Genomic DNA, 72,089 nt, shown 5'->3' with positions numbered 1-72,089 from the left:
TAAAGAAAAAAAATACTTTGAAGTAACTTTACACTTCTAAGAAGTTTCTCTCGTATACCCTTAATTCAGTTTCCCTTGCTGGATTCACCTACTTGCTTAATTGGATTTACTTGGACATTTCAAGACTTCCTTATTGTCTGTGAAAGTGTGGTTGTGTCTGTAATTTACAATACTTAAGCTTGAAACACTGATGACAAAAGTCATAAAATAGTGTTAAAGGCTATGTGAGGCTTTCATTACTAGAATGAAATTTGAATTTGACATTAAGTCTGCTGACTTGATCAGGAAATCTTCTATAACTTCAATTTTTTCCTTAGAATCAGCCTATTACAGATACCATACAAGTACATGGACAATGCTCATGACCAGTGTGGTCATTGTTGGAACAATCAACTATCAAGCACTTGCTTCTTCTAGATGTGGGCATTATAGGTAAGAACCTGGGCTTTACTACTGGGACTCAAAAAATGCTAATACAATCTTAAATCCTTTGTAAGATGATCTATAGTATAAACATATAAATCAAGTTTGAATGAGCAGAAAGTTAAATAACAAAATCTAAAATTATGGAAAGATCAAAATAAACTGTCAACTCTGGAAAAATAACTTTCTCAGTTTTAATAGAAGAAATCATAAAGGAAAAGGAGAGATTTAAATGTAATTATGTTTCTACACAATGGAAAATTAAAGTAAGCAAAGCAATAGTGAGAGAAATACGACAGATATGACAGATATAAAAAAATTTCATGAGAACTCCACTTTTTTATTTTACTTTATTTCATTTTATTAAAAGTTTTTTTTAATGTTCACTTATTTTTGAGAGAGAGACAGAGCATGAGTGGGGAAGGGGCAGAAAGGGAGAGATACAGAATCTGAAGTAGTCTCCAGGCTCTGAGGGGTCAGAAAAGAGCCCGACGTGGGGCTCGAACTCACAGACTACAAGATCATGACCTGATCTGAAGCTGGGTGCTTAACCAACTGAGCCACCCAGGCGCCCCTTACTTTATTTCATTTGAGAGAGAGAGAGAGAGAGAGAGAGAGAGAGAGAGCGAGAGTGCTAGCAAGCATGTGAGCAGGGTAGAGGGGCAGATGGAGGTTAGAGAGGGGAAAGAGGGCAGAGAGAGAGAATATCTTAAGTAGGCTCCACATTCAGTTTAGAGCACGATGAGGGGCTCTATCCCATGACCCTGAGATCATGCCCTGAGCTGAAATCAAGAGTCAGATGCTCAACCGAGCCACCCAGGCATGCCCTAGGACTCTGATTTTTAAAAAATCATCTTTGATAGAAATATTGACAAACATGAAAGAACCAATTTACACAAAAAGAAAATTAAATGTTGAAATGTTCATTCTTGTAAATTATAGTAAAAAGTGTAAAGTAGAAAATGTATTATTTTTTTTTTAAAATTTTTTTTTTTTTTTAACGTTTATTTATTTTTGAGACAGAGAGAGACAGAGCATGAACAGGGGCGGGGCAGAGAGAGAGGGAGACACAGAATCTGAAACGGGCTCCAGGCTCTGAGCTGTCAGCACAGAGCCCGACGCGGGGCTCGAACTCACGGACCGTGAGATCATGACCTGAGCCGAAGTCGGACGCTTAACCAACCAAGCCACCCAGGCGCCCCGAAAATGTATTATTTTTTAAACTAATTCCCCATTATGTCATGATTATAGCAGACTCCTATATTGCTGGTAACATTGTAAAGTGAGTACATACAACACTTAAAAACAAAAAACAAAAAACAAAAACAGAAAACAAATGGCCATATGTGGGAAAAGCCATAAGGATTTCTTTTGGCCAAATAATATTACTCCTATTGAGGTAGTTATATGCACAGAATTATTCATCATAGCACTTTTTATGATGAGAACAATTGACATACCTAATCTCTGGGGAACAGTCTAATCATTATGACATAGCATTATAGTCTTATGTTGCCATTAAAATTATAACAATGAATATGTATAGAATGTTGCACGATTATATAATAAAAATGACTGCAACTCTAAACTATATATATGTGAAAGGTAATCTGAAAATCAACAGAGTCAAAATGTAGGGATTACTGTTGATTTAAAATTTTTCTCGGGGTGCCTGGGTGGCTCGGTTGGTTACATGTCCAACTTCAGCTCAGATCATGATCTCGAGGTTTGTGGGTTTGAACCCTGCATTGGGCTCTGTGCTGACAGCTCAGAGCCTGGAGCCTGCTTCGGATTCTATGTCTCCCTCTCTGCCCCTCCCTTGCTCATGCTCTGTCTCTCTCTAAAATAAATAAACACTAAAAAAAAAAAAAAAAAATTAAAAAGTTTTTGTTCAAATTTCTGAAACTTGATATGTTATTTCATTTTTAAAGTTTATTTATTTTGAGAGAAACAGAGACAGCATGAGTGGGGGAGGGGCAGAGAGCAGGAGAGACAGAGAACCCCCAAGCAGGGTCCATACTATCAGCGTGGAGCCCCACAAAGGGCTCAAACTCATGAAAGCGTTAAGATCATGACCTGAGCTGAAACCAAGAGTCGGACATTCAACTGACTGAGCCACCCAGGTGCCCTTTTCCACATTTAAGTTTTAATTTTTTTCATGTTAAAAAAATATGTAAATCCTTGAGATGCTAGGATATATTCCCAGCCCCTCCTCTCTGTATCTGTGTCCAATCAAAAAGGAATCCTACTAGGGACTTGCTGGCCTTCAGACCTATTCAGTGTGTTCCTAAATAACTGTATTTGGGAATCTGACTTCCTTCATCACCTGACTAGGTCTATTTGTAACCCTTATGCCATTTTAAAACTGAAAGTGGCTTTGGAGATGAGGTAGTGAAATCCACCTATGCTGCCCCAGCTCTATCTTGAGCGGTCTCTGCTTCCCTCTCTGCTCCACCCACACTGGGTTTCTCTCCTTCGTTACAACCCGTTATACTCTCCCCCAGCTCTTGACCTCTGTAGCTCCTCTTTCCTCAAGTGTTCCCTCCTCCCTCAACTCTTATTTATTGTTTGTTTATTTTTCAATAAAGCCATCCCCAAAATCTTGGATTAGGATAAGACCCTTGGTATATGCTCCAAAGGCACTACTACTTTTTCCAATATATTTTGTATAGTAATAATTATTTATTTATTGATAATCATGTATAAAGTATGTTTTCCTCCTGTAGATTAGAAGCCCCATGAAGACAGGGATATCTATTTTGTTCATTAATCCTCTCCAGTGCCTGATAAGTAAGAAATCCTCACATTTGCTGATGAATCAAGCAAATAAAAAAATTAATAAAATAAAAATCTAAAAATCCTAAGTAAAATATTAGCATATTGAATTTAGTGACATTTTTAAAAAAATACATAACATTTAAGTATGGTTTATTTTAGGAAGTAAAGGGTAGTTTATTATTGGAAAGTTTATTATATAATTCTTACATTAATGTATCAAAGTAGATCAATTATCTCCATAGACGGGAAAAGGAATTAGATAAAATTCAACACATCTCCCAACTAAAAAAAATACCTCTTAGTGAACTAGAAGAAGGATGCTTTAACATGATAAATATTTAAAACTAACATTGTACCTAATAGTAAAACCCTGAAGACAAGGATACCTCTTACCACCATTAGCATGCAACACTATTCTAAAAACATTAGCCAGTGCAGTAAGGCTAGAAACAAGATTCAGAAAATGACAGTTATGTGTAGATTATGACTGCCTATCTGAAAAACCTAAGATTAAATGAAAAATTTTAGTAAGCAAATTTAGTAAGGTGGCCAGTTACAAAATACATGAACACATATTATAAAAGCAATACATTTAAAACAATGCAGTATTAGCCTAAGAATAGACAGATCAATGGAACAGATTAGAAAGTGTGGGAAGAGATTTAATATTTTTGCCATATAAGAAATTACTAAGAAACTGACCATTGAAGAAGCACGGATTATTTAATTAACTGCATTGGGATATTATAGACAAATAGATTCCAATATGAAACTATGAATTAAAATATTTTATAATTTCATAGTATTTCGTTTTATTTCTTAAGGGAAGATAGTGACTGTTTTCTTTTCCATGGTTTCCATTTGCCCTGACACCCCCATGCAGGTCTTACCGGCATTGTGATCTGGATGGGTTGCCGTTCTCCACTCTTGGTTGGGGCCACACCTTCCGTGTCATATGTGCCCGTGTAAACAATTCGGTCACCATCAGGCTCTTTAGACTTCAGCTCCAATGGGACAAGCACACCACCAATGGAAATGTTCCTGCAATGGACAGAGGTTAACTATATATGGTAGGAATTAGCTTAGGTACCCCATCCTGGTCTGGACCACACCCTAGGCAGGAATCCTACCGGGTTTGGCTAAAGGAGACATTCTGGTGTTGTAGAAAGTTCTGAAAAGTCAGGAGTCTTGAGTTCTCCAACTAACCAGTCACGTGACCCTAGACCAACTACTTAAGCTCTCTGGACTCACCTCAGTATTCTCATCCAGAACACTTGTACAAGGCTGAGTCAGACTCCATCAGTCCTCCTCTATAGTTTGTCATTTGTGGGGCTATGAAAAACTTACCTATACCCAGCCCCATTCCCAACCCTAGAACTTAGAATTCAACTGGTTGGGTGTGGTCTGGGCACTGGTAAATTTATCTTAAGGTTCTCTAGGCGATTCTAACGTGCAGGTAGGGTTGAGAAACACTGAACCAGTTATTTCATGATTTTTTCTGTTCCAACAATCAGAGGTCCCATGATTTGGGCTACTCAAAGCCAGCCACAGAATCAGGAATGCTCACTGACATCATTCCTTTGTGTTAAGGTAGTGATTCTCAAGGTATGTTCCTAGACCAGCAGTGTCAGCATCGCCTGCCTAAAACAAAATTTTAAGCTCTACCCTTAGACATAGCAAACTGGAAACTAGGGTGGGGCTCAGCCATCTGTGTTTTAATAAACATTTTAGATGATTCTGACAGACACTCAAGTTTAAGAACTACTAGGTTAGGGCAGTAAAAAAAAAAAGACTTGATAAAATTAAAGTATAAATAGAAAAAATAGTTGTCATTAACACATTCATTTTAGATTAGTTAAAAAAAAAAATAGAGAACCACCTTGAAGAAAACGTGTTATAGAACAGATAACTTGGGAGAAGAGGTTGCCAGGAAAGATGGGAAAGGAAGTCTGGATCATATGGGGATGCACAGAACTCTGGGAAATGAAAGTAACCAGTGCATGTAGCTGTGGGGGACAGTGACAAGTAGATGGGCCAGAGCACCAGAAACAAACCAGTTTTGTTCTAGGTCCCTGAATTAGGGCCTGATACCTAGAACGCCAATACAAGTTTATTGAATTTAATGACTACAGATGACACTTCAGCTATACAAGGTATCTGGTGGATTCAAAACCCTTCCCCGCCCTGCAAGCTCAGCACATGGTAGATACAGTGTAAGCTGGTTTATTTCCCCTTTCCATATTAAACTTCACACCATGCTTTAAGTGGAAGCTGAGAGGTAACGGACTCCATCCCTAGATACTTCCCCATAAGCTACTGCACCATTCTATACTGAAGAAGTCTACTGGGTGAACCAAACTGTGGTAGCAGGGGAGAGATAATCCCTGCCACAAATAAACCAAGAAACATCCTTTTGTGGCAGGGAGGTTGCTAATCCCAGGCACCATCACCAGGATGAACAAACAAATCAGGAGAAAACGAAAAACACTTGGCAAGGAAAACCGGGAAACTAGGCCCAAGCAGAGGAGGCTGAGCTCGGATTTATGGCTGCTACTCCAGCCCCAAGGTCTCCAGTCACATAAGGGCTGATGGTGGAGTAGGGTGCATCCCTTAGGGAACCCCAATAATCATCCCATCCCCGCCTTTACACCTCATTCCTCAGCCCTTCTCGCTCCTTAGCTTCGCGGTTGGCTGAATCCGGCGAGTCGACAGGGCTGGGATTGCGGTAGGTGAACCACCCGGGATGCCTCGGGGTCCGCGCCGAGGGCTGGGCAGAAGGGATGAAAAATTTGCAAGAAAACAAACCCTCGGCCCAACCCTGGCTTCCTGACGCTGTTTTAAACATCCCTCCCCGCAATGGGCGGAAGGAAGCGTGAATAGGGAAAGTCAAGCATAAAACAGAGGAGGGGACCAAAAAGAGCAGGGAACTGACCTCTTTCCCCCACCCTTGGGCCCGCTGGGCGCGACGGGAGGCCAGAGGGACTGGGGAGAGGCTCAGGCTCTCCCGGGGGCCTCAGTCCTCCGCGCGGACCCCTAGCGGGGCCGGGCAGCTGCGGTGCGCGCGCTTACTCACTCGACCTGCAGCGTGGTGGGCTTAATCTTCACCTCCACCTTGTAGGAGGAGCCGGTGAGCAGCTTGATGGTGCGGTTCTGGCCGAAGCGCTGCCCGTCCACCTTGAAGAAGACCGGGCCGTCGTTGGGCTGGATGCGCAGCGCGATGGAGAGGCGCACGAGACCCGGCAGGTCCCCCATGGCTGGGTGCGGGACCGGCGCGGAGGCTCCGGGGGGCGGAGGACTGCGCGGGCTGCGACCGAGCGGCTGGAGCGTGGGGGGCGGAGAGGAAGCACGGGGCGGGAGAGGGTGGTGGCGGAGGGGAGGCTGCAGCTAAGAGCCCGCGCCGTCGCGGCCGTTCGCCCTGGGTTTTGAGAAGCAGCTCCTGAGGCCGTGGCCTCCCGCCCCACTCGGCGAGGAAGAGCGCCCGGGAGATAGCTCCGAGGCCCCGAGCTGCCCCATCCCCCGCTCCGGTGCTGCGCCCTCCGCGCACTGATGGGTTCGCTCCAGCCGGCAGGCCCGGGGCAGATCCGCGCAGCTGGGGGCGAGAGAGTTAATCCTGTTTACGCACCACAATCCCCTTCAGCTGGGGAAGAGGACATTTAGGCTCCTCCTAGAGCCACGCGGAGCGGGCGGAGAAGAGGATTGGGGAGGAGGAGGTACTGGGGCGCTGGGGTTAAGCGACACTACACCAAGGACCGTAATCTGGATACCACTTCGGTCGACTGAGAGCTGTGGACACCATTGCTGGCGAATCGGGGCCCCAGCCAGGCAGGAGGAGGCTGAGAGGCGAAAAGGAGACGGGAAGCGGGGCAGGAAACCGCTAGCCAGTGATTTAGATGTCAGGAAATATGAGTCCTTCCAAAGCTTGGGGGAAATGGCCGAGGGAAGGCGCAATTCCATCTAATGTGACCTGCAAACTAAACTGGATTAGAAATGTGCGCAAGAAAAAAAAAAAATAACCAATACATATTCAGGGAACTCCACCTTCTTGTAGATGTGTATTTCTATTATGTATATCTTTTTCTCAAGGATGACACGGTGTAATGAGTCGCGTATATTTACATAAATCTTGAAAAATGAGCTAATAACCCTTGTGACAATGGCCAAGAGGGGGAATTGGTCACAAGATTATTGGCAGGGCACCCCTTGCGACAAGGCAGAATTTAGATTTCCTATTGAGCGAGATTGGAGCGTCTCCATGGGAGAAGTCGGTTGACAGCTCATGATTTGGGAAGCAAGAGGAGACCAAGGGTATTAGGGCTGTACTGGAAATGGCTTCGCAAAACGGGAGGAAGCACCTGCTTCAGCACCACCTGGGTGGATAGTACCAGAGCCACTGAGCACACCTGGGGAATGGAGAAGTTGGTTGGTGAGGACGAATGGGAAGGGAGAGGTCTGTGCGATAGTTTTTGTTCAACCAGGTTAGTATTGCTTTTCTTTAGAAATAACATCATCTCAGAAGTGATTTGTTTCCTACATTAAAGCTACATCAGCTTTAACTCTCATTTCGCAGTTGTTTGCCGTATTCCCTACACTACTCTTGAATAATATTAAATTCTGTCAGGCTGCAGAGTTTTGTGTGATTGTTCACTTCTCTACATTGATAAGTTTGTTGACCACACCAAAGTTGTTGACATTAAATAAAATCCCTTTAAAAACCTGATACATATGTTCCTTACATAAAATGTACTTTGGTTCCCCAATAAGATTTGGGGGCAGGAGCTCTTCTTCAGATCACCCAATAATGTCTACCATAGTGTCTTCTGCAAGGATTAAATATTTGCTAGTTTAACCAAGTTGTTCAGACTTCACTAGAAGCGAGGGAATGAAGCTGGAGGGATTGACTTGAAAATGTTCCTTGGCAGCAGAGGCAGTTTATGTAGTAGTTAAGCCCAGAAACCCTACAGTCAGACTTGTTAAAATCCTCACTCTATCACCTTGCCAGCTGTGTGACCTTGGGCAAATTTCATAACCTCTTGGAAACGGTTTTCTCATTTTCAAAAGGGGTAGAGGAAGAAAACGTTATCTCTCTGATAGGGTTGTTGTGATAATCAAATGAGATGACGCACATTCCAGTGCCTGACTCTAATATTAGCAATTAATATTAAGTGGAAATACAAATGGTCAATAAACATATGTCAGGATGCTTAGTCATTTCTAGTAGAAAAGCCAGGGGAATGCAAACTAGGTCAGTAATATCAAACTTTTTTGTTTGTCTATCAGTTTAAAGACTTAAAATTCAGTGATAGTAAGGAGGTAGGGAAATCAGCACTGTCATAACCTGGTGGAAGAATATAATTGCTACAACCTTTTATTGGAAGTAATTTAATGAATTTATTAAAAGTTAAACTGTAAATGGGGCTCCTGCCTGGCTCAGGTAGAACATGCAACTTTCGATCTTGGGGTTGTGAGTTTGAGCTCCACGTTGGGTGTAGAGATTACTTAAAAAATAAAAAATCTAAAAGATTTTGTTAAAGTTAAACCATGTATGTATGTATGTATGTATGTACGTACGTACATTGCTGGGTCAGCAATCCTACTTTTAAAAACCAATTCTTCAGAAAAAATAAAATCATCATTACATTGGATATATGTAGTTTGGCTGTTAATTGCATCATTGATTGTAAAAATCAAAACAAAGCATAAACTGAATGTCAACCAATAAATAAATTATTATATACCCATGCTATATAATCTGTGCCACTGTTAATATAATAAATTATATGTTGTATTAGCAAACACATATGCTAAAACTGTTATTGATAAAAGTGGGGTCAGTACACAATGGCAAACTGTGGCAGGCCAAGGGCAAACACTTTTGTTTTGTTCTTTGCTGTAACCTAGAATGCATAGAACAGTGCCTGGCACATAGTAGGGGCTCCGTAAATATTTGTTGCATTGAATTTCTGTCCTTGTTTTAAACATGTTCTTATGTAAATTCTCCCATATCTTGAAAAGTAGTTAGGCCCATATGATTTATCTGAAGTAATGTAAACTGAAAAAAAAAATCTAATTGCAAGTAATGTCTATAGGATGATAGTATTACAAAACACTAAAAAAAAATTGAAACCACATAAATGTGTATCTGTTTTTATTAGTCCTTTAAAAAAGAGTTAGAAGGTACACAACAAGCGTAATGTTGGTTACTCTGGTGGATAGGGACTGGAAAGAGGGTGATACTCTTTTGGAATTATTTTAAAGTCATTTTGGAAATTTTAGTTTTCCTCCACTTTTTGTTCAGCAATGCCACAGTCTCAAGTCAACTTCCACCTGGGTGTTGAAAAGAGTATTGGATGTGGAGTAAGATGACTCCAGTTTGAATGATGGCTCAGCCACCAATTAGTGGCTTTATGCAAAGCGCTTAAGATCTTTGCATTTCAATTGTCATTATGTGTAAAATGGGAATTAAAATATGTCCTTCCCAACACAATGAGAATTAAATGAGAAAATGGAAAACATCTGAAAAAAATAAATTACTTTTCAAATATGAGGTGTTACAGATCCTGGGCAAAATGCATTAGGAATAACATTTTCAGAATGATAAAATGCAACTTCTTAAAATGGAATTAGTAAATGTAAAAGTAACTGGAAATTTTCTTATTTTTAACACAAAGGTGCAAAGAGTATGAGAATAGAGTCTAATGGATCTGTGTTTGTATCCCAGCTCTGCTGATTATGTGCTAGTAACCTTGAACAAGCCAAGCTACTTAACCTCTCAGAACCCTAGGTTTTTCATTTGTTCAATGATAATGGTAACATATATGATGCTCATAGAACCCAATGAGGTTATATAAAACAAGCAAGAGTATCAGATACATATAGATACTTAATAAATTGTAGCTATTTTTATTTGAAAAAAGTATTTTTTTCATGTTTATTTTGAGAGAGAGAAAGACAGAGAGACAGAGCACAAGCAGGGAAGGGGCAGAGAGAGAGGGAGACACAGAATCTGAAGCAGGCTCCAGGCTCTGAGCTGTCAGCACAGAGCCCGTCGCAGGGCTCGAACTCACAAACCGCAAGATCATGACCTGAGCCTAAGTCAGATGCTTAACCAACTGAGCCATCCAGGCACCCCCCCCCCCCAAATATTTTTAAGGTCTCTGGTGTTACTATCTCAAATTGATGACTTTAAACATTGTCTATCAACAGGGCAACCATTATTATATTCTTTTGGAAATTGGTAAATTTAGCCTGAGTGAATGGTGGGCTTGACAGAGGAACCAGGCTAGCAACTTTCCATGTTCACTGTTTCAGTCTCTGTGTTAAATTCATAATAGGCTTCAAAAAGCAATCAGAATTATGACATAAGACATAGCTCTGTGTGTGTGTGTGTGTGTATACATATACATATACATATACATATACATATACATATACATAAAATCCAATCCCAGCATGCTTAGCTACTTTCTTTTTCATTCAATCTATGTTCAGTTTTTAACACCTGCAGGAGCTCTTTCTTCCTTCCTTTTTTTAAAAAACATTAGTATCAGTAATTTATGATGTGCCAGACTCCTCTCTCCTGCTCAGACTGACTTAGTGGCAAAGATTTTAACTAGTTTACTGTCTATTTTATTAAGACTCCCTCTCTGAGTTTCATTTCCTAGACTTGAAGGCACAGCCATTCTCCCAGACCATTTCTGAAGAATGCAGGTCCTACTTTATGCCCAAAGGATTTTGTAGCCATGGTGATGAGCAACAGGCCTACTGTTTGTCTGCTAGACTCTTGGGGGAATCTGGTTACCTTCTCATGCAGTTAGTGTGCAGACTCTGGCTCAGTGATGGTGATCCTAATATCAGTTCTTGCTTGCATTTGTTCTGGATCAATTTAGCATAAGAATTGACATCCAAATAAAACTTTTGTTAATTCCTGCCATGGGTGTAATCTGAAGAACAGTACTCACTTTTTGTTCACAAAATAAATATTCAATTAAAATTAGATTTCATAGAGATACGAACCTTTTAAAAACAATTGTGATTAAAATATGCATAATATAGGGGCACCTGGGTGGCTCAGTTGGTTGGGTGTCCGACTTCAGCTCAGGTCATGATCTCACTGCTCGTGAGTTCGAGCCCAGTGTCCAGCTCTGTGCTGACAGCTCGGAGCTTGGAGCCTGGAGCCTGGAGCCTGCTTCGGATTCTGTGTCTCCCCCTCTCTCTGCCCCTCCCATGCTCGTGCTCTGTCTCTCTCAATAATGAATAAATGTTAAAAAAGTTTAAAACATATGCATAATATAAAATTGACCATTTTAACCAGTTTTAAGAGTGTACACTTCTGTGGTATTAAGTACACTCATCATTGTGGAACTGTCACCAACATTCATCTCCAGAATGGTTTCATTGTCCCCAACTCAAACTCTGCCTGGGTGAGACACTAAGTTCCCATTCTCCCCTCCCCCCCAAACTCCTGGAATGCTATTTCACTGCATCTCTGCATTCCTTGTTCTGTCTTTGTATTCAGACCCCTGATCAAATGTTAGCTCACTAGAGAGGTCTAAATTTAGCCCCCATGCCATCCCCCTATTTTATTTTATTTTCAGAACATTTAGCATCTCGAATTATAAAATATACATTTACTTGTCCACTTGTACATTGTTTCCTCCACCAGCATATAAAAACCTTTAGGGCAAAGATTCTATTCTGTTTACAACCTTCTTCCCAGTACCTAGAACTGAACCTAGCAAATAATAGGTGCTTAATATTTGTTGAATGAATCAATGAATGACAGTTTTTCAGAATTATTTGTAATTAACCCATCCACCAAGGCCTAAGTCAAGTCTTGCCTTCTTCCTAAAGCTGTTACTGACTAGCCCAGCCCTCACCAATACTCACTGCTCTTCAAGTCCCAGAGCAATCACAATATTGTCAACTGACAGCTAATTGGAATATTGGGGGCAATGGCAGACTGCAAGAGGAGAAAATGGACATGGATAATCCAAGTTTGTAGTGACTGGTATTGTGCATTCTGTTTCATGTCAGGGGTTGGTGTGGGGGGTGTGGTTTCAGGCATCTGAGCATGCAGGCATGTGAATGCATGAGGGAAAGAGAGGTAGATTCAGGAAGTGGGAAATATCCCACTTCTAATTTTCCTTACTTAATTCTATAAAAATAAAATTAGTCAAAATCTAGTGCAAAATGAATATGATATTTAGAGTACGCCTAATATTTTAGAGCAATAGTTTTTCTTTATAGGTTCCTTTCTAAAGGTGAAAGTTTTTGACCAAAAATTGGTCCAGTATTCTTCTTTATTCTCAAATAATACAATGAAGCCCATGAAATCTGAGTTTATCATTGAGCAAACTGTCTTTTTAGACATCTACACATTCTTCCCATAGGCTGAAGTATTGATTGCAATTTTATTTTTACTCTCTGCTTCCCTCCTCTACTGTTCTCCATCCTCACACTGAACAACCTCATGTAGCTGTCATTTCTCAGTGTTTACAAATGAGGTTCCATGTATTATATTCAAGCCATTGGTCATTTCTATTTTCTTCAATATGTCCTCTGAAAAATTCATGGCATTGTATTAATATGGTTACCCAAGAAAAAGACAGTAAAGCTATCTTTTGTTCTTAGGCTGCAAAATTTTTCGTTCGATGCAGAACAAACCAGAGCAGGACATTCACTGAGTCTCCTGTGATAGGTTCAGATTATTGTCACATTTTCTCTTCCCATAGGAGCACTTTAAAAAAGTGACCCCTTCCTGTTTTCACTCTGTTAAATGCAAGTGATAAGGATAGGGACAGTTTAATTTTTCCCCCTCTTCCCATTTTTCCATTTGTTCAAATATTTTGAAATTTTCTTCAATGTTAGGATGCTGACATTTTGACCACTAAGGTTATGTGAATAATACTTAAACTTTTGGATGTTCAACAAGAGAGTAGAGCTTGGATTTCCACAGAAAAATGGCAGAATGTCTGGCTGTGGCAAAATATTATACATTGTATCTGTTTGGTGAGGGTATTAGTGGTTAGCATATGATAATAAATTATAGATTTTTTTAACATGCAAGTGTGGCAATTGTAATAATTTTTTTCACAAATGGAATATTGGGGTTTAAATGCTCTTTAGCTAAAACCCACTTAATATACCACCAGATAATTGATTCCTATAATAATTATATTTATGTATTGTCTTACATAGGTCTCTAATTATTTTTACATGTCTTATGATACAGTCAGACCATAATTTCCTATTCTTTTATTTACACCATGACACATAGCACAGTTGAATTAGGATTAATTTGCAAGTCATTACAAGTAAAGGAACTCAATTCTAACCAGCTTAGGTAAAGTCTGTCTGGGTATTTTATGAAAAGAAAAGGATAGTACAGAGGAGAGGAAGTATTAGCTGGACCTCAGGAATAACTAGAAATAGAAACTTTAAAACAAATGGTTGGAGGGGCGCCTGGGTGGCTTGGTCGGTTAAGCGTCTGACTTCAGCTCAGGTCATGATCTCACGGTCCGTGAGTTCAAGCCCCGCGTCGGGCTCTGTGCTGACAGCTCAGAGCCTGGAGCCTGTTTCAGATTCTGTGTCTCCCTCTCTCTCTGCTCCTCACCTGTTCATGCTCTGTCTCTCTCTGTCTCAAAAATAAATAAACGTTAAAAAAAACCCAAAAAACAAAAAACAAATGGTTGGAGAGAAGAATCATTTCCCAAAAGAAGGGGGTGCCTTTTCCCAAAGAAAGACCAGTGAAGGTGCTGGTCAAGCAAAAGAAAAAATAAAAACAAAAATAAATGATGGAGGAGGAATCTGAGCTGAGATGGTCCAAGTCTGGTGCCTGAAGTCCGAGCACAGTGCCTGGCAAGCCCATCACCACTGATAACCCTTGTCAACCCATGTCATTAGATCCCGTCTAATTTTGTTGAAGACGTAGCTATGGAGTTCAAAGACCAGATGGGAATTTTAATGATCTTTTGCAGTTTATTCTACCTTTAGAGTTCTCTGATTAATGAAGAAACAAATTGAGTAAGGGAAGTTAGAACAACAGGATATTTCCCTCTTCTTGCACCCTGTCTTATCCTCATGTACTCACAGGCCCACATGCTCAGGTGCCTGAAACCACCTCACACTGAAACGGAATGCACAGTACCAGTCACTTTCTAAAGGTATAGAAGGTGTTTGCATACATTAAGAAATTGTCATACCCTGAAATCACAAAATACAATGAGATGAATTCTTGGTAATGATGACTGGTCTGGCTCCAAGCTTGTGTCAGGATCATGTGACTGGCTTGGCAGAGGGAGTATTATTATATTTTTTGCTTTTCCTGCCTTATGTTTTACAAAGCGTCATCTTGAATAATCACAGGGCCATTAATACTGATGGATGAGAGTGGAATAGATTGTGCATGATAAGGAGAATCAGGTGACTGAAAAACAGCACAACTCTCAAAGACAGAACTGTCACTTAGAGTGCAATATACTGTCAAAAGAAACTGGAAAGTGTGAGTAGGGAGAGATGAGGAATCACATAAGTAGGTCAGGAAGCAGCAACTTAACTTTTATTATTTTTTTCTTGAGAGGGAAAAATACTATTAAACTACTAGATTCGGAAAGTCCAACCAGTGTTTTATGGAAAATACTGTGCAGGGAATTTTCCCCCTCTTGTTTTACTAGTTCCATATGTGACACACAGACATTCCAAAGGCTAGAGTTAAGTCTCAATTTCAGGGAGTGTCTGAGTACAGCGGGGTTCATGGACTGGGCGCCCAGACAAGGGATTGGGTTTTGAGTCAGAGCGGAGGGGTCTTGAGAGCAGCACTACGTGAATGGTTAGTGTCAGGAACCCAACAGATCTCTGTCAAACACAGGCACCGCTTTACTTATCTAGGGAGACATAAAAAAATCACCCCAAAACTTAGCAGCTGGAAACAGTACACATATACCACCTTATAGTTTCTGGGGGATCGAGTGCCCAGGAGGGTTTTGCTGGGTGATTTTGGTGCAGAGTCTCTCATGAGGTTTCATTTAAGCTGTTAGGTGAGGTTGCAGGCTCTGTTTCTAAATTAACTCACATGGGTGTGATGGGGAGGCCTCTGTTTCTCTCTGACCATTGGCTGGAGGGTTCAATTTCTTGCAGTGTGGGCCTCGCCCACAACATGGCAGATTCTGAGAGCGAGAGAGAGTAAGAGTGAGAAAGAAAGCAGAAATCATAGTCTTTATAACTTCATCTTGGAGGTGACATACCATTACTTATATCATATGCTATTGTCACATGGAAGGGAACACACAAGGGCTGACTGCCAGGAAGTGGATATCACTGGAGGCCAACTTGGAGCTAGACACCACAGGTACAAAAGCATTTATTAAGACTGTTCTGCCTAGGAAATGTTAAATCTGAAATCTTTCCAATAATGAAGCCCAAAAGTATGTACGTGTTTTTGTTTGAGCAAATAGCATTTAAAAAATGATTTATTTATTTTGAGAGAGAGAGAGTGCAAGTGGGAAAGGGGCAGAGAGAGGGAGAGACAGAATCCCAAGCAGGCTCTGTGATATCAGTGCAGAGCCCAACACGGGGCTCAAACTCATGAACCAAACTGTGAGATCATGACCTGAGCTGAAATAAAGAGTTGGATGCTTAACCGACAGAGACACCCAGGTGCCCCTGAACAAATTGCATTTTTAAGGGGTGTGATCACTATGCTACAAACATGTAAAACATGGATCAGCAAATAGCCCTTGGGTCAAATTTGACTCTGCCTATTTTTGTATAGACTGTGAACTAAGAATGGTTTTACATTTTTTACGTGATTGGGAAAAAAAGAAAAAGAATAATTGTATTTAATGATGTGAAAATTACATGAATTCAAATTTTAAATATATATTCTTATATAGAGAGAGAAAGAGAGAAAGAGAGAGAGAGGGAGGGAGGGAGGGAGAGAACTACTAGAACCTTTCATTTGATATAGAAAAGTATAATATTGTAGGCAATGTTTCCCAAATGTATTCTGACTGCCACAACCCTTTCCTCAAAACTAATATTAATATCACTGAGTGCACTAGTGTTCCATAAATGGGTGTTCCCATAAGTATTGAGAAATACTGCGTTAGATATATACCTGGAGACATCGCCTGTTAGGTCTCATGTGTTGAGGGTATAGAACAGATTCACACCATCTACCTTTAATTTTTATTTTATTTTTTATTTTCTTATTTTTAAATGTTATTTATTTGTTTTGAGAAAGAGTGAGAGCGAGAGAGCCTGAGTGAGGTAGAGGGGCATAGGGAGAGAGAGAGAAAATCTTAAGCATGCCTAGTGTGGAGTCTGATGCAGGGCTTGATCTCGCAACTGTGACCTCGTGACCTGAGCCGAAATCGAGTTGCATGCTTAACTGACTGAGCCACCCAGACACCCCCTCTACAATTAATTTTTAAAATAAACAGAATCAACTTTAGTTTTGCTCTAATTGTGTGTAATGTACTTAGGAGGTTGATGCTCAGTGTGGACTCCCTCTTCTCTCTCCTCCAGATGGCTCAGCCACCTTTGGTGGGACAAGAAGCAGAAAGGACATGGAGGCAGCAGGCAGCCACACTCCTTAGCAGCTGATGCCTGCTCAGGAAATCCACTAGGAGAATGAGAATCAGTCCCTGGTTTCTTTCTCACAGCAGCAGCATTAGGTGTGGGGCAACATAAATTCATTAACACTTGGCTGTGACCACACAGGAAAGAGAGAAAACAAGCGGCACAGTGCTTTGAAAGACTTCCTTCTATCCACCCTGATTTTATGTTGACAGAGCCACCCTGAACTCATTTGCACTGGCTATCTGGCTCTGCTCCAGTCCACGCAATCTTAGTGGGATTGCTGAATACAGTGCTCCACGCTGGCCAACACTCAGTTAAAAAAAAAAGTAGTTTGGAGATGAGTCAGCCAATGGCCACGTCCTAAGGAGACTGTCTGTGATTTCTGTTGCTGGGGGCTGAGAGCCACCAACGTTACTGTAATTCTGAGGCCTGGACGTTTGTTCTACTTGAATTATGGGAGTTCTCTAGTATCCTTCTAACAAATAGATTTTTACTGTTTAAGTAAGTGATTGGGGAATTTGCCACCCCAAATAGGCCACTTTGGCATAATGATTAATTTGAACTGAAGGCAGCTGACAAGAGCCGATACATGGAAAGCTCTCTGTCCTCTCCCTATTTGCCTAAAAAGCAGGACATAAATTTGTAAATATGTAACCCCTTCCTGTCTCTATCAGGAAGGTCAAGAGTTAATTACTGGGACTACTCTAGAAACTTACCAACCAAGGAATCTACAAATCTCAACAAACCTTGCTGAAAATTGTTGTTCTTTTCTAAGGTGCTATACACACCTAAGTTCTTTTTTTTTTCAACGTTTTTTATTTATTTTTGGGACAGAAAGAGACAGAGCATGAACGGGGGAGGGGCAGAGAGAGAGGGAGACACAGAATCGGAAACAGGCTCCAGGTTCCGAGCCATCAGTCCAGAGCCTGACGCGGGGCTCAAACTCACGGACCGCGAGATCGTGACCTGGCTGAAGTCGGACGCTCAACCGACTGCGCCACCCAGGCGCCCCCACACACCTAAGTTCTAATCACATCTTTAAGTTCCTCGCCACTGGGTACTCCATGTGGTAGTGTGATGTATCTGTTTGTTTTCTCTTGTTAATGTGTCTTTTGTCATTCTATTTGGCAGGGCTCCAGACAAGGAATGTAGGATCAGTAGAAGAAAAAGAAAAATTTCCTCCCCCACAGAAGTCAAGAGTCAGTTTTCCTATCTCTTAAGGAAATAACAATAGAATTGGGGTGGGGGTGGGGGTGGGGAAGGTATAATCAGAGAACGTATACTAAGGTTTTAATAGTAACAGAGTTTCCCCCCCATATTTCTTGACTATATTTCCTACAGTGAATAATGAATATGTATTACTTTTATGATATGAAGTCAAAGGGTAATCAAGTTATTTTTGCAAACACAATCAGAGACAGAATGGGACCTGGGATGCACTGGTTACCACAACTAAGCCCTTAGTTTAGATCTGATTTTTTCTGGAAGGTAAGGGAAAAAGTTGAGACAGGAAGCATATGGGTTATTTAGTCTGATAAAAAGAAGCAAACATATTTTTCTAAAGAGACAAGGTTTTTCCTGGCACTGAATATAAGGAGAAATTTTTTATATGTGTGGGTTCTTATTTAAGGTACACTGAGTAATTTAGTATCTTGAAATGTGGTTTTGCAAAAGACAGACTGTTCTTCAAGTAGATTTTTTTATACTAGTATGTGCTATAAACTAAGAGATAGACATCAAATCTTAACAGTGAAGACATTTCTGCAACAGGCCAAAATAATAAGATCAAGGTAAGTTTAATTGTCCAGATACTACCTGATGTAGGTGACAGACCCTAGCTCTCACTCTTACCAACCTCAGAGTCAAATTTAGAATTGCATTACTTCATCCAAAGTAGATCCAAATCACATTACTTTTAACAATGGATATGTTTGTGGTTAATTTATGATTCACATTCTTCACCAAACAGTGGAAACTTAATAAAACTCATTCAGTAGAGTTTGTTACTTTTCTACAGTTACCTTTCTCTTCTCCAAATCACTGCAATTCCTCTGTGAGGTCCAGATACAGCATTTGTCCTCAGCTGAAGAAAATCCAGCTCTTGCTTAACTTATTCAATAAAACAAAAGCCTGGTTTGGTTAATGGAATAACTGCTATTTATTATTCTCAGATAAGACCCTTAAAGCCTTACCAGCTTACCAAAAAATGACATCTGAAGGACTTCTGCTTTTGATCTGATGTTGGACCAGATAGTCTTGAGAGAGTCCTCCTCTTAACAAAACAACTTGAACTTACATAAAACAACTGTTATTACATTGCTTTTATCACAGTGAATAGGGAACTTTCCGAAGGAAAAAACCAACATGAATCCAATGGATCTCAGTGTCCCTGAGAAGGCAGAGTTGAGCAGGAACAAATGAAATTGCACTATCAACCCTGCAATCCAGAAACTAAGTTCTTATGCCAGTGGCAAGTTGGTGGGAGGAGGGGAGGAGAATGAGTTTGGGGCTCCTCATCCTCTGAATAGAGATTAAAAGTAGTTGTAGGGGCGCCTGGGTGGCGCAGTCGGTTAAGCGTCCGACTTCAGCCAGGTCACGATCTCGCGGTCCGTGAGTTCGAGCCCCGCGTCAGGCTCGGAGCCTGGAGCCTGTTTCCGATTCTGTGTCTCCCTCTCTCTCTGCCCCTCCCCCGTTCGTGCTCTGTCTCTCTCTGTCCCAAAAATAAATAAAAAACGTTGAAAAAAAAATTAAAAAAATAAAAAATAAAAAATAAAAGTAGTTGTAGATTTGCAGCAGTCCCTGACTCCTCCCAGAAGTGAATAAAAATCATATCTGGAGGAAACATGCTGAACTTAGACCACACATGCTTCAATAGATGAATATCAACCAAACATCAGCATATAATCAAAGATCACCAAAACCACACAGAAAAAAGAGAAGGATGAGGGGCACCTGGGGAGGCTCAGTCGGTTAAGCACCTGACTTTGGCTCAGGTCACATGATCTCATGGTTGGAGAGTTTGAGCCCTGCTTCAGGCTCTGTGATGACAGCTCAGAGCCTGAAGCCTGCTTCGGATTCTGCGTCTCCCTCTCTCTCTGCTCCTCCCCCACTCATGCTCTGTCTGTCTGTCTGTCTTTCAAAAATAAATAAACATTGGGGTGCTTGGATGGCTCAGTTGGTTAAACGTCATGATCTCACGGTTCGTGGGTTCAAACCCCGCATCAGGCTCTGTGCTGACAGCCCAGAGCCTGGAGCCTGCTTCAGATTCTGTGTCTTCTTCACTCACAGTCTGTCTCTCTCTCTCTCAAAAATAAATAATCATGTTCATATCCCGGATGAGCCCCCCCCAAAATAAATAAATAATCATGAAAATAAATAAATAAATAAATAAATAAATAAACTTTTAAAAAATTTATTAAAAAAAAAAAGAAAAAAGAGAAGAATGAGATTTCGCACAAACTTAGACCACCAAGAACTTTAGGTATTACAATAACAGATAGGAAATATGAAATAGCTATGGATGAAATATTTAAAAACACAAAAGATGAATTCACAAAGTTGATCTAGTTCAAAATAGACTATAAAATATACTCAGGTAGCTATGAAAAAGAATTTCAAACCTGAAGGGACCAGGTAACAGGCAATCTATTTCCAAAAAATGCCATAGATTTTGGGAAATAATTAAATATTTATCAGCAATCAAGTGGGTAAGTTTTGGACAAAAGAATATCATACTTCAATGAAAATGAACAAATTAGAGCTCTATGCAATAACAGAAATGCATCTCTCAATGCCAAACAAACAAACAAACAAACAAACAAAAACCAAGACCCTCAAGAGTACAAATGGGATTCCATATAGTTCCAAAAGAGGCATAATTAAGCTAGAGTAATCAAAACAATTTGGCATTGGCATAAAGGCAGATATATATAGACCAATGGAATAGAATAGAAAGCCCAGAAATAAAACCTTGCATATATGGTCAAATGATTTTCAACAAGGTGCCAAAACCTTTCAGTAGGGGAAAGGACAGCCTTTTCAACAAACGGTGCTGAGAAAAGTGGGTAGCCATATGGAAAAGAATGAAGTTGGACCCTTACCCTATACCATAAAAGCAAACAAACAAGCAAACATCAACAAAAAACCTGAAAATGGATCAAAGACCTAAATGTAACAGTTAAAATTATAAAACTCTTGGAAGAAAACATAGAGGGAAATCTTTATTACACTGAATTTGGGAATTATTTTTTGGTTATTATGTCAAAAACACAGACAATAAAAGTAAAAATAGATAAATTGGACTACCTCAAAATTAAAAACTCTGCATGAAAGGACACAATCAACAGAATAACAAGGCAATCTATAAAAAGGGAGAAAATGAGAATCATGTTTCTGATAGGGGGTTGATATTCAGAATATATAAAGAACTTTTACAACTCATTAACAACAAGAACAAAAAATCCCAAATAACTCTATTAAAAAATGGGCAAAGGATTTGAATAGACATTTCTCCAAAGAAGGTATACAAATGTCCAACAAGCATATGAAAAGCTGCTGAGCATCGTGAATCATTAAGGAAATGTACATCAAAACCACAATGAGTTATCACCTAACATCTGTTAGGATGACTGCTACCAAAAAAACCCCCAAGGAGCGCCTGGGAGGCTCAGTCAGTTAAGTGTCCGACTTCGGCTCAGGTCATCATCTTGTGGTTCTTGAGTTCGAGCCCCACATCAGGCTCTGTACTGATAGCTCAGAGCCTGGAGCCTGCTTCAGATTTCGTGTCTCCCTCTCTCTCTGCTCTTCCCCTGCTCGCTCACTCTCTCCCTCAAAAAGAAATAAACATTAGAAAAAATAAATTAAAAAAACACAAAAAAATACCCCCCCTTCCCCAAACAGAAAAACAGAAAATAGCAAGTGTTGAAGAGGATGTGGAGAAATTAGAACACTTGTGCACGGTTTATGGGAACGTACAATGGTGCAGCTGCTATGGAAAACGGTATGGTGTTTCCACAAAAAATTAAAAATAGAATTACTGTATGATTTGGCAATACCACTTCTGGATATATACCCAAAAGAACCGAAAGAAGGATCTAGGATCTTGAAGAAATGATTGTACTTTCATGTTCACAGCAGCAATATCCACAACAGCCAAAAGGTGGAGGCCACCCAGGTGTCCACGACAGGTGAATGGACAAACAAAATGTGGTCTATACATATAGTGGAATATTATTTGACCTTAAAGAGGAAGGAAATTCTGACACATGCTACAACATGGATGAAACTTGAAGACATGTGACGTGAGACAAGCCAGCTACAAAAAGACGAAATAAAATATTGTATGATTTCACTTAGATAATGTATCTAAAGTTAGTCAAACTCATACAAACAGAAAGCTTCACTATCAGGGACTGTGGGAAGGGGGAGATGGGAGTTACATAATGAGTATAAAGTTCCAGGTTTGCATGATGAAAAGTTCTGGAGATCTGTTGCACAACAATGTGAATGTACTTAAACATTGTAGAAATGCACACTTCAAAATGCTTATGATGGTGGAGCGCCTGGGTGGCTCTGTCGGTTAAGCGTCTGACTTTGGTTCAGGTTGTGATCTCATAGTCGTTGAGCGCCCACCTTGCATCAGCTCTCTGCTGTCAGTGCAGAGCCAGCTTTGGAACCTCCGTCCCCCCTCTGTCTCTGCCCCTCCCCCCATTTGTGCTCTGTCTCTCTCGTGTTATGCAAATGTTACCACAATTTAAACGTTTACAAAATAAGCAAAATTGCTATACTGTTTAGAAATACACTTCTTTGTGTACATTTATATATGCACATGAATTATAAAGGAAAATCATGATTACCATGCAGTCAAATAGTTGCAATCTCTGGGGGGAGGGAGAAATATATAAAGGGGAAGGGAACATGGGGGTGTGTAGGCTGTTGGGAATATTCTATTTCTTGACTTGGTGATGGTTACACATATATTTACTTCATAATTTTTCTTTAAACTGCTAATATGGGGGCGCCTGTGTGGCTCAGTTGGTTAAACGTCTGACTCTTGATTTCAGCTCAGTTTGTGATCTCATGGTTTGTGAGATCAATCCCAGTGTTGAACTCTGTGCTGACAGCATGGAGCTTGTTTGGGATTCTCTTTCTCTCCCTCTCTCTCTCTCTCAAAATAAATAAACAAATTAAAAAGAACCTGCTTGTATGTTTTATGCATATATACGTTTTTATCTTTTTAAAAACTGTTTTCTTTAAACTCTTGGGAGAGCCTAAGTGGCTGGTCGCTTAAGCCTCCAACTTCAGCTCAAGTCATGATCTCAGAGTTGGGAAGTTTGAGCCCCATGTCAGGCTCTGTGTAGACAGCTCAGAGCCTGCAGCTTGCTTCAGATTCTGTGTCTCCCTCTTTCTCTGCTCTTTCTCTCTCAAAAATAAATAAACATTAAAACAATTTTAACTGTATATACATATATGTGTATATATGTATATATATGTATTAAGTTTTCACTGCTACTGTAAAAATTACAACCAAATTAGGAGCTTAAAACAACACAAATTAATTATCTTACAGTTTGGAGGTCAAAAGACCTAAAATAATGACTTGACGGGCTGTGTTCTTTTTCTAATAGCTTCAGGGGAAAATCTCTTTCCCTGCCTTTTTACCTTCCAGAGATGACCTTCAATCTTTGGTCATGGCTTCAACTTCTGTCTTCAAAGCCAGCAGCATAGCATCTTCCAATCTCTCTCTGCTTTCGTCATAATACTGTCTTTTTCTGATTCTGACCCTTTTGTCTCTCTTTTATAAGAACCCTTGTAATTATATTGGGCCCAACTGGATAATCCCTAGTAATCTCCCCATCTCAAGATCCTGAAGTTAATCATGTTTAAAGTCTCTTTTGTTGTGTAAGGTAGTATAGGCACAAATTCCAGGAATTAGGATGTGAGCATCTTTGGGGGGGGGGGCATTGTTCAGCCTTGAAATGTTTGTTGATGTCCTTTCTAGCCTTTTTAAAAATCAGGTTGTTAGGGGCACCTGGGTGGCTCAGTGGGTTAAGTGTCCGACTTCAGATTAGGTCATGATCTCACAGTTTGTGAGTTCAAGCCCCGCATCGGGCTCTGTGCTGACAGCTCAGAGCCTGGAGCCTGCTTCAGCTTCTGTGTCTCCCTCTCTCTCTGCCCCTCCCCCATTCACGCTCTGTCTCTGTCTCTCAAAAAAGAATAAACATTTAAAAATTTTTTTAAAAATTGGGTTGTTAATTTTTTTAACATTAAGTTTTGAGAGTTCTTCATATATTCTAGATACAGTACAGAAATTTGATCTGCAAATATTTTCTCCTGGTCTGAGTCTTGTCTTTTTGTTTTCTTAGAGGTGTTTTTTTAAAGGAGAAAAGTAGTTAATTTAATTTAATTTTTATTTATGTAATGTTTAAAAAATTTTTTAATTTTAATTTTAATTTAATTTTGAGAGAGAGAGAGAGAGAGAGAGTGAGAGAGTGCACCAGTCAAGGAGGGGCAGAGAGAGAATCCTAAGCAGGCTCTGTGCTGTCAGTGCAGAGCCTGATGTGGGGCTCAATCCCATGAACCGTGAGATCATGACCTGAGCTGAAACCAAGAGTTGGATGCTCAACCAACTGAGCCACCCAGGGGTCCTGAAAAGTTGTTAAGTTTAAAGAATTCCAATTCATTGATTTGTTTTTCTTAGGCATCATGAATTTACTGTTATGTCTAAGAAATCTTTGCCTAACTTAAGGCCACACCAATTTTTTCCTATTTTTCTTCTGCAAGTTTTCTAGTTTTACATTTTGCATTTAGGGATTTTACACGTTTTGAGTTAATGCTTGTATGAGGTGTGAGGTGCGTGTCTTTTTTAGGACTTTCAGTCTCGAGTGAATAACGCAAAGACTAAAATATAGTTAGAATTCATTGGTGGAAGTGGTGGTTCATGGTGCGTGTTGTGTAGCAGCAGCAACAGCCTCATGGCTGTATTCCTATCAGAGTCCCCTTGATTTCCGTCTTCACCTATGACAAGGTAACCATGCTGTAGATAAAAATGGTATTTGTGTTCAACAAAACACAAACGATATCCCCAAATAACACCACCGACAAACAAAAACACCTTCCTTAAAAAAGAGTTTGAGATGATAAATACCCTTTTATCTACCACATTGAAAAATGTTCCAGGGCGCCTGCATGGCTCAGTTGGTTAAGCGTCTGCCTTCAGCTCAGGTCATGATCTCACGGTTTGTGAGTTCAAGCCCCACATCAGGCTCTGCACTGACAGTGTGGAGTCTGCTTGGGATTCTCTCTCTCCCCCCCCCCCCCCCCTCTCTGCCCCTACTCTGCTTGTATGCTCTCTTTCTCAAAATAAATAAATAAACTTAAAAAAAGAATATTAAAAAAAGAAAAATGTTCAAATAGAGGCTTTATTATAGGCCCTGAACAAGAATAAGACTGATTTACATTGTACTGTTTATTTGAGAAGTTATGTGAAGAAACCTGAACTGAATAGTATAATTTTTATTTATCCCAATAATTATAATAACTATATTATTTATTAATTATAATAAATAATTTATCACTTACCCCAATGATATTAGGTTGACATACAGATTGATGTCCTAGAATATTGCTTGTTTGGCCCCTCCCTTAATGCAGGTCTCCGTTATTTGTCTCTTCTCAGGTTTCCATAAAGGAAAGAGATTTCCCCCCATTATTATAGGCTAGCACTGTGTTCTTAATTTGGTTGAAATTTGGGAGAGGAGAGGGACGGAACATGAGTTCTCAAAAACACCCTGGACCTTTAAATACTTAAACATTATTTCTATGTTTCCCTTTGCCTTTATGATATTGTTTATTCTGTTTATTTTATAACTGATGACAGACAGGTGTACATGGATAATTTCTGAATGAGCATTCACAAATGGCTAAATGCTACAGGATCAGAGATGGGAGAACATGGGCCTTGGCATTAGATAGATTTGGGTTTCAATCCAAGCTTTGGCACTTACTGAACTTTAGAGATTTCCCTAGTCTCTCTGAACCTCAGTTTTCCCTTCTGCAAAGTGGAAATAACGATACCTTCCCCGGATGCACAGACTCTGTGTTTTATAAACATAGCTCTATAGAGGAGGCCATAGAGGACGTCATTGAGGGTTGAGAGGAGGCAGCATTTACATTCTCCAGAGCATTTACTGAAGAGAGCTCCTGGCTAGGTCCTGAGTGATGAACAGGTTGCTTTCTCTGACTTCTGCTTTTCACCTCCTTTTTTGTCACTGTGACAAAGCATGGGTCCCTCCTGCCTGTCTTCGCCGTTACCATAGCAATCCAGATTCTATTTAACCAGAGTTTGTGGCAGGACAGATTGGTTTTGTGACTTGTGAAATCTCACTCTCTAAAATAGAGCCCAAGCCGTGACAGCAGTAACTACGTGGAGCTGGACAGGGCTTCCGCCCCCTCTCACAGTAGGTGGAGGGCTGTGGTTAGCCTGCTGTAGTGTCAGGTCCTGGTTATTCGGGTTATCAGGGAGGGCCATTACCTGAACGGATAAGATACAGTGGCTGAGAACTGCCATTAGCTTTTCAGTTTCCCTTCCCTGTGGTTTCTCTTTTCACACTGCCTGCTTTCATGTTAGGCCTCTTTCTACCAGCAAACCCCGGCTCTCAGATCATTCATTCTTGTGAAGTTGACACAGAGGTTGTTTAGTGGGCATTAAACATAGAGTTGCTTCTAATTGATTTTAGAAAAGTTTTTATTTTTTAATTAATTAGTTATTTTTAAAGATTTCTTTTAAGTAATATCTACCCCCAACGTGGGACTTGAACTCACAAACCTGAGATCAAGAGTCGCATGCTCCACCAAATGAGCCAGCCAGGCACAACCTCAGAAAAGTTTTTGTTATGGGAAATTTCAAACATAAGAAAGCAGATAGTATTCATCACCCAACTTCAATAATTATCCACTCATGGCCATTGTGTATCTCCATGCAATTTTACCCTCACCTGTATTTTTGAAGCAAATTCCAGAAATGATATCACTTAGTCCACAAATATTTCAGTAGAACCGCTGAAAGATAAGGATTATTGTTGTTGCAGGTGTGTGTGTGTGTGTGTGTGTGTGTAACATGACTACAATATCATTGAAACTGACCTTGGAGATACTCTTTATCACTCTTGGAGAAGTATGAAGGATAAAATTATTGACTTCTACCTCTTCCCATGAAGGTTTAACTGCAACTAGAATTTCCCTCCTGTAATAAACAACTAGAAATTCAAACAGCAAGAACAACTGTTTTCAGATAGTGGACAGCAGGTAGCATAGGGCCATGAAACCCAAGAGAAGGGAAATAAATAAGGCAAGCCCTACGGTTGTCTCAGCTGACTGTCTGAAGCCATTTCCAGGGCATAGAGGAGAACTGAAACAGAGCCTAGTAACCTCACTGAACTGAGAGGCAGAGATGAGAAGAGGAGACTAGTAAGAATATTCAGGGCAGATTATTAGTGGGGAAGGATGGAATAGAGAGACTGAGAATGTGCTGGATATCTGCAGAGCAGTCTGCTCGGATCTTTGGCTAACTACTGATCTGTGTACACATGGGGCAAAATTCGACCAGGCCAGGAAAGAACCACCTGAAAGCAGTAGGTTGAATAATTCCCAGCAGTAGGACTGGGAATTGTTTGCACTACCAGTCAGAGTGGAAAGACCTTGTAATAGTTGCAGACTTTACCTTGGACTTGGGGGAAACAAGCTGTTAATGGGATAAAGTATATAGAAAACATAGGTAGATGGATATTGTCTAGTATAGACTCCCTGATACAGAGCCCATGCTGTGATAACCAGAAAGCAGGAACAGTCTCTTATTACATCACATGATAATTCTGAGTGGTATAAAGATAGGCAATGCTATCCATTTTTTATTTCTTAAAAATTTTTAATAGTTCTTGGGTTATCTGTAAACTTGTCATGTGTTCCAATTATTACATAGAGGATAGAAAACATGTATTTTTCTTTACATATAATCATATATATATGTATACACATAATTTTTTATATATGTATATGTACGTATTTATATATAATGTATCTTATCTTAAAATAAATGTATCTTACATTTATTTTAGTTGTAATGAAATAGCAATTTTTACTATTATCTAACCATGATGAGAAAGCTTAATACAAAGTCCTTACAATGCAAGTTAATATTTTTTTTAGCATCTCTTATCTCAAGCATCTCTTTAGCATTTCTTATCTCGAAACGTATTGATTTTCACCAACTTCATAGGGAAGATCAATCCGATTAATTACTTTACACTGTATTATTTTCCAGCTTCTCTATCCTATGGGATCAGTAGGGTTCTACGTTGCTAACATCCACCTATCTACTATATACCACTTCCAGCTCCTTGGTAATGTCTGCTTTGAAGATATTCCAGTTCAAAATCATTATTGCCTATGATATACAACCTTGATTAATCATTTATACATTTACATATATGATAAAGCAGACCAACAACCATTTTCCAATAAAAATATTTAAAGAAATCCTGTAACTGGGGCGCCTGGGTGGCGCAGTCGGTTAAGCGGCCGACTTCAGCCAGGTCACGATCTCACGGTCCGTGAGTTCAAGCCCCGCGTCGGGCTCTGTGGGTTCTGTGCTGACAGCTTGGAACCTGGAGCCTGTTTCTGATTCTGTGTCTCCCTCTCTCTCTGCCCCTCCCCCGTTCATGCTCTGTCTCTCTCTGTCCCAAAAATTAAAAAAAAAAAAAAAATCCTGTAACTACCAAACATAGAAGTGCACTCATCTACTGAGGGACAAATTACTTGTGCCTTTGACCAGACTTAGCCTGTGCCAATGGAAGCAATATTATCTTTTTACACAAAAGGTAACATGCAGTGTTACTCTTGTGCATTTTGATCTTGGTCATGTAACAATATTCATCCATCCATTCATTTATCATTTAAATATTATTTACAGGGTTGCTCATATGTACCAGATCCTGTTCTGGATGCTGGGGATGCAGCCCACCTTCTGGAGTGGTTCGGCCACCAGGAGTGGTTCAGCCACTGTTCGGCCACCAGGAGTGGTTCTAGGTTCAAACTAGCAATGCGGCTAGTAGTATTCAGTTGAACTAAGTCTAGCACTAAGTTTTACTCTGTAGATTGAAACAGGTCAGGTAAAACAGCATGTGAAACATATTTGATCTTATCAGTGATCCAGCAGCTACTTGTGGGTCGTACAGAGTTTCCATGAACGAGGTCAAGCTATGGGTGCTTCATTCTGAAACAGAGAGTGTACTGCCCTAGTCCCCACCTGTCTATATGATTCCAGTCGCGTAGGCCCGTGGCTTGCCTGAATGCCCATACACTGCTCTCCCAGTAAACAGGACAGATAACCAACTCATGGTATCCACATTTACACAAGGAAGTGGTGCCGTGAGAAGGCAGATGGGGATCACCTCCCCAAGCAGGCCTGCAGCTTACCTTTCACTCATACGCACACTCTAGAGGGAGACAGTCGAACCAAATAAGCAGATCAGGACAGTATTGGTGCTGTTATGACCAATACATAAGAAAGAAATGGAAGATGATGAGAGATACTACTTTGTACCTTAGAGAGGGGAATCCTTGTATATTTGTTATTTCCATACAGGTAAGTATATCCAAGGATCTTTGCTCAGAAGCAGATATTCTGGGTCAAAGATTATGTGATTTCTATAATTTTGACGACCATTGCCAGATTTCCCTCCATAGAGTTTGTTCTGCTTTACAGTCCCACCAGCCATATGCCTATTTTCCTGCACCTTCATCCACAAAGAGTGATGAAGTGAATGGATGAAGTGAATCTGAGCCATCTGATAGGTAAGGAATATCATCTTGTTCCTTTGCACAGTCCTTTATTATGAATGGGTTCACCTGTTTTTTCTAAGTTGAAGAATCATTTGGCCTCATTTTTCTTTTTAAAAAAAATTTTTTTTAACGTTTATTTTTTATTTTTGAGACAGAGAGAGACAAAGCATGAAAGGGGGAGGGTCAGAGAGAGGGAGACACAGAATCTGAAACAGGCTCCAGGCTCTGAGCTGTCAGCACAGAGCCCGACGCGGGGCTCGAACTCACTGACCGCGAGATCATGACCTGGGCCGAAGTCGGCCGCTTAACCGACTGAGCCACCCAGGCACCCCTGGCCTCATTTTTCTATGAACTGTTGGTTCATATTCTTTACCCATTTTCTGTTTTTCTCATATTTTTTATATGTATTCTTAGTACACTAAGGAAATTAGCCTTTTGTCTGTGATTATATAATCATTTTTTTCAGTTTGACATGGCTTTTTGTTTGTGGTATTTTTCTCATACAAAATTTTTATGTTTATGTAATTTAATCTATCAATCTCTTATGTCACCTTCATTCTAGAATTATAAAAATTATTTTTATTTCATGTTTTCTGATAGAATTTTGATATTTTTTTAAAAACAATTTTAATATTTATTTATTTATTTATTTGTTTGAGAGAGATAGAGACAGCAGGGGAGGGGCAGAGAGAGAGGGAGAGAGAGAGAACCCCAAGCAGGCTCTGAGCTGCCAGCGCAGAACCCAACACAGGGCTCGAACTCATGAGACTGAGATCGTGACCTGAGTCGAAACCAAGAGTCAGATGCTCAACTGACTGAGCCACCCAGACACCCCCTCATATTTTCAATATTTACATTTTTGATCCATCTGAAATTTATTTTAATATATGGTGTGAGATGTAGAATCTAAATTTATCTGGTTTTTTTCTCCCATGGGCTACTATCCATTACACCACTCTTTACTGAATAAGAACTTGATAATATTTCAGAGCATATATATCTGCTCTTAATTAGCTACCTAGAATATACACACTTTAGGCCTTTGCCAAAGACTATAACCTCAGACTTTTTGCTGCTCAACTTTTATCTTGCATGCTGGGATGAAAAATGATTTACAGGGAGGATTGGTTAAAGGATATTCATCTGATGGGGAATCTGGGTGACTCAGTTGGTTAAGCGCCCAACTCTTGATTTCGGCTCAGGGCTCAGGACTCAGGTTATGATCCCAGGGTCGTGGTATTGAGTCCCTCGTTGGGTTCTGAGCTGATAGTATGGAGCCTACTTGGGATTTTCTCTCTCTCTCTCTCTCTCTCTCTCTCTCTCTCTCTCTCTCTCTTTCTCCCTCTACCCCTCTCCTGTTTGCTCTTTCTCTCTTGAAAAAAAAAAGGAAAGGATATTCATCTGAGATTATATATATGTATATATGCCTGTGTGTGTGTGTGTGTGTGTGTGTGTGTGTGTGTGTGTTTATTTATCCCAGGTTTTATTTCTGGATTAAGATAGATGATTAGAAAGTTTTATATATGATTCCTATTGTTTTAACACCCATCAGAAGAAAAGCCTTTTTCAAATTGAGTGTTTATTTCCTTACCTCAGATTTGTCAAGAGATTTTAAGAAGTTGCTACACAAAATCCAAGATTACATTTATCATAGGGATGTTTTATTTATTTATTGGCATCTATATAAAAGCTTCTTTTTTCTTTTTTTTTAAGAATGAAAGATCAGGAAGCTTTGTTTCATCTGTGGAAATGGTAGCTGTTTTTTGGGGTTGATGTGAATTTAATTGATTTCTCATGGCTGCCACACACCACAACCTAGAGGTGGTGGTATGCCAGGTATTGTGAGGAGCTTGCAGGTTCTAGAATGAAACAGACCTAGGACCAAATCCCAGCCCACTGTCCTCATGAACTGAGCTGACTTGGGCAAGTCATTTCACTTTTCTGTGCTTGCTGCCTCATCTGTGAGACAGGCATGATAATAAGAGCTGCCTCGTTACATTGGGAGGATTAAATGAGTTTAAAATTAAGGATTTGGTATAGTGCCAAGACATAGTAAGCATTCAATAAATGTAAGGTCTTATTATTGTGGATTCATGTTGATCAAGGTGTTAAGAAGAATGCCATCTAAAAAACAATCGACAGCATTTGGAAGATTAACACAATCCTTAGATGCACTGACATCTGTGCCTGTCATAAAGAGGTGAATCATTTCTCTTTTGTTATTGTTCTTAATATCCTAGAAACCAGGGGCTTGAAAATATCCTAGAAGATCTGGGCTTGAAAAAGATCCAACTACCCAAAACAAACCAAATCTGAGTGAATCCCATTTATTTCATAGAATTGTAGAATCTAAGTGTTGGAATTTAGGTGTTGTCGGATCCAGCTTCCCTTCCCAGAGTCACTTGGTAAATATTTAAATAAACCCAAATTTAATCTTTTTTTTTCTCTATAAGTGAGACTAAATTATTATTATTTTTTTTTTAATTTTTTTTTCAACGTTTTTTATTTATTTTTGGGACAGAGAGAGACAGAACATGAACAGGGGAGGGGCAGAGAGAGAGGGAGACACAGAATCGGAAACAGGCTCCAGGCTCCGAGCCATCAGCCCAGAGCCTGACGCGGGGCTCGAACTCACGGACCGCGAGATCGTGACCTGGCTGAAGTCGGACGCTTAACCGACTGCGCCACCCAGGCGCCCCAAGACTAAATTATTTTTAAAGAAATGGAAAGTCTGAATAGGATGAAATATATGCATCTTATTTCTAAATTTTAAAGTGTCAAAAAAATTTTCAGAACCAAGTGATGATCAGATATTTCACTTGGTTTAAATTCCACTGTGAGGAGTTTCCTCCACCTTTTACAGAAGGTCGGCCGATAGAGGGCCTATAACGTCACTACGCTGCTGGAGCTCCACCCAGCTCGGGACCGACTGCCTCCCTGCTGGAGCTCCACCCAGCTCGGACCGACTGCCTCCCGCACAGTCAGGCGGTCCTCAGCCACGACTGTCGCTGCTACGGAGAAGACGTTGTGCTGACCTAGAAATAACAGCTCGGAGCTGTTGATGTCAGTAACTTTTAAAATAGCTTATTTAAAAATCTCTTCAGTGACCTCAGCTACACTTAATGCCACTTAGCTCATCTGGAAGTGGTTAGGAAATGTAAGAAGGATGGGTGACAACTGGAACTCCAAGCAGCTGTATCTTCAGAGGCCCATTTTAGGAAAGAACTTGTTTGAACAAGATGAAGATTGAAGATACCCTTGGTATCCAGTGACCGTGATGCAGATATAGAAACTGTGTGTCCAGGGCCCAGCAAATCTAGGGGGAAACCCAGATCTCATCGTCAGTTGCACATGGTATTTTTCAGCTGTGCATATACCTTCTGTGATGGGAGTTCTGGCCCCCTTCCCTGGTCCCCTGCGTATTTTGAAGATTCTGCAGGAGATGACTCACCTGGACTCACAGATATGGCCTTGTCAGTTACTGTAGGTTTTCCCTGTTGGCCTTCCTTAGATTCTCTTCGACAACCCCGGGGGGCCATTGCACTGAGGGTGGGGGGTGGGGTGGGCATGTCTGGTGCTGTCTGTTGCATCCAGGCTGCGAATGCCTGACATCAAGGATTCTGCTGTCTGCTCTGGGAGCACATCCTCTGTTGCTGAGTCCAGCTGAGGGTGTTGCTGCCAGGAGAAGTGCTGATGGGCCAGAACCCCTGAAAAGCTGAGCTGAATCTTCTGGAGCCTTGGGCGTGCTACACCAAAACTGTGGGCACCTTGGCATTCGTTAATGCCATTCATCTGTTAACTGGACACCAAAGCCATACCATACTCTGTACCTATAACTATTGAAATATTTGTGGGCCATTTTGAAACAAGTATGTGTGAAAAATTTGACAGTTTATCCCTCAGCACCTAGATCATCACAGGACTCAACCCATTTTCAGCCCAATAAAAAAGTTCCATGTTCACTATATAAAAACTAGCACATACAATCTCCAACTAGTTTGTCCTGCTTTTTTCCACTTATTCCTATTGAAAGCCATTTATTTTATTCTACACATGCTTCATAAGTCAACCAAGCTTTTATTCTTGCATATTTATTTATTTTTTTACAGTACTTTATTTTTTTTATTTTATTTATTTATTTATTTATTTATTTATTTTTTTAATTTTTTTTAACGTTTATTTATTTTTGAGACAGAGAGAGACACAGCATGAACGGGGGAGGGGCCGAGAGAGAGGGAGACACAGAATCGGAAGCTGGCTCCAGGCTCTGAGCCATCAGCCCAGAGCCCGACGCGGGGCTCGAACTCGCGGACCGCAAGATCGTGACCTGAGCTGACGTCGGACGCTTAACCGACTGAGCCACCCAGGCGCCCCAATTTATTTATTTTTTAATATATGAAATTTACTGTCAAATTGGTTTCCATACAACACCCAGTGCTCATACCAAAAGGTGCCCTCCTCAATACCCATCACCCACCCTGCCCTCCCTCCCACCCCCCATCAACCCTCAGTTTGTTCTCAGTTTTTAACAGTCTCTTATGCTTTGGCTCTCTCCCACTCTAACCTCTTTTTTTTTTTTTTTTTTTCCCCTTCCCCTCCCCCATGGGTTTCTGTTACGTTTCTCAGGATCCACATAAGAGTGAAACCATATGGTATCTGTCTTTCTCTGTATGGCTTATTTCACTTAGCATCACACTCTCCAGTTCCATCCACGTTGCTACAAAAGGCCATATTTCATTTTTTCTCATTGCCACGTAGTATTCCATTGTGTATATAAACCACAATTTCTTTATCCATTCATCAGTTGATGGACATTTAGGCTCTTTCCATAATTTGGCTATTGTTGAGAGTGCTGCTATAAACATTGGGGTACAAGTGCCCCTATGCATCAGTACTCCTGTATCCCTTGGATAAATTCCTAGCAGTGCTATTGCTGGGTCATAGGGTAGGTCTATTTTTAATTTTCTGAGGAACCTCCACACTGCTTTCCAGAGCGGCTGCACCAATTTGCATTCCCACCAACAGTGCAAGAGGGTTCCCGTCTCTCCACATCCTCTCCAGCATCTATAGTCTCCTGATTTCTTCATTTTGGCCACTCTGACTGGCGTGAGGTGGTATCTGAGTGTGGTTTTGATTTGTATTTCCCTGATGAGGAGCGACGTTGAACATCTTTTCATGTGCCTGTTGGCCATCCGGATGTCTTCTTTAGAGAAGTGTCTATTCATGTTTTCTGCCCATTTCTTCACTGGGTTATTTGTTTTTCGGGTGTGGAGTTTGATGAGCTCTTTATAGATTTTGGATACTAGCCCTTTGTCCGATGTGTCATTTGCAAATATCTTTTCCCATTCCGTTGGTTGCCTTTTAGTTTTGTTGGTTGTTTCCTTTGCTGTGCAGAAGCTTTTTATCTTCATAAGGTCCCAGTAATTCACTTTTGCTTTTAATTCCCTTGCCTTTGGGGATGTGCCGAGTAAGAGATTGCTACGGCTGAGGTCAGAGAGGTCTTTTCCTGCTTTCTCCTCTAAGGTTTTGATGGTTTCCTGTCTCACATTCAGGTCCTTTATCCATTTTGAGTTTATTTTTGTGAATGGTGTGAGAAAGTGGTCTAGTTTCAACCTTCTGCATGTTGCTGTCCAGTTCTCCCAGCACCACTTGTTAAAGAGACTGTCTTTTTTCCATTGGATGTTCTTTCCTGCTTTGTCAAAAATGAGTTGGCCATACGTTTGTGGGTCTAGTTCTGGGGTTTCTATTCGATTCCATTGGTCTATGTGTCTGTTTTTATGCCAATACCATGCTGTCTTGATGATGACAGCTTTGTAGTAGAGGCTAAAGTCTGGGATTGTGATGCCTCCTGCTTTGGTCTTCTTCTTCAAAATTACTTTGGCTATTCGGGGCCTTTTGTGGTTCCATATGAATTTTAGGATTGCTTGTTCTAGTTTCAAGAAGAATGCTGGTGCAATTTTGATTGGGATTTATTCTTGCATATTTAGATACCCCCTCAACTTCTCATTATTATGACCCATACTGTTAAGAAAATCCTCATGGCTATTCCACAACTCCCCCCCCGCCCCCCCCCCCCCCCCCGCGCCAACTATAATTAGTTTCTTAGGAGGGAAAATTCTAATTGTTGAGTCAAAGGGGTTGTATTTTTTAAGGCTTTTGATACACACTATCTAGTTGCCCTCTCAAACGGTGGGACTGATGTATTCTCCTAGCATATTCTTGACAACTCTGGGTAAATCATTAAAAAATAAATGCTTATTGAATTTAAACAAAATTATTGTAGTAATACATACATATGGCAACATGTTCAAATGATGTAGAAGTCATTAAAATATAAAGTGAAAGCTCTCTTCATTACTCCTCTTCCCCACTTCATAAAATATTTGGTGCATGCTTCCAGACACTCTTCTGTGCAGGGGCCAGTGGAAGGACACAGTTCTGAGATGAGACTTTGATATCTATCCGCTCTGATGTAATGAAAACAACCCTACTGAAATACAAAATTACTGGTTTTAATGGAAAACATTAATTCACCCTCTTTCATTTCCCTATTTATTTCAGTCTTTTCTGTACCTTTTGAAATGTTCACAAGTTCATATATTTTGATGATCCAAAAAATCCACAAGTATATTCATAAGTACATTAGAACTGGAATAACCTGTAAGGAATGCCACCCATTTCCTCAAACCACGAGCCATTTGTGGTATTTACTGTAATTTATATGTAATATATGCATACCATGAGGTATTGAGAAAACTGTTAGAAATTTATTGAGAATTCTTCTGTTGCGGTCTAGAGTTGGGAACAAAGGCTCATATGGTAGCTCATTTACCAGATTAAATGGAGTTCTATCTTTCAGATTAGGGGTCAAAAAAACAAAGAACAGAAAATGGCCCGTGGGCTAAATTGAGCTTGCCTCCTGTTTTTGTATGACTTGCAGGCTTACGATGTCTTTTTTACACTTTTTTTTTTAAATTTTTTTAACGTTTATTTATTTTTGAGACAGAGAGAGACAGAGCATGAACAGGGGAGGGGCAGAGAGAGAGGGAGACACAGAATCCGAAGCAGGCTCCAGGCTCTGAGCTGTCAGCACAGAGCCCCACGCGGGGCTCGAACCCACGGACCGCGAGATCACGACCTGAGCCGAAGTTGGCCGCCCAACCGACTGAGCCACCCAGGCGCCCCCTTTTTTACACTTTTTAATAGTTGAAAAAGATCAGAAGAATGATATTTTGTGACACATGAAAATAATACAAAGCTCAATTAAAAAAAATTTTTTTTGACATTTATTTATTTTTGAGACAGAGAGAGAGCATGAAAAGGGGAGGGTCAGAGAGAGAGGGAGACACATAATCTGAAACAGGCTCCAGGCTCTGAGCTGTCAGCACAGAGACCGACGCGGGGCTCGAACTCACGGACCGCGAGATCATGACCTGAGCCAAAGTCAGACGCCCAACCGACTGAGCCACCCAGGCGCCCCACAACGCTCAATTTTAACGTGCACAAATAAAGTTTTATTGGAACACAACTACACTCGTTCATTTACATATTGTCAGTAGTGGCTTTTGTGCTACAACAGCAAAGTTGAGTAATTGTGACAGAGATTGTATGACTCTCAGAACTGGAAACATTTACTGTCTGGCCTTTTACAGAAAAAGTGGACCATGCCCGGATTTAGATTTTCAAATGAAAGATAGATTTAATTTCGCTACTAAGCAGGAAAATCTGTTTATTAATTTAAAGATGCATGATCTCCTGATAGGTTTTAGAGAGGAATTAGAGAATTTGAGGTGCAGACCACAAATGAAATCTTGGAGACTGAGTGGGCATTTTTAAAGAAGGGTCAATGGTCCTCTCTGGGATAAGCAAATATAGGAAGTGTATGATCCTTGGGATATGTAGTTAGTCTGTCTCGTAGCATGTATTTAAAATTTGGGAGGTACTAGCTCATTGCTCTCCACAGAGACTTTTGCTAATTTCTATTTTCACTAACAGTATATGGGAGTGCCCTCATGTTCTCACCAATATGAAAATGGTTTTAAGTCTGAGGGCAACATATGGCACATCGTAATTGTTTTAAGTTGCATTTCTTTTATTACAACTGAGGTGGGCACTTTTTTCTTCATTAGTAATTTTCAGTTATTTTGTAAAATGCTTTTCCATATCTTTTGATCATTTTTTCTCTTGGATTTTCTTCTTCTTTTTAAATGTTTATTTATTTTTGAAAGAGAGAGAGAGGTTGAGAGAGGCAGAGAGAGAGGGGGACAAAGGACATGAAGCAGACCCTGAGCTGACAGCAGTGAGCCTGATGCAGGGCCCGAACTCACGAACCATGAGATCATGACCTGAGCCAAAGTCAGATGCTCAACCAACTGAGTCACCCAGGTGCCCCTCGATTTCCTTCTTCTATTAGATTTATAAGAGTTTGTCCTATGTTATGAATAGTAACTTTTTGTATTTTATACTTATTCCAAATATTTTTTTCAGGTTGTCATTTATACTTTAACCTTAAAAAAAAACCTAATAATAGCTAGTATTTAGTAAGCATTTAGTATGTACCAGACACTCATCTAAGAGCTGTACATAGTTTACTTCATTTACTTCTCATAACAAGTTTATGAAGTGGGGACTATTATTACCCTAGTACTATAAACAAGGAAACTGAGTTACAAAGAAGCCAAGTAACTTGCCCAATCACGTGGCCAGGAAATAGTGGAGCTAGGATTAGAGCTCAGGCAGCTGGGTCCAGTGCCAGCCATGGTGCATCTGCCATGCCGGGGCACCAGGCTGGCCAGCAAGGCAAGACCTAGTTCAGGGCTGACCCAAATGGGCTATGGACCTGGGGCAACTGAATGAGTAAGGCTACTTAGGACGAGTCTACTTGAAAGGAGTCTGCATATTAGGGCATCATTCATGGTTCCTTAGGTTATCATGAAAAGAATTTTTCAAATTAAATTTTAACGATGTACAAAAATGAGGAATTAAGACACGATGCAAATAGACTCTCCCCTCCCCCCAAGCACAAGCGTTAAGGCAGCTGTCCCAGATGTTCTACTGAGGGACACCTCTGATGATGTATCTTTCACCATGTACATCTGTCCCTTAGACCCTGGAGAGATCGGAAAGTCCAACTTAGCAAATAGGGTTAGAGAAGGAGATAGGACAGGGTGAGAAGCTGATAATTAATCTTCCTCTTTCATTCCAGCTTTCAAACTGGCAGTGAGGGAAGACTGTCAACTAAAAAAAGAGTGCTTGGAGTATTTTATATTACACTGGACTAGACTTATATGATCATTAGACTGATTTAGATTTTTTTTTAAGCTAAGAGTTCTTGGGAAATATGTGGAAACTGACCAAGATTTCATCTAATGGGCTCAGAAAGAATGGATTGTCAGAGTGAGGAGCACTGAGAAAAAGTAGGGGTTTTGTGATTGCACCTGATTGGGTCCAGCTTCTTCATGAATGCGTTCCCTTTGCAGCATCAACTCTCTCCACATCTGCTGAATTTTCTGTTTACTTGTTGTCCTTAAAAAGAGGGATCTATATATTTCAAAGTTAAAGTTGGGTTAAATTCTGTTCCTGTTCATATTATTTGAACCCAAATAAAGGAAGTAGGGAAAATTTAGATTTAATATTATTTTGTTTTGAGAGACCATTGGAGATATGCAGCTGTCTTTTTTGCTCATTCCAAAGTCAAATTTTCCTGGGATGAAAGGTACTATAAGAATGTTTCCAAGGTGTTGGTCAAATGTGAGAATTAACAGGGGGACAAAACGAGATTTTTAAAAGTAATCTAGACACACATACATGAAAAAGATATCAAAAGAGGTTGTAATTATTTGGTCTGGAAATGGGACCTGACAGGGCAGAAGAGCATTTGCTTTAACTGGTAAGAGAAGACCTAAACACGTCATTGATTCAGACAGTTCCCTCTGCTGACCACTAGGTGTTGCTAAGCAGGCACCATGACCTATGGTGGGCGGAGGAGAAGCAGGAAAGGCAGCAACTAATCCATTCAGGGTACATTCAGCAGATCCAACAAATTTGGGGTGCTCTTGGTGGCAAGACATCTTTACTTAGTCCAGCACCTGGTACGTGGCAAGCATTCAACACATATTTCTTGAAAAGAATTATTCAGAATGCAGAGGGTGCTTTTACATCGTGGGCATCCAAATAATATGACATTTCTGTGTAAGGGTTCTTCAAGACCTCTTGTCATATTGAGACAAAGGGAGAAACATTATAAATGAGAAGTCACTTGATGAATTAAACAAAAGGAGACCAATTTATCCATGGAATCAGACTTGGTAAATCGGTGAACTGTGACCATTGCCTGTACAAATACAGACTTAGCAAAATACTTGTTTAAGTGCAGACATGGCAAACCATGCCTTGATTTGTCTCTGTTTTACTCAGGTGCCATTGATTCTTCCACTCCTACTTCCCCCAATTTTTGAATATTTTCTTACTGATTTTGGTGCAATGAGAAACTGATGGCAAACCATCTATAATTCTACATAATCTGCATCAGCATAAAATTGAAAAATAGAGGAGCAATGACTGTAGGTTAGATACAGAGCTGGAAGGAAGGAGGAGAGCGCATCAGGAGGCTTTGAGAAAACCCCAAGTACAGATCTTCTTCTTCCTGTTCCTAACTTTCCTGGTTCTTCAGATGCCTTCTGTAGACATCGGTGGGTTTTGCCTGCCTAGGGACCTTTCACTCTTCTTCTGTTAATAGTGCCTCAATTTTACTTTGGGGGATGAGCCCCTGCCCCATTGGGCACTGTGCTGATGGGCTGTCAGTTCACAGGCTCCCCCTTCAGGTAGCAGAGAGGTAAGCAGTAAGCCAAGCTACACCAATCAAAGGCCCCATCTCTGGGAACTTGTAGAGCCTGAAAACCACTGGAATTCTTTTAGTTTTGTGTCTCAAAGAGGTGGTTCATTAATTCTTGCTTTGTGGAACCCCATAGCTGTCCTGGCTTGTGTTTTTCCAAAGACCTAGTCTTCATTTTTTTCTTCAAGTCTGTGAGCCACCCTATATTCTTCCAGTAAATTAGCTGGAGTTGGTTTCTGTTGACTGCAGCCAAAGAATGGTGACTGGTGGAATGAAGAAAAGGAGCTAGTAAAAAAAATCTATTCCTATGATTACTTCCATAACCTCCATTAAACTTATCATTGAAAAAGATCAGCCCTAAGGTAATGGATACTCCCTGGAAATGAGGAATATAACGTTTATGGACACTTACTATGTTTCGGGTACTTTTAAAAACACACATATTATCTTTTTATTTTTAATTAAAAAAAAAACTTTTAGGTAGTCTCTACACCCAATGTAGGGCTCGAACTCACAACCCTGAGATCAGGACTTGCATCTCTACTAACTAAGCCAGTCTGGTGCCCCACATATTATCTTACTTAATCTTCAGAATGACTCAATTGAATAGATGTTACTATCCCCATTTCATAGATGAGAGCACTGAGGCATAGAGTGATTGAATAGCCTGCCTGTTTTCACATGGTCAAATTAACATTCTTAAAGTTTGTTCTATGGAATACCAGTTTTTCTGAATTATATTAATTTCCTGGGGCTGCTTTAACAAAGTACCAAAAAGGGGGCTTAAAACAACCGAAATTTATTGTCTCACAGTTCGGAAGACTAGAAGTCTGAAATCAAGGTGTTGGTAGGACCATGCTCTCTATGACTACTCCAGGAGAGACTCCTTGCTTGCCTCTTCCAGCTTCTGGTGTTTTCCAGCAATCCTTGGCATTCCCTGCCTTGTAGATGAATCACTGCCTCTGCTGTCACATGGTTGTCTTCTCTCTGCGTGTCTCACTCTTCTTATAAGAACATTAGTCATATTGGATCAAGGGTCCACCTACTCCAGATTGCTTCATCTCACCTCATTACATCTATGTCCAAATAAGGTCACATTCTAAGGCACTATGGGTTAGGACATCTTTTGGGGCAACACAATTCAACCCATAACATGAATGGTAATACAAATTGTTCAAAAAGGGATTCTGTGGCCAAATAAGCTTGGGAAACACAGGATTGAATATCATTACAGTAGGACTCTTTGCTGTAGTACTTTGGGAGGGTCTTTAATTTATTTATCTGAAGGGGAGTCATAAAGCTGGGACTATCATGGACGATTTCTCATACGTTTGCTTGTGGATTTCCTTTGACATGCCTACTGTGGATTAGTGTTCTGCGTGACACCCAGTTCTCAGACCAGATGGGAGGCAGTAGACCTAGTGAGATCCCTCCCTACTTTTCTGGTTCCACCTCTTAACCTGCTGTGTGACCTTGAGACAACCATTTTCTTCTCTGAGCCCGAGTTTCCTTATATGTAAGAAAAGGACAATAATATCACTTCCCCAGGGGTTTCTTATAAGAACTAAACAAAATGAGGTTTTCTTGTTCATCTACCTCTTCCTTTCACCAATTTTTTTTCTCTTTAGAAGAATGGTTTTGTTTATGGTAACAAAAATTTACCTCGGGTAAATGTTCAACCCAACTGCACTTTTAGTAAGTCTTCGATGTTAGCAAAGAATGGGTTATTTCTCTCTGCAGTTCCTCATTCTGGTCTTCCACCCCAGTGAGAGGAAGAGGATGTGATCATGCGATCGCCAGCAGATGGGAAATTGTGAAAGGGACCTCGCTCTAGAAAAGCAGCCCACAACTGCCTCAGCTCTCAGAAGAGGCTGAGCTTCTAACGACACTTGTCTGAGAGTGGACTCGGCTGTCTGTTTGTCCATCCGGCATGGAGCCAAAGAGGATCAGGGAGGGCTACCTTGTGAAGAGGGTAAGCAGAAGTTCCACGTACAAGGGTATCTCTGAAAATAGCGTTGGGGATGATCGGTGTCCAGCTTTGGACTCTCCATCCCCAGTCACTTTAGGAACGGTTTATGCTGAACATATTGGGCTGACATAGGAGAGCATCACAGACTGTAGACCGTTGCAAGGGAAGCCAGCACATGTTCCACGGCGTTCTGTTTCTTAAAGGTGAACTAATCTAGCTCAGGCATCAGCAGTTTGATCTTGTTTGTTCCAGTTTGCAGGATATGGGAGGTGGAGGCCTAAGCAAAACCTAAATAATGACTTAGAGCATTTTTTTTTTCATGAGCCACATGTGTATATTATGCTAGAAGACTCACCCTCTTCTCCTATGCAGGTTACTCAGAGACTATTCCTTTGTAACTTAAATCCTCCTCCTCCTCCTATTTATTTATTTACTTGTTTTTGGAGGAGAGGACAAAAGAAAAGGATTAAAGAGAAATGATATAATGACACAGTAATTGTTGCTTATTTCTTGGGCCATCTTCTTAGAATTGGTGCATAAAAAACCTTATCTTTTTTCTGAAATTGGGCTCAAATCTCTTCATTCATCATTCTGAATGTACTGCTAAGGTAGCAGGAAGTGATTTTAAAGATTAGGAAATAGGGACAAGTTTAATAAAAAATACTTAGTCTCTCTGGTATGGCATCGAGAAGTTGAATTTTGTTAGCACTGTTTTTCTCCTAATGTTGGGTGTATGTCGTGTCATTGTGTGAATTCACACACAGGGTGGGCTGGTATCCTGTGGGCAACACCTACGTGAACAAATGCTCTCACAATGACCCAAGCAAGCTCAGTGTGTCAGAAGTGAACTGAATTAAGTACATTCTTTCAGAAGCCCAGCTCGTTAATCAAATGAGCACCTAAAGTGACTCTGTTTTAGGTCCTTCGTTGGTTTAACATTTTAGCCTAAAATGTTCTACCTCGGAGGGGGTTAAGCAGCATGCATTGCTGCCTGATTCTGTTTTGATTTAAAGCTAGAAGGGACTTCAGGTCACCTGGCTTCAACACCCCATTTCCAGAAGAGGAGACTGAGACCTGGAAGCCGGGTGACTACCCAAGGTCACATGGCTAAGACAGAGGTTGACACTAGAAACCCACTCTCTGACTTGGGTTTCTGACTCATTGTGCTGAACTCTGTCCAGTACACCAAGATTTTCCTAGAGTAAGTGTAACTTGAAATACGGTTTGTAATGCATTTGTGACAGTGAGAGTTATAAGTGGCTTCTGGAGAATAAAGGAGTCCACAGCTGATAGGCTCTTTAGCTAGCAGAACATCTCTAGCTACTTTGAAACATCCTCGGAAAAGACACACATTGACACACAGAGGTGTATGTGGATTCTTTGCAATAGGTGCCAACATTCTCTTTGAGGACCAGTAATAATGTGGACATTTCTATCCTGGTTGCTGGGGCTAGTATTCAGACAAGAGCAAGTGAATGGAAACATTTTGCAATGAAAATTGCTGTTATTAAGTTTGTATGTTCACATTTTAAACTCCACAAATTACAAAAAATACAGAAGACTAAATTTCTAATAAGCGAGGCTGCTCCACTAGAAAATGGGGATGAAGGAGGTTTGTCAAGCTTACAGACTTATAGTAATAAATAGTTTTTAGTCAGTGAGAGTAATGCTCTCAGATTATTGCCTATAAAAGCCAATCTAGAAAATGTCTCTAGAAAAAAGCATAGTCAAAATTCATATAGATATTTTCACAATTTCCATCTTCCATAATTTTCATGTCTACAATTTATATCTTCCATAATTTTTACATTTTTCTCTGGGACCTTTTGAACAGTATTTGTGGTAAGATTCATTTATTTGTCATTTTAAAGACATGCTTGGTTCAGAAATGTTCCCTTTGTTGGCTGCAGAACTACACCTGAAGCCAGAATTTCCTATAAATGTTTTTAGATGTTAAATTTCTTCCAGTTACCTCACACATTTGGATTAAAAACTATATATGTCAGGAACTTAGCACATAGTAGGTGCTATGTGTATGTGACCATGATTATTAATATCAGTATTGATATACACTTCAGTAAATAAAGGTCCTTTTCTAGATGCTAATGGGGATATGTACTGATGCCTGGGTTGGTTGCCAAGTTAATAGTGAAGAAAGGACAATGGAAATCTTTCTCTGACAAGGCTGTTAGATGTCTTGACTATGGTTATTGATATCAAAGCACGACAAGCAATAACATATGAAGTCCCTCCATTTACTCCAGTTTAAGATATGTGGGTAGTAACAAAGAATATCTTTTTTCCTATGTCTTGTTTTGTGAAATAACTTTATTGGAGATAAGAAATTCGGGGTGGCAAGATACAACATTAGAAATGGTGGTTCAAGAATTTTGTCAAGTCCGAAATCTTGGGGTCAACAGTCAATGGCAATGACTATGAAATGTTCCTGAGTGGAGCCCAATGCAGGGCTTGAACTCATGACCCTGAGATCAAAACCTGAGCTGAGATCAAAAGTTGGACATTTAACCAACTGAAACACCCAGGCGCACCCCTGCTGTTCTTTTGTGCAAGATAACTGCTCACATTTTACAATTCAGGTTTCCTCCTTTAACTCCTGCCTCAGTTCTTTATCATAGAAATGATAGTTATGTGAAGGAAGGAAAATACATGATTCTGGCACTTTGCAATCTTTTCATTCTAAATAAGACCTAGATTTGCTTGTCTCAGAGTCTTGCCACTTTTGACTTTAAGGAAAAAAAAAACAGCACGTGGAGCTGACGATATAGCAGCCAGCCACCGTACGAACATGATCTCATTCAATCCCAACCACCCTCTGAGATAGTATCATTATCCCCATTTTACAGATGAAAAAACCAAGGCTCAGAGAGAATAAGTGACTTGCCCACAGTCAAACAGCTGGTAAGAGGAATACCTGGGATTCAAATCCAGGCTTGTGTAACGGCAAAACCCAACATCTCATTGATCCCATGTAACAGTCTGAAGGCAGGCTTACCCAAGCCAGCAAAAGGGAGGTTAGACGAATTTGCCAGAGCTACAGTGGGGCCTGGACAAACTGTACTGTGGGCAAGATTGGGTTTAGTAACCTCAACCTTCCTTTCTCTCTGATTGGGGGTTAATTCCAGCCAATAAACCTATGTCATTGGATGTCCTTGAAAACATACTACTGATTTGGATATGTTTATAATCAATCATAGCTTTAAAAAAAGAGAGAGGAGAGATTTCCACGCAATGAATAACCTAGACTCCACTAAGTCACGTCCCAAATCAACCTCATTCCTAGAGGTTAATGGAGCAAACCACGCTGTCGACAGATCGACAATCAACTAGCAGGCACTTCACGCAGCTTGGCGGATCCCAAGAATGGCTTCGGGATGGGGTGGCCTGTAAGGCTGGGCGAAAGTGCAGGAATCAGAGTGGTGGGAAAGAGAAGGACGAGGGTGTTTGGGCAGGAAAGAAAAAGGCTGCAGAAAGCTGTGGTGGAAAGGTGAAAGACTCGGGTGCAAGAGAGAGCAGAAGGGTCAGGAGTCCCAGCCCAGGCATCCTTTTGTACAGCTACCTTGTCTTCTGGACACGCTACTGTGAAATAATTCCCAGCAATTTTCATTTGTTGACTCATCTCCATCATAACAGCTGACACTTGTGCTCACTGTGCAGCAAAGACAGATGTAAGCACCAGATGTACTAATGCATGTAATCTTTATAACAACCCTACAAAGTGGGCACAGCGATTATCCTTTCCTTTCAGATGAGGAAACTGAGGTACAAGAGAGGCAGAGGGCCTTGCCCAAGGTCACGCAGCTATTATGTGGCAGAGCTGTTCTGATGTCAGCAGTGTGGCCTCAGTGTCATGAAGAGCCATGCCTAACTATGTTTCTTGTAGCCCTCCTGTGCTCATTTTGCAGTGATATTCTTCTCCAAAGCACTGTTGCTGGGATGGGTGGCGCCCAGGATAACTTTATACCAGAACGATTTCACAGTATTGTCTACAAACTGTGAAATCTGTCTATGTGGTTACCATTTTTTGAGCACCTACTACAAGCTAGCCGCTGTGCTAAGCCCTTTAAGTATATTATCTCATTTAATCTTTGCAACATGTCCGTTTTACAGATGAGGAGACTAATGTCTAAGTAACTTGGCTAAAGCCACACATTCTGGGAGAGGCGAGGTTGAGATTTGAACCCAAATCCTTAGGACTCAAGAAATCATTTTGTTGAGCACTCGGTGCCATTTCTATTTTGCTCACCCGATATGTTTTGATTGAGAAATTGTCCAACGTGGAAGGGTTTACTTATATAAAAAATATACTACTGAATAGTTTCCTTGCCTTCAAAGAATTTACATAGGTACAAAATGAAGGTTTATCTGGGATGTTATACAAGTGATTTAATGGATTAGTTTGGAAAACTAGATGATACAATTTATGATGTACCAGAAATGAGGACTTAATTTAATACAACAGCAACTTAAAATAACATGTCCCATGAGTGTGGGAGAATAGACGACACCTACTCACTCACAGTTCTGCTTTAGTTAGATACGCAGTTTTGCTCAAAACGTAATTTCCTTTGAATTCCAGCCACACGTCAACGTATGAAAAGAGAAGTCTGAGCGAAAGGAGAAGTTAAACGAGATGTTTGCACTCTGTGGGAGGTGTTTAGGAAGGGTTCTAAACACCAAATTCAGATTGCCCCAACCCTCAGCGATGAGTTGTGGCAATCTTCAGTGAAGCTACACAAAACAAAGTATGCCCCAGTTTGCGCACTGGTCACACTGAACTGGAGCTGTCGTTCAAGGTCACTCTCTTCTCTGGGTAGACTGGGAACAGTTTGACAGCAGAGACTGCCTCCTGGTCAGTTTTATACCCCAACACTCAGGACAGTGTCTGAAACACAGGAGCTGTTTTATCATGATTTGTTGAATGAACATGTCTCAAAAAGAAAGAAATTTCCTGGAAAAAGACATGTGGAAACTGAGAAATCAGGGCTCCATATCATAGTAACTTTTGAAGTATTAGAAAAAATTTTCAATGGAGTATTCATTTTTAGATGGTCATGTTAAATGTTTTTAAGATGTATTTATTTTTGGCTTGTAGGTAAGACCCAAGGTTTGGTAGGGCATCTGTAAATAGAAGACATAAGGGACAGAAGGGACACAGGGTTTTTTGTTTTTGTTTTTGTTTTTGTTTTGGAATAGATGTGTAGAATCTGAGGGTTGAAAGGAATACTTAAAAAAGTATTTCATTGAACTTTCCCATCTGTGGCTTGCATTCCTTTTACTAAACCACTAACAAGCATGCTGTAGTACTGCTTGTGACGGGAAACTCACTAATTAAAATTTCTCCCTGAGGGTATGCAGCAAACCATTTTTTTCTGAAACCTCCACCTACTGGGCCTCCAAACAGTCTACGATAATGTTTCACACCTTTCAGGACAGTCCTCATCTGCTCTGCCTGTCCCCTTTTGGGCTAAAACCTAGCATTTCCTCCAACAATTCCCCAAGAGAGAAATGCCAACAGGCCCCGATCATCTGCAGCTTTAAGGTTTCCTGAACTCAAGGTCATTCTCCAGGTGCACCTATAAGCACAGAATTACAGGCAATAGGTAGTATTTACTGGGTGTTTACCGCGCTCTAGATCTTGCCCTAAAGCAATTTACATGGAGTATTTTATAAAAACACAGTAACACTAAGAAATAGATAAGTAGCATTATCGCCATTAGCCAGATGTAGAAAATGAGGTTTAAAAACTTGCTCCAGGTTACATTACTAGAATGTGGCAGAGCCAGGATTTGAGCCTGGGCTATTCAGCTCCAGATCCATTGTCACCTACTGGTTATGCTCCATTTAAAGTTAGAGTATTACTTTCATCACTTTAGATCTTGTGCTTCTATTTATACAGCCTGCAATGACTTGAGTTTTTTTGGCAGCCTACATCAAACTGCTGACTCACAGAGCTCCTTTTTTTTTTTTTCCACATGCCTGTTTCCCCAAAATCTTCCCCAATACATTTTATACATCTTTAAAAAAAGTTACTAATAAAAAGATTATATCTTTTTCAATTTTAATTTGTGTTTCTCTGAATTCTGTTGAAGCAGTACGTTTTTATGTTTATTCACCCCAGGCTTTTCTTCTTTTGAGAATTGCCTGTTTATATTGTTTGCCCATTTAAAAAAATTGGGAGGGTTTGTATATTTCTTATTGACTATAAAGGGCTTAAAACTATATTAAAAATATTAACCTTTAATTATATTATAATATATTATAAATAGCCATGCATTTATGTTTGCTTTTCAGTTGTTGCAGGTTTTTTTTTTTTTAATGTACAGAAGTTTAATTTTTTATATGGCCAAATCTCTTGTCTTTTAAGATTTCTTCTTTTGGTGTCATGCATTGTCAGACTCTTGTGCGCTAAACTATACCAGTCCCATGATAATGAGCAGTTGTTCACTGGGAAATTTTACATCTGACTCAGCATCTGAAACCAGCCCATTGTGATATGAAAGTTTAGGTTTTGGCCTACAATGGGAAAAAACACATGTATGCCATATATATGTATGAAATCATAAAACGTATCTATTATACATCTATAAAATCATGATGTAATATGGTTTAGATGTTTTATGATTATTCATATATAACTATGATTGTATAATATACATTATATTATATATTTATGATATATATGTGTGTGTGTATATATATATATACATATATTTGAGTTTATATATATGGCTAGCTAAGTAGCCTAAGCATTTTGATTTAGAGTCTAGAACTACAGTTATGCAAGAACCCAAAGGAAGATGGGATCTAGGGAAAATGGAAAGAGCATAAAATTGAGAATTAGGAGACCTGGATTTAGTCCCAATTCTGCATTAACTGGTCAGGTGTAGTAGGCCCAGTCATTTAACTGGGCCTCAACATTCTTACCTGTATGATGAGCGCGTTGGTAGATGACCCTGACTGCCTCTCTGGCCTGGACGTTCCTATGATCACACTTCCAGGTGTGCTATTGAATGAGCACCAAGGTGCCTGGGGACAGAAGGGGTAAATGCAGGCGTGGCTGAGGAGAGATGCTGTCAGTGTAGTCCAGCGAGAAGCTGCAGTAATAGCTGAGAGGAGACAGATCACACACAATTTCATCACCCTCACCTAATTAATTGCTGCCAAGCCTGGAAGAAAGTTTCCACTTTTAAAATGTTCAGATTTCTTTTGTTTCACAGAATATTGGCCTCCTCACTGTGCATAACGAGCCCAAATCCCAGATGACACATTCTCCTCTGAGGAAGTTGACAGAGTCCCTAAGGCTACATTTGAATTAGGAAAGCCCAAATACATTTTGAACAGTTGGCTCTGGAGTACCTTTATTTTAATTCTCTACAGAAGGAATGCAATGCTTGCTGACCTCTCCCAGTTTATCCCAATTCCAAGGCCAAAAGCCCTGAACTAATGGCCGTTATTAGTCTTTGAGAGACCTGAGGTAGGATATAAAGTTTTGTACTTGAAAGGCATTTTCTCTTAATCTAGCCCAGCTTCTTACTCCTAGCTCTGTGAATATATCTTTGATTACTTTTAGTTATTTTACTTTTTTATTAAATAGACTTCCCATATTTCTCTAAAAGTATATCCCAAATTAAAAACATTAAAAAAAAATTTTTTTTTTGAGAGATACAGAGCGTGAGCATGGGAGGGGCAGAGAGACAGGGAGACAGAATCTGAAGGGGGCTCCAGGCTCTGAGCTGTCAGCACAGAGCCTGACACAGGGGGCTCGAACTCAAGAACTGTGAGATCATGACCTGAGCCCAAGTTGGACACTTAACCAGCTAAGCCACCCAGGTGCCCCCCAAATTTTAATATATATTAGTGTCATGGGTTGTTCATTTATTTATTAAGTTTTCTCAATTTTTGCAAAATTTTGAACCCACAGAGAAATAGGAAAAATAGTAGGATTACCCATATGTTCTTTACCTAGATTTATCACCTGTTAACGCAAGGGTGCTTTTGCTCTCTCTTCCCTGCTTCTGTATCTCTGTATAAATACAGACACATATTTTTATACTGAGATACTTGCGAATAAGTTGCAGACATCATGCTACTTCACACCTAAATACTTCAACATTTATCTTCTAAGAATTAGGACATTCTCCATAGTTTTCCATTATTAGATGCACCATTTTGCACTCCTGCCAGTCATGTATGGGAGTTCCAGTTACTATCCTTTCCAAATCTTGCCCTTCTCAATCTTTTTAATTTTAGATACACTCATGGATGTGCAGAGGTATCTCATTTGCTTTTCACCTGCATTTCCCTAGTAAAAAATGATTTTGAGCACATTTTCAGAGGCTTTTTGGATATCCTCTTTAATAAAATGCCTCTTTTAGTCCTTTGCCAATTTAAAAAAAACAGGTCATTTGTATTTTTTTACTGATTTATAGGAGGGGCTTTTTATAATGTGAATATGAGTTTCTCTTAAATAGATGTAAAACGGATAGGCATTTGATTGACATTATTTCATGTATCGGCATAGTGTCTGGCATTGCCCATTTTTTAAAAAGAGAAATAATCTAGTGTCAGTATGGACAGTTATTCTGCCTGTGCAGAAGAGAGATAGTGTGTTCTAATTAAAAAAATTTTTTTTTCAGTAACTAAAACAAAGGAAACACATGAACAAGCAAAATGATAGTCCCCCAAGTATTTATCTTCATTGTATAAATAGTCTTCCTTTTGGGCAACTGGACCTTTATATAGAAGCTGTTAGTATTTTAAGATAAGCAGCAGGATCTGCTGGGAACTGGATGATAATTCTATTTTGTGGTGGTCATGACAAGGTGATACCATGGGTTCAAAGATGAGAGGCAAAGAACCTCTTCCTTTTCCAAAGTCCTCCCAAAATATGGACAAGAAAGAGAGACTTTCTTGATGTAGTCAGAATGGTTAATTTATTGCTACAAGGGTGGTTGGCATTAACCCCAACATTTTAAATAAGGATTTTCCTAAGGCCACACTGACGTGGGTAGTCTCACTGTATTATAGATGATTTTGCAAGTGATTTTCATACAGCTTATCTATGCTCATACGCAAGGCTGCTCTCTGAGTTTCTTCTTGGTGTTCATATTCAGATAAAATCTGATTAGACCAAAGGATGGCAGTAACCGCAGCTAGCCAATACCATTTATGGCCTCCATGCCCATAGTCAAAACAGCTATTGGATTATGGTACCTTTCCAGTGAGTCTGGCCTCAGGCATCAGTTACTATTCAGTAACTGATTTGATACTTGAGATAGAATCTATTTGCAGTCCCTAAGTGGAATGAACACAGTGGGCAGAGTTGGGAGCAGAAAATAAGGCTTTCTGTGGCTGAAATGCACAAGAAGGGGGTTAGAGAGCCATACCATATTCCCTTGGTAATGGCCCATGCGAAGCTTAAGGCCTGCCTATGGAGGTATATATATTTTATCTTAAAAATTTTTTTTTAAAGTTTTCAGTGGAATGGCAGTCCCCTTCTCCCCTGAAGGCTGCTTTCCTACCAGCCTGGTCGTGTGACCAACGTGCATCACCTGAATCCACACTGGCCAAAACTAGGCTATTTACCAAGCTGTGCACCATCTATAGAACCATTTTAGAAGACATTGTGGCACAGCTCTTTTTGTTTCATTACAGGGAAGTGTGTTCAACACCTGGAAACCCATGTGGGTTGTATTGTTAGAAGATGGAATTGAATTCTATAAGAAGAAAAGTGACAACAGCCCCAAAGGAATGATCCCCCTGAAAGGAAGCACACTGACTAGTCCTTGTCAAGACTTTGGCAAAAGGATGGTGAGTCAACATTCCTAGCCATGATGAACACCTTGTAATGCTCTGACATTTGACCCTGTGTGTAGCCTACAATGTGAATGGTGCTCCCTGGGTCTGTTCTTCTTACCAACACCCATACTCAGCCCTAGGCATTTGGGTTTCTGTTGGCCGAGCACTTCCAGAATGGGGTTGACTCAACTACTGTGCTTCTAAGGGAACTCAGACCTTTGAAAGGAATCACTCCTAATGGGATGTGTTTTGATTTTTAGTTTGTGTTTAAGATCACTACGACCAAACAGCAGGACCACTTCTTCCAGGCAGCCTTCCTGGAGGAGAGAGATGCTTGGGTTCGAGACATCAAGAAGGCCATTAAATGCATTGAAGGAGGTCAGAAGTTTGCAAGGAAATCTACCAGGAGGTCCATTCGACTGCCAGAAACCGTTGACTTAGGGTGATTTTCTTTGCTTCACTCTACCCTCGTGCCCCCTCGCTATGGAAATCTCACAACAGATCCTGCTCCAAGGCTTGCTTTGGAGGCTGTATCCACTCCTCCAAGTGGATGCTGGCACTTGGTGTACTGAGATGTTTACATGAGTCTGAAGGAGTGATCATAGATTCTCCAAGGTCTAGCAGCTGAGGAGAGGAGCCTAATGCAGTATAAATTCCCTCATTTTGTGCAACCTTGGTAGAAAGAGAGACAGAGAGATAGAGACAGAGAGAGAATGCATACTTGCATTTTTGAAGTAGCTATAATAAGTTAGTCTTGAAATAAAGGTTCAGGATCTCTAGATAGGCAGAAAAAGGCAAGTAAGGTTTCAAGTTCAAGTTCATGCATTTACACAGCCAGCAAGAGCCAGCCAGCGTGAACAACCATCCTGGGCAGAAGTCATTGGTGCCCTGACTTGGTTTAAATGGTCTTTTCTGTTGGCTGGTTTGGACTTGCAGGCGAGAGTTGTTACCTAAAGGTTTTTAGAGGCTCACAGGTAAACTCTGCCTCTGACAGGGGTTGGGAACAGGGTTTCTTCCTTCCTGAATGTTTCACATCTCCTACCACAAGAGCCTCTTTCCCTAGGAGTCTCTTCACTTCTTGCTAGTTTTGCTTTTGTGTTGGACATACGCTGAAATGGGAGCCCTGCCAGGAAGAATTCCATGTTGGTTGCTTAACATGTCCAACAAGGATTCTGTTTACAAAATGGCGAGGGTTTCTGGGTGGGGACTGAAGAAACCCCTTATGCAAGCCCACCACAGGACTTGGCATATCACAGGGATTTAATAAAATTTGCGCTTTGAGCTTGGTGAGAATGAGCACCTTCTCTTACCAATAAAGCTTTTGGTAAAGACCCAAGAGGCAGTGCCTAGTCCAGCTGTAGTTGCTGGGAGGGGTTGAAAAGTGACCATGTTTCCAGCCACAGCTGTCAGTGCTATGTGGGGATGATGTTTGTGCCACAGGATACACAAAAACGGTCTTCTGTTTTGTTGTCTGCAATTTCTCTGATAAGGCCATCTTTGGTTTATTACTTCAAGGCCAAAAATGAGAATTTGTCATCTCTCATAATTTTTAGAATAAGAGATAAGCTTAGCACAAATTTTCTTTCTTGGAGGCAAATATTTACAACAGATGGTCTCTTGAAGGACACTTAAAGAAGTAAGACATGAGGATTGAGGGCAATTAAAGACCTAGAATGTGTATGAACAATTGGCCCCAGGAACCTCTCCTCTTGGCACCTAACTGGGGCAACTCTATTTCAGGCGCTAAGAGTTATATCACCAAAGAGCTCAAAGAGCTTAATGTCTCTTAATGTAACAGACATTAAATACCTTCCCAGCACATTTTGCTGAATGCTGTATAGGCCACAGAGTTATACAAATATGAACCCAGCCCTTTAACTACTTTTGATCCAGTGGAGAGACCAGGCTCAGGGGCCACCTGAGGAGGGGGGAAACTTGTGATCATGGCAGGCCTTTCCAAGGTGGTGACTTCCAGAGAGGACTTGCCATTCTGAAAGGCTCCCCACTCATCCATCTGTTTTCATGTCTGCACAGTGCCTTGTATCTGTCCATGAAAGACACTGAAAAAGGAATAAAAGAGCTGAATCTAGAGAAGGACAAGAAGATTTTTAATCACTGCTTCACAGGTAAAAAGGCATGGCAGGTCTGAAATAGGGCAGCTGGGGAAGGCAATATGTAGTTCTCGCTCAGCCTTATGTGTGGGAGGGTGTATGAAGCATGGTGGGTGAACGGGGTCATAGAACTCAGGCTGGCGAACATGAGAATTGAATGTCCCCAGGGTGGAAGCAGAAGGAAAGGCAGAAAAGAACTATGCTGTTCAAGTTAAAGTTTTGGAAGTTCCAGCTAATCAGTCAAAGGGTCTCTCCACCTCTAACTCAAAATAAATGGCATTATGTTGAAACAGACACAGAGTTGAATAAGTTGATAAACAGGAATCAAGGTATACAATGTAAGATTTAAGTGACAATACTAGAGATGTGTGAGGCTGCACAGGATCCGGCATTAAGTGTCACAAATTTAGGTGGATGACATAGAGGTTAAAAACATATTCTTTGGAGCCAGACTACCTTAGTTAACATCCTAGCTTGGCCACTTACTTGCTATAAAACCTTAGGCCAATAACTTAGCCTCTCTGTGCTTCACATTCCTTGTCTATAAAATGGCGATAATCACAGTGCACCTACTTCATAGGCTCTCTGTAATATGTTTAGAACAGTGCCTGGTATACAGTAAATACCATATGGTGTGAGCTCTCAGGGTGGTTTTTATAATTAAGAAGTCACATGTCTGAACAGACAATTCTGAGTCCAGAAAAGAGAAAGAACTCAGGGGGCTGTTGAGACTCATAGAAGTAGAGGCTTAAATTTTACTCAAAGAGTTGGGTGGCATTTCATTATGTATGGTGAGGACAAAGTTATGAGGCAGAGATATACGGAATATGCATCCAGAAGAAGAAAATGACCAGCCTAGCAGGGCTGATGGTTCATTAGGGGTCTAAATGGGACATGCAGTTGGGATTAGGTTGTCAGAAGCTGAGCATGCCTTATTTATGGTGACAGAAAAGATCAAGAGAGAAAATCTCTGAGAAGATACAACCGATATAGAATCTGAGGGGATATCCAATCAATAGATACTTCACAAAAACCATTCAGGACAAAGTCAGGAAGTGTGATCTGCAGTAGCAGGGTAGTGTCCCGTAGGAATCAGCCTCAGAGAGTTAAGGTTGTAGCCTGTTAACATTAGAAAAGTCAGGGCTGAAATTTGGAATCAAGATACCAAGCCATGGGCAGTGGTAAGGGAAGCTGACAAGAGGAAGGCAGGGCCCTAACTCTAGCAGGATTGATGTCACTAAGACAGAGCCTCTAGCAAAGGAGACAAGGAAGAGGTTCTGAAATAGGTCTGGGGGCAAGGTCCAGGCCATACCTATTTCCTGTGTATGTTACTGAGTCCCAGAGTACAGGGCTAGAACTTCATAAGTCCTCCCCACTGAAGGTCAGTATTAGTTCTAGAAATTCAGGTAGATCAAGTTTTTCTGTGGGAGTCAGGTGGTCTCAGTGGAGAAACAAGACTATGGCAGAGACTGGGACTCAGGCACTGCTGAAAAGTGATGGAGGACCTTGAATGTTGGACAAAAGGAAGACTGAACTTGTCTTTCAAGCTTCAGCATACCCGGCTGAGTACATATGGACTCCAGGGTTAGAACACTTGAGTGAAGGGTCATTGCTGGTGTAACTCAGGCCTAAGGTCACTTAAACTCTCCAAGTCTCAATTTTCTCATTGTTAAATGAGGTCTGTAATTACTCCCCTAGCACTTTCATAGGGTCACTATGAGGTTTAAAAGCAGAAATGCAGTATTAATTAGTTTATCCTTCTACAAAATAAAAGTGGGTAAAAGTGTCTCATATATGATATTCATGGAAAGCTCACTAACCAATGTTTCAAAGGTAGTATATCCTACTGCTCTTGCTTTGATGACCGGGAACCTATTGCCTGTTACGTTGGCTCCCTGGTTGTCTACATTTATACAGAATATATCATTTTTCATGTAAAGCTTCAAAGTTGTAGCCTGCTAATAATCCAAATGATGGGTCAATTCCCTTTTATCTTCTTTAAGACAATTTTTTAAAATGTTTATTTTTTTGAGAGAGAGAGAAGGACATAGTACAAGCGGGGGAGAGGCAGAGAGAGAGGGAGACACCGAATCTGAAGCAGGTTCCAGGCTCTGAGCTGTCAGCACAGAGCCTGACGCTGGGCTTGAACTCACCAACTGTGAGAGCATGACCTGAGCCAAAGTCAGATGCTCAATTGACTGAGCCACCCAGGTGCCCCTTCATTGCCAGATTTCTTAGTATGCCATCTAAGCCTTCCCACTCACCCTGTGTCTTCCTCACTCTCTTGTCTTCTTTCACCTTCTTTCCACCAACTTTACCCTCTGCCCCCAAAAGGGGCTGCTTCATGCCTGTGGGCCTCTGTTCCCATGCTGCTGCTTTATCAGCCTGTGCTGGTTCCTCTCAGCCCTGTTTTATGTGCTTGGCAAAACATTTTACTCATGTTTTAAGCCTGAGCCCCATGCCACTTCCCTTATGAATCTTTTCCCAACAGCGTAGACCAGCCCCCCGCCCTACCCACCTGCTTCCACACCTTCCTGCAGATTTGACCTAGTAGCTCCACTGAACTGCACTGATCCATAGCAGAATGCTTGTTACAATCCTTAAGTACATCCCATCTCTCCCTTTTAGATTCCCTGAGGGGGAATCCCTAATATCCATCACGGCACTTAGCACCTACTAGATGCTCAATAAGTGTCAATTCATTAGTGGAGTAAATGAGTGAGTTTGTAAAACCTATTTCTCTGATGTATGGATTGCTCCTTAAGGAGCATGTAGAAGTATTTATCCTGCTGATTTCATTTTTCCTTCTTGGAATAACAGGGAAGATGAGACAAGTGAGACACTTGGGTGCTCTAGAGCTCTTCAGGGGTGACTTTCAGTGGCTTGTTCTTTGGTAACTTGGTAGGGAGTGTTAACCTTCCCTCTAATGGTCCCATCCAGGCAACTGTGTCATCGATTGGCTGGTTTCCAATAAGTCTGTTCGGAATCGCCAGGAAGGCCTCATGATTGCCTCCTCGCTGCTCAATGAAGGGTACCTGCAGCCTGCTGGAGAACTGTCCAAGAATGCAGTGGATGGAACTGCTGAAAACCCTTTCCTGGACAACCCTGATGCCTTCTACTACTTTGTAAGTGAGAAATGCTACCCCTTTACTCTTCCTGTGATGAGGGCTGCCCTGCACAGATTCTAGGTTGGTCTTAGTTCATACCCATGTGTGCAAAAGAAAGGGCCCAGCCCTGTAGAGACTTGTTCACCTCTGCAATGCCTGCTATATCCACTTTAAAGAAAAACATTGTTTACTTGAATAGTTTCCTTTAAAGTGACTTTTAAAACTTTATTCTTTTTTTTTAATTTGAGAGAAAGAAAGAGAACACTGAAGGGGAGAGGGGCAGAGGGAGAGAGAGACAGAGAGAGACAGAAAGAGAGAATCTTAAGCAGGCTCCATGCTCAGCACAGAGCCCAACATGGGGCTCAATCTCACGAACTGTGAAACAATGACCTGGGCTGAAATCAAGAGTTGGATGCTCAACTGACTGAGACACCCAGGCACCCAAAACTTTATTCTTATTCTAAGCAATAATTAATTTATAAAAACCTATTAGGTCCTAGTACATTCCAGGCACTCTCCTAGACAGAAGAGATACAGTGGTGAAAAAAAAAAAATAATGGGCAAAAACTGCAGCCCTCAGGGAGCTTCCTTTTTAGAGGGAGATCTGTAAAATCACAATGTGCTGGTTGTATTTTTCTAAATATATATATTTTTTATTTTTTAAATGTTTATTTGTTTTTTTTTTTTTTTTAATTTTTTTTTTAACGTTTATTTATTTTTGAGACAGAGAGAGACAGAGCATGAACGGGGGAGGGGCAGAGAGAGAGGGAGACACAGAATCAGAAGCAGGCTCCAGGCTCTGAGCCATCAGCCCAGAGCCTGACGCGGGGCTCGAACTCACAGACCGCGAGATCGTGACCTGAGCTGAAGTCGGTCGCTTAACCGACTGAGCCACCCAGGCGCCCCTGTTTATTTGTTTTTGAGAGAGAGAGAGACAGAGTGCAAGCAGGGGGAGGGCAGAAAGAGAGGGAGACACAGAATCCGAAGCAGGCTCCAGGCTCTGAGCTATCAGCACAGAGCCCGACGTGGAGCTCAACCATGAGATCATGACCTGAGCCGAAGTCGGATGCTTAACTGACTGAGTCACCCAGGCACCCCTACAATACGCTACTTTTAACACAAAATGTGTTCATCCACATCCCCTCCCCCAACCATCTTGTTTACCTCCATGTATGCTTACCACAAATTGGGAAATACTATATTGCACAATATGGACCTAAACTTGGGCCAAATAAGAAAACCAGTGACAGTGGATTTCTAGGGGGATTTTGGCAGTTTTGTTTCAATTCAGGGTCAGGGCATAAAAGGTAGGAAGCTATTTAAGAGAACTATCTTCTTACAAAAATGAAGTGAATATCCCCAAGAGAGTTTCATTTCACTTTGGGGGAAGTTCCACTGTCAGTATTTTCTTCTTTCTAGACCTTTGATCTGGTTGTTTATAGCCATTTAAATGTGAGATTCTAAAAATACCCACCAGAGTGGCTCTTCTTCCTCTGTATGGTTCATTACTTGCTTATAGCTGAGCAAGGCCCAGTTTGCTCTTGACCTTAGAACATGAAGCTGGACACATCATGTTCTCAGTCTTCTCAAAGTGGAAGGGGCTGAGTGGTAAAGGTCATAATGGAGATTGTGTTATGCAGTGTCTTATAAATTAGCTAACTCTACTTTCAAGGATATGGCCATGAGGTGCCAAGAGAAGGAAGGCTTTGAAGGAAGAAATGTGCTGAGCTAGACTTAGAATACAGTTTGCAGAACCCAAGAGGATGAAAGGATATTGACAAAATCACTCTTGAGTGGAGCATCTAGAAACAAGAAACAAGCATCTAGAGACAAGAAACAGGGAGAGGGGAAATGAGCTAACCAAGGACAACCTTTAAAGTTTAGGTCAGGATATGAACCACAGTAGGAAGGAGAAAAGGAAACCACCCCAGTGGCTGGAGGGGAAAGGGAGGGGAGAAGGTACAAGTAGCCATATGCCTAAGACTGGTAAAACAAACTTACTGCTTGGTTTCCCAACAGCCCGACAGCGGGTTCTTCTGTGAAGAGAATTCCAGTGATGACGATGTGATTCTGAAAGAAGAATTCAGAGGGGTTGTTATCAAGCAAGGATGTTTACTGAAACAGGTGAGTGGTCACCACTATTCTCTTCAGTCTTTTCCCCTTTACCAGTTTCTTTTAATTTCTAAATTAACCAAATAGTATTTGGTTCGTTTGGCCAATACTCAACTAGAAAATGAGAGCCCTGCAGAGTGAAAGACAAAAAGCTAAGTAGATGATCAAAGTGACTTTAGGACAGGAGGACTGAGGCAGGTAGAGTAGAAGATGCACCTTGAAATGGGGAAACTCTTCTTTTTTTTTTTTTTAAGTTTATTTGTGTATTTTAAGAGAGAGAGAGGGTGTAAATGGGGGAGGGAGAGAGAGAGAGAGAGAGACAGAGAGAGAGAGAATCCTAAGTAGGCTCCTCACTGTCAGTGCAGAGCCCACGAACTGTGAGATCATGACCTGAGCTGAAATCAAGAGTCAGACACTTAACGGACTGAGCCAGGCGCCTGGGGAAACTCTTCTTTTATGAATATCAGGGGAAAAAGAGATGTTTCAAAAAAAAATAATAATGACCTTTTCATTAGCTGGAAGAAATCAATTGTCTAAGAGGTGCCATCCAAAAAACAGAGATGTTTCACAGTAAAAGTACTTCCACTCGCCTATCCCTCCTTCTTGCAAAGTGACCAGGAAACAGGAATAGGCCACACTCAGAAGAGGAACATTACATACCATTGAAAGCAAGGAAGTCATATTCTAATTTTTTTTTTTAACGTTTATTTATTTTTGAGACAGAGACAGAGCATGAACAGGGGAGGGTCAGAGAGAGGGAGACACAGAATCGGAAACAGGCTCCAGGCTCTGAGCTGTCAGCACAGAGCCCGACGCGGGGCTCGAACTCACGGACCGCGAGATCATGACCTGAGCCGAAGTCGGCCGCTTAACCGACTGAGCCACCCAGGCGCCCCAGGAAGTCATATTCTAGACCGTGGGTAGGTCATGGGGAGACCAAATCCAGGACATGCCTGAAGCCAACTCTGCAGGAGCTGCAGCAGACAAATGTCAGATCCAGTCAGGTGGCATGCACTCAGTCCTGGGTGGGGGGGCATGGGAATCATATGCAGTCACCAGGTCTCCACAGTCACAGGCCACTGTCAGTCTGGGAAGCAATGGCAGGGGTGAACCGGAGAGCTCTAGTTAGTTACCAGGTGCTAAGGCACAGAATGCCAAGAGGTAAGGGAATATAAGGGCTGGGGCTAAGTGAGGAAGCCAGGGACAACACCTGGTAGAGGAAAAAGCAACAGGAAGACATGAGAATATTCGGGGTGAAAAAAATTGATACTAGCATATGATATCATAGAAACCAAAGCTGCTTCATAAGGCCGAGGTTTTAACTTCCTTGCTGTGCTGTGATCTGTCTTAAAGGCACTGCTTAGTATATAACTGTGGGACTGAGATTTGACTTACGTCATGAGAGGAACTTGAACTTCTGAGGTGAAGAGGGAAGAACCAAAGTTGACCATATACTCACATTTAAAAAGAAGAAATTTGAACTAGTTGAGATTAGGTATAGATATAGATTTTGAGTTTTACTAGGGAAGGGGAGCATTAGTGTGAAACACTTACTTTAACATTAGGTTTTGAGAGAACAGGATCCTAAAAGATAATTCAGCAAGGATTTAAAAAGAATTCACAGACTATTCTAATAACTTTTATGACAGGGTGACCACTGACTAGATCAAAGGGGAAGTATAGGAGCAGGGCCAGCCTTCTATAGAGAAGGCTCTGGCAATTGTCTGTGGCCAGAGTTTGCCTATTGCAAACTTCCTCTAGTTCTGCCAAACATCCTCATATTCCTGGTCAGAAATTTGGCTGAGGGTAATGGTTATCTGAATGTGTGTTGAAGATAATGGGGACTTGAAGTAGACTTACTTCTGTATTTTTCCTCACCTTCCTTTCATTGGCTTTTGATAAGTGCAATTTAGTTTTAGCTGGCCCAACTGGTGTACATTTTAGTCCTCCAGGGATCTGTTAAAATTGCACCCCAGGCCAATTAAACCTGGGTCTCTGGATTTTAAAGCTCTGCAAGTGATTTTGGTGTGTAGCCAAGGCTGAGAACCACAGAGCCAGCCTTTTTCTTCAAAGCTAACTTATCCTGCTATCAAAATACCACTATAATATAGTAATCCCTCTTAGCCTCCTTTTACTATGAAGAAAACAACAATCTATGTGCATTCAGAGATTTTGGTTTTTTTTTACAATATTCTTTCCTCTAATTTTTGGCAGGAGTGAGAGGGAAAAGAAACCTCTTCTATTTTGATTGATGGCCCCCTTTAATGTTTCCAATCTCTTAGCTCGGTGGTTTATAACCCTGGTTCATATCACAATCACGTGAAGGAATTAAAAAAATTTCTCCAAGTGTCACAAAGCTAAACCACTCTGTGTCTGCTGCTGGGAGTTAGCAGGGTTAATGTGTGTAGAAGGCTTATCATGAAAAAGGGCACCTGTGTCCCACACCTCACAGGCGGGAAGTAGCTGTGTTCAACTGGAGGCCAGTCCTTCCCTCCCACCCAATTCTTCCCACTTCCCCCATCCCAGAGAAAATAATTCTACTTGGGGGATGTAGTAAATTTGAGGATAAATGATAGTGAATTATATTTAATATAATCCCTTTTTAAATAGTTCCTTCTGTTATGACAATGAACAAAATATCTGGTTTCAAAACTATGTATAGATTTTTTTTTTAATTTTTTTTTCAACGTTTTTTATTTATTTTTGGGACAGAGAGAGACAGACAGAGCATGAACGGGGGAGGGGCAGAGAGAGGGAGACACAGAATCGGAAACAGGCTCCAGGCTCCGAGCCATCAGCCCAGAGCCCGACGCGGGGCTCGAACTCACGGACCGCGAGATCGTGACCTGGCTGAAGTCGGACGCTTAACCGACTGCGCCACCCAGGCGCCCCAAAACTATGTATAGATTTTTTGATAAGGAGGGACAATGTATCATATGTTTTTCTCATATCTTCTGCAGAGCTCAGCATCCTTCTTGGTCTATAATAGATAATAAACATTTGTAGAGAGAATTAAATTGAATATAAGTGGCTGGCAGATCAGCAACAATTCTTAGAAACCCCGGGCATGCACACATTCCTTAAAATCCCCCAGGAAATACTCATTACATGAAGGATGGCCAGAGACCCACTTACTAACATTAAGCTTTTCAGTGAGTCACATTGTGATGTCAATGAGAGCTTAAAGGCAATAGGTAGTTGACCAGGGTTGGCTGATTTCACCTCTTCCTATTATCTTCCCCTTCCACTGATTCACAAGAACTTGTTATTCACCCAGTGATTGCATGAGAGATCATGAAATGTGTGTTCACAGGTTAGGTAGAAATGGTGTAAGGCAAAAGCTTTAGCATCTTACTACCTAAGGCAAAGAACAAGAATTCGTAAAAAGAATTTTAGAAATTGATACAGAAGCCATTCTACACATGATATAACAGATAGAAATATTGTCTGTTCTCCCATATGACTCTATAGGATTCCTGGCTCCATCCTTCAAGCAAGTAAAAGCCTCTTTGGAGATGAGCTCCTTGGCCAATATAACTTAGACTCATTCTTGAAAGCTCCCTTTAAACTCCTTAGACTTGGCATCATGAAGGAGACACTGTTTGCTAAAATCATAAATGTTTCATTTTTTTTCTATAGGAGCACAGTAAAAAATATTGGAAAATTTGTATATGTGTTTGTCAATATATGGTGCTTTAGAATTAAATGATATGCTTCATATTGGCAAGACAGAAACTGTATATCATCTAATCTAATATACACTTTTTTTTTCTTCTGGAGATATTTAAGTCATTTGAATTTTCTGGAGGAAATAATGAAATTAGGTTTACCATGACATTAAAAAAAATTATTATAAGCTGATTGAAGAAACTGTATAATTCAAGGAAATTACAAGCAGATATATGGCAGCTTCCAGGGTGAGATTTTATGTATCAGGCATAGGGCTGTGCTTTGGAGGAACAAAGGTCAACAAAACATATAAATCCTGCCCTACAAACCCACAGTCTGGATGGTGTCATTCTTTGGGAAAGCCCAGTTCCTGTGTGTTTTCATCATGTCTGTCACAGTGACTATTCCTTCCCGCTTCCATTGCTGCTACCTGATGTTAGTTCCTAATAATTCTGTGCTTAGATTGTTGCAATAATTTCCTAATGAACTTCTTTTTACCTTAGTATCTTCTCCCTGGCTTATCTTTAACCTAGCCAGTTGGTCCATCCTACATGTGGTCGCCATATTAATCTTCCTAAAATGTGATTGTAATCTTTTCACCTCTGACTCAGAAGCCATCAGCAACAACCCCCACCTTTTAAGTCTCTTTCCACTTTCCCAAACATGCCTCATGAACCCTGCATTCTAGCCAGACTGGTCTTATTCATTAATGTCTGCATATGCCTGTGTATTCCCATTGCTGCTTTTTTGTTGTCAAGTCTTTCCACCCACCTCTTTCCCATCCATCTGTCTCCTGTGTGCCCTCTGTGGTTAAGCGCAGAGGCTCTCTTTGACATCCCAAACCTACAGTGACATATCCCACATTTAATTCCCTTGAAATCTTTTATCTATACCAATTACTTGATTTGGACATTTGCTGTTTTATATTTCCACATAGACTCTAAACTATAGCTCTAAAGAGTAGAGCTATGTCTTAACCTCTTTATATCATCCATGTTACCTAACAACCATGTAGGTACATTGTATAAAATATTGTCTTATGTAATACTAAACCTGGAAGGCAGTCTTAGAAATAATTAATCCATAATTTCATAACATCCAAACTATTCACTGGCCGTAGTGCTATCTCCCTGACAAAGACCTGGGTTGGGACCGCGTTTTCCTGAAGTTGGTATTTCATCTTTTTCTTTTTTCAGTTCAACAAAGCTTACTATGTAGATACTATATGTACAGAGTGATGCTAAGAACTCACCATGCCTCTTTTTATGTTGATCTTGGATAAAGGGGCACAGGAGGAAAAACTGGAAAGTGAGGAAGTTCATTCTGAGAGAAGACCCTGCCTACCTGCACTACTATGACCCTGCTGGGGTGAGATCCTGTGGTCAACAAATCTATTGCACTCAGACCTCCATTGCATCTGCTATCTGGGCTTTCCATTCTCCTTTCTGCTCTGTTTATATCCCCATTTCCTCTTTACCCTCCCACTTCTTTTTCTCCTGCTCTCCTCTACCTCTTCCTCTCCCCTCTTAACTGCAAAGATCTGCAGTCTTAGGCTTTGAGGCCAGCACAAGCTCAGGGATGAAAGAAAATATCACTATATTGTTATTCATTTGTTTTTGTTTGCCCTGATCTGATACTTTCAGAGGGACTCAACCAGTCCAATTCATTGCTCTTGGTTTAATATGAAAAACAGTGATAATTCCTCCTCTGGGCCAATTTGGATGAGAGCACTGTTTAAGTCCAGCCATTTGGGCTGTTGTTTATTCAGAAGAGGGCCTTTTCCTTAATAAAAGGAGTCAACTCTAAAGCGTAAAGACAAACCCATCTGGGTTGGGTCCTCAGACCCTGCTTACAGTGCAGGGCTTACAGACCCTGCTTACAGGGCAGGAAGGGGTTTTCTTTAGTCTCCTTCTACTCTTACCCATTTGGGGTGCCCTAATCTACACCAGAGTGAGTCTGTATGGCTTTTGTACCAACAGAATAAGGTATGTTCGTGCATTGTACATTGGAAACATAACATGAGGGCTCCTCTCTTCTCTAGGGGGAAGATCCCTTGGGAGCAATTCACTTGAGAGGCTGTGTAGTGACTTCAGTGGAGAGCAACCCAGATGGTAAGAATGAATTTTTGTTTGAGAGAGGTTATTCAGGCTTCCTTTCCACACCTGGGCATCCTGAGCCAACAACAATCAATAACTGACTTAATCAATCGGGCTAAGCATGAATGAATTTCTGTCTGGAAACCTGGGAGAAAACAAGAGTTATTTTCTCCCAGATGCTGCCCTGTCTCTCTGGGCCTTGGAGAGGAGGAGTGGCTTTGTGGATGACTTGAGCAAATCCTTGAGCAATGCTGAGAAAAACCTTCCCCTTGGAACTGCCTTGGATGGAAAGACTTGTTACCTCCTGATGCCTGTAACTGAGCTATGGCATTCCTTAAAGGGGGACCTTTTACATATCCAGACCAGGAAATCTCCCACAGCAAAAGGAACATTTGTGCAGTGAGACAGTGCAGTGAGTGGAAAGTGCACTTGGCTTGCAGTTATGTCTGTGCTAGTCGGTTAGTGGCATGGTCTAGGGTGAACCACCTAATGAATCTGGGCCTTAGCTCCTCCTCTGGAGTGAGGGGTTGCACCAGTGACCTCTGGGTCCTAGATCACAAGTCTATGATGTGGTGAATGGAATAGCCATGCTGGTGTTGACTGACTTCACAGACGCAGAGATGAGGGGTATCACTGGGGAGATGTGGTTTAGACATCCCAACCCTGGTTTTGCCATGTCATTTTGGGTTTATGATGTTATAAAGGCTGATGGGAAAACACTACAGCTGCAAAAGCTTAGATTTTTGACTACTCCTGTATCTGCTCATTGTCTTCTTCTTATGGAATTACGATTTTTGATTTGAGGTGGATGTTTTAAGTCTTGTCGCGCTATTGGCCAGTTAACTGCCTTTCGATCTTTCAACAGACTCTAACTTAGCCCCTGATAAAAACAAGTTCAAGCTTGTATTTTTTACCGGAAGTGGGTCTGGATTTTTGTTTTTATTTTTAATTTTAATATATTAGGGTCAGTCTTTGGCTTATATTATGAGCAGAGGAAAAGTACTCATTAGGCTCTCATAGAGGTACTCATTAATTGGTATGCAACAGTAGGAAATTTAGTTTGCTCATAAACTGTAAAAGAAACTGTAAACTGTCGAGTATTTTACTTATTTCTTAAACACACACTCATACCACACAGTCATACTATGTACCTATCTATATACATACTATATCTATCTAGATATCTATATATAGTATTAGAATACTGTAGAATGTTATAGTATATATCCATACTCTATATATGTATGATTATACAATAAAGATATATGATCATACAATGATGATAAGTTTGAAAGCCACATATTTAATTTTCTTAGGATACTAAAAAAATAAAAATTTCATTCCTTGCAAAAGGAGGGTGCCCAGGCAGTGTCTCTGCATGCACTTTGTCGCTCACTTTCTTTTTCACCAGGCAGGAAAAGCGAAGAAGAAAACCTCTTTGAGATCATCACAGCTGATGAAGTTCATTATTTCTTGCAAGCGGCCACTGCCAAGGAGCGCACCGAGTGGATCAAAGCCATCCAGGTGGCCTCTCGGACTGGGAAGTGAGGATGTTTCTGCAGCCCATCATCACTCTCCCAAGGGAACCCCGTGGATAAGCTTGGCCTAGGACCTGTCCACTTCTGGCAACAGACTGATGATAAAGGGCTCAGGGCTGGGAAATTTTTGTCTGCAGTGGTTCTGAATAGAACTAACCACATGCCACGTCCTGTTCACTTGCACCAATCACATTGCTTTCTGAAACCTCTCTGTGTCCCACCACGCAGATATAATAAGCTGTGTGGCATGGGTTCCCTGCTTAATCTCTCCAGGCCTGAGCTTAAAAACCAAAAGCCCTGTGATTCTAATACCCATAGAAGTGAAGTGTGTCTAGTTGTCCGGCTAGTGTCCCTGCTAGGCTCAGTCCTGGCCTTCAGAACCTGAGATATTCTGCTCTTTAAAACTGTTCCCAATCTATACTTAAAGGACTAGGCATAAATCTCCTTTGTTCTTGTTCACCACCTTCTCTTGCTCTTGGCCATTAGATTGTGTATCAGAATGAAGGAGGACTTTCTTCTTCCTTCCTCACTCTAACCAGAAACTCCCTGAAAACCAGTGCCACAGTGCTGTCTTTTAGGTTGAAGCCTTCTATCACTTACTATAGCCTGGAGAGTTATACCTTCTGAGAAAATGACCCAAGGAAGCCAGGAGTAGCTGAGGGTCTTTTCCATGCCCAGAAGCCACCCAGAGCAGGTATATTCTACTCCCACCCGATGCTGACCTGAGATGGGTGTATTTTTGTCCCTTCCCAGAGCATTTCTCTATCTACCATTGGCTGTAACTGAGGGTGGGGGTGGGGGTGGGCTCCAAATCTTTGAGATTCTCTTTCGTTTGAATGTTTGCAGAAAAAAGTAGCCAGATGGGTTCCCTCCATGGGTTCTCTCCATGGGTGAGGGGTCTGGAGGCTGGCTAGCTAATGTATAGCCTCCAGTTCTAGAGGCTGCAGGGACTGGACCAAAGGCTGGAAGATTGGATGATGGCCTTATACAAAGATAACATTGAGAGGACTTAAGTCTAGACAGAGCTCACTGAGGTGGCCATCAACATTGTGCAGCACCTTTAATTCTCCAGTTAATGATATTGTGGTAATACCTGAGCTTTAGACACAAGCTGTAGCTGCTCCTGCTTGGCCTCCATGGGGCTTTGTGAACCCATTACCAACCCGAGTGATCTGATCTAGATTCAAATTGAGTACCTGTTTCAACTTTTGACCCTGTCAACCAATTAGTGATTCTAACCCTAAAGTGAGAAAAACAAAAACAGAAACAAAAACAAAAACAAAAAACCCCCAAACAGGTATATATGTGAAGGTGCATTTTCCAACTTCAGATTTCTAACTTTAAGGCTATAGTGAGAAAAGGAGAGCAGAAAATTCTTTCTGATTTTATCAACTCCTCTCTTTCCCTCCCCCAATTCCACATAATATCCTTGAGGTTATTTCTACTCCTGAATGGTTTTATCAACGGCCTAGAGGTAAAAGGCTATCTTTTCTCCAATTCTTTAGTAAGCTGTCTTTTTAGAACATGCACAGTTTTTCTATATTCAGTGTTAAAAGTATTTATTGATATGGAGTCAACTTTATGTTTTGAAACAAACATGACCATGTTTAACATCTCTTTGGTGTGATGGTTCTGATGTTTTGCTTCCCATGATGACTCTTCTTTTACACAACACACTTTCACTTCCTGAGGATAATACCATCTCTCATCTCTCAAGTTATCTCAATGACTTTAGAACATATTTTATTTTATCTTATTTAATTTATTTAATTAATTAATTTATTTATTTTAAAAAAATTTTTAACGTTTATTTATTTTTAAGACAGAGACAGAGCATGAATGGGGGAGGGTCAGAGAGAGAGGGAAACACAGAATCTGAAGCAGGCTCCAGGCTCTGAGCTGTCAGCACAGAGCCTGACGCGGGGCTCGAACTCACGGACCGCGAGATCATGACCTGAGATGAAGTCAGATGCTTAACCGACTGAGCCACTCAGGCGCCCCTAGTTATTTATTTTTGAGAGAGAGAGAGAGAGAGAGAGAGCGCACAGATGAGGAGGGGCAGTGAGAGAGGGAGACACAGAACCTGAAGCAGGCTCTAAGCTCTGAGCTGTCAGTGCAGAGCTTGATGCAGGGCTCCAGCCCACGAACTGTGAGATCATGACCTGATCCACCCAGAACATTTTTTGAAAAACAAATTAAATCTGGGGCACCTGGGTGGCTCAGTCAGTTGAACGTCCGAATTCAGCTCAGGTCTTTATCTCACCATTGGTGGGTTTGAGCGCTGCCTTTTTCTCTGTGCTGACAGCTTGCTCAGGGCCTGGAACCTGCTTCAGATTCTGTGTACCCTTCTCTCTCTGCCCCTCCCCCATTCGTGCTCTGTCTCTCAAAAATAAATAAAATGTAAAAAAATTAAAAAAAAATAAAACCAAAGTAAGTCTATTCCAGAAAATAATTCAAATATGGGGAAAATGAAGAGTAAGTATCACTAATTTTTAATTTATAAGACCTGATTATAATAGTCAGGCAAACAAAAGAGTCTCTAAGTGGCCATTAACTATTAAGGAAGTCTATTTTCATTAGGGGAAAAGAAGTTTCCCATTGAAGGGCTGCTCCGTATGGCTGAGTGGGATGTGCACTACTCAACTCCAGAAGACACTATTCACATTGCAGTTTAGGTGACTGTCACTCCTTGGATTTCCATTACACAATCTGCAGATTTGTATCCAGTGGTATGTAGAGAATTCAAAGTGTCATTATGGCTTCCTAACATGGGTGATTCTTCCTGGTGAAATGAAAGAGCCACTTGCCAAAGTGATATTTAGAGGATAGGCATAGATTTACATCTGAACCTGTTTGGTTAAGAAATCATGCTCAGGTCCTTTTAGGCATAGTAATAGGAAAATCTTCATGCATCTGAGCCCCAGACTGACAGACATTTCCTTTAGTGATGTGGATGAAGGAATGTACCAACTGTCAATTCCATTTAGAGAACATTTAAAGTTGGAAAGAAAGGCTGCTCAGCATTTACCCAGGATTCCAATTTACAGTGGGAGAAAAATAAACTGTAAAATAATCAATTGTGGAAGAATTAAGAAAGCATATAAAGAGAGGAAATATCTTCTTGCATCATGTGAGTGACAGCAGGTCAGTAAAATAAAGCATTCAATCTGAAAAATCAAACACCCTTTTGGGAAAAAAATAGAAAGAAGCATTGTAAGGTGAGAGTTTTACATGAAGGTAGACAATACAGTACCAATTTAAGATGTTAAGTGTCTTTTGTAGATGCATATGGACACATAAACACATACAGTGACTAAAATTCTACCAGCAGAGGCTAGCTTTCAAAAGCAGAATGAGGAACTTGTTTAGATTAAAATAATGAATAGTTTCCCAGTGTTGGTGGTAGACATTAGAAAAAGCTAAACAGAAAAAAAAAAAGAAAAGAAAAAGAAAAAGCTAAACAGAATATAGACCTCATTTCCTTTGGATTTTGTGTGAAGCTTACTGTGGACAATACCCCCCTGTTGCCATTTTACGTCAGCGTTAGGGTAAAAGAAAACCACAAATGGAATTATTTAAGATTTCAGTTTCCATTTTTGTGTTCTACTCTGAATGAAGAGTTTCAAAACTCTGTAGCGTGGATTAGGGGACATTGGAGAGAAAAGGGTGGGAGAAAGAGAAAGTTAGGAGAAGCTTGTTTTGTAAAAAATAAACTCAGCTTGAAATGATAGCCCCAGTGGTTTGGGCTCAGTTTCAGGACACAGGGAAGATAAAATTTAGACACCACTGGAGGAGAGCAATGAGGATGGGAGCAGTGTTTATGATACCACATTTGCTACTTGACTTAATTTGAGCTGTTAAGTATCAAGGGGAAAATGCACGAGTGTTTATTGGGAGGTTTATGTGATACTGTGGGAAACACAGTGGTCCTGGAGCCTGGGGCTTGTGTTTGAATGTCCAGTCTGTGTCTTACTGCATTTGTAACATAAATATTGGCCTTTTAAGACTGAAGATGAGAATAATGATATCCTTCTTTCAGGATTGTTCTTGGGACTAAATGGAAAAATAGCTGTAAGACACCTGGCATGTGTGAGCACTCAACAAATCTTAATTTCCTTTCTTCTGAGCCCTCTGCCCTTGAAGCTATTCATGATGATCCAGGTTTTATTTACTTAATTTTATTTTGAGAGAGAGAGAGAGAAAGGGAGCATGAGTGAGAGAGGGGCAGAGAGAGAGAGGGAGATAGAGAGAATCCCAAGCAGGCTCTGCACTGTCAGTATGGAGCCTGACACGGGTCTTGAACCATGAACTGTGAGATCATGACCTGAGTCAAAATCAAGAGTCGGAACTTAACCGACTGAACCATCCAGGCGTCCTCGTCATCCAGCTTTTAAGGGCTCTTTAGTAGTGGGTTTCAAATTTTGGTCTCTGTCACAATGGCTGATGGAATTCTCTTGCTGAACATGTGCCTGAGCGTCAGCTTCAGGGATTCTGATTACATATGCAGAGCATATTCTGATTCATGTGCAGAGGGGGCTATATGTTTGAACTTCTACTTTTTTAAAAAAATAAAATATATGGGTAATTTTTGTCAACATTAAAGTTAAAAACTACCAATAAACTATCTGAATCCCCCACTGCCTATTTAGACATTGAAGCACTAACTTAGCATGAAGGTCCTTCACAAATTCGCCCTCACCTATTCCCTAACAGAGTTTTCCTTTGTCTGCCTTTCATTCCACACATACTTCCCTGCCACTGGTCCTTGGGAAGACCATTGCATGGCTAACCTCCTCTTGTTCACACACTTCCAAGGCCTAGTGTGTTCTGTTCCCTATCTCTTTGGTTCTATAATTCTTATTCTTCCTTAAAGATCCAACATAATGTTTTAGCTATTCCCTCTCTCTTCGCACTTCCTTCCACTTCCTAGTAGACCTTATGCCTCTGAATTTCTCTCCCATCTATTCGTACCAGGCATTTAGCAATGGTCATGGACGATGTTGGTTGAAGTCATTAACCATCCTTCCTGTTTTAGGGTTTGTGGTCTTTGGGGTCAGAAAAGTGTTTGTGTTTTACAATTTTTTCAGGTCCTCCTAAAACCTAGTTCAGTGCCTGTATTTAAAGGTACTCTATAAACAGCTGGCTAGTGAATGTAATAATTGTTAGTCACAGTCAGGAGCCTCCTTATACACTGACTTGAGCTTAGGAAGATCAC

At 40.8% G+C, this 72,089-nt stretch overlaps 2 protein-coding genes and 1 long non-coding RNA gene across 5 annotated transcripts in view; 1 reads left to right on the top strand and 2 right to left on the bottom strand.

Annotated features, from left to right (window-relative positions):
• Nucleotides 1-6,874, bottom strand: part of CNRIP1 (cannabinoid receptor interacting protein 1) — an 18,555-nt gene extending 11,681 nt beyond the window's left edge. Inside the window, exons 1-2 of the mRNA XM_058683867.1 lie at nucleotides 6,275-6,874; nucleotides 4,092-4,242 (exon numbers count right to left, since the gene is read on the bottom strand). Of these exons, the coding sequence (XP_058539850.1) occupies nucleotides 4,092-4,242; nucleotides 6,275-6,453 (330 nt within the window). The 5' untranslated portion in view covers nucleotides 6,454-6,874. The remainder of the gene's footprint in view (nucleotides 1-4,091; nucleotides 4,243-6,274) is intronic.
• Nucleotides 6,875-37,118: 30,244 nt separating this feature from the next.
• LOC131484986 (uncharacterized) lies at nucleotides 37,119-59,532 on the bottom strand. 2 transcript variants are annotated; one of them, XR_009248555.1, is made up of 3 exons: nucleotides 59,461-59,532; nucleotides 49,368-49,549; nucleotides 37,119-40,716 (listed from the first exon to the last, which is right to left on the bottom strand). It is a non-coding gene; the product is annotated as an uncharacterized LOC131484986 (long non-coding RNA). The 2 variants fall into 2 exon arrangements; XR_009248554.1 differs by lacking the exon at nucleotides 59,461-59,532 and having other exon boundaries at nucleotides 49,368-49,768.
• PLEK (pleckstrin) lies at nucleotides 42,268-68,491 on the top strand. 2 transcript variants are annotated; one of them, XM_058683865.1, is made up of 9 exons: nucleotides 42,268-42,425; nucleotides 52,098-52,253; nucleotides 52,502-52,683; nucleotides 54,276-54,367; nucleotides 57,293-57,477; nucleotides 59,479-59,583; nucleotides 64,525-64,608; nucleotides 65,282-65,351; nucleotides 66,748-68,491. In XM_058683865.1, exons 1-9 carry the CDS (start codon nucleotides 42,384-42,386, stop codon nucleotides 66,882-66,884), a joined length of 1,053 nt encoding a protein of 350 aa, XP_058539848.1. In that variant the 5' UTR covers nucleotides 42,268-42,383; the 3' UTR covers nucleotides 66,885-68,491. The 2 variants fall into 2 exon arrangements, with proteins under 2 accessions (XP_058539848.1, XP_058539849.1); XM_058683866.1 differs by lacking the exon at nucleotides 42,268-42,425 and adding an exon at nucleotides 49,821-49,917.
• Nucleotides 68,492-72,089: the final 3,598 nt, after the last annotated feature.

The sequence above is a fragment of the Neofelis nebulosa genome, chromosome 9, assembly GCF_028018385.1.
Source record: "Neofelis nebulosa isolate mNeoNeb1 chromosome 9, mNeoNeb1.pri, whole genome shotgun sequence".
Classification (NCBI taxonomy): Eukaryota; Metazoa; Chordata; class Mammalia; order Carnivora; family Felidae; genus Neofelis; species Neofelis nebulosa.
This window is presented reverse-complemented; position numbering and strand designations above follow the sequence as displayed.

Coding starts and splice junctions, on each gene's coding strand:
- PLEK (XM_058683865.1), top strand. CDS start 42,384: ATGGAGCCAAAGAGGATCAGGGAGGGCTACCTTGTGAAGAGG. Junction 52,684..54,275: donor CCAGAAACCGTTGACTTAGG/GTGATTTTCTTT, acceptor ATGTCTGCACAG/TGCCTTGTATCTGTCCATGA. Junction 54,368..57,292: donor TTTTAATCACTGCTTCACAG/GTAAAAAGGCAT, acceptor GGTCCCATCCAG/GCAACTGTGTCATCGATTGG.